Here is a 71,906-nt window from a genome sequence, read left to right on the forward strand (position 1 = left end):
ATTTTAAGCTGAAGTTCCCAGCTCTGTGTGCTCCTGAGTTAATGTCCTCGGATATGGCTTCACCTCTCACCAGGTCCAGGAGTCCGAGAAAGGAGGCAGGACAGTGGAGCCCTGGGGGGGGGGGGGGAGGTGAACACCAAGCCTTGAGTGACAGTTAGCTCCCTCCTGCAGCCTGGGGGAGGCCCTCACTTTTTTTTTTTCAATATATGAAGTTTATTGTCAAATTGGTTTCCATACAACACCCAGTGCTCATCCCAAAAGGTGCCCTCCTCAATACCCATCACCCACCCTCCCCGCCCTCCCACCCCCCATCAACCCTCAGTTTGTTCTCAGTTTTTAAGAGTCTCTTATGCTGAGGCCCTCACTTTTCACAGCCTTGACTTTTCCTCTATAAAATACAAACAATAGACTAGAGCATCGAGACCTTGTCAACGACAGTGAATGACTTTCTGGTATCTGCACCTGTCATACATAGCTTCTCTGCTCATTGTAACAAGGATAAATGCTCTTTTGTTTTGGTAAGAAAATACTTCTGCATCGTTTAAAAGAATACTTATTCTGGGGCGCCTGGGTGGCTCAGGTCATGATCTCGCAGTTTGTTGAGTTTGAGCCCCACCCCACGTTGGGCTCTGTGCTGACAGCTCAGACCCTGGAGCCTGCTTCAGATTCTGTGTCTCCCTCTCTCTCTGCCTCTCCCTCTGTCTTAAAGATAAACATTAAAAATAAATAAATAAAAGAATACTTATTCTTCCCTTTAAATAAGAGAAACATCTTTTTTTCAACGTTTTTATTTATTTTTGGGACAGAGAGAGACAGAGCATGAACGGGGGAGGGGCAGAGAGAGAAAGGGAGACACAGAATCGGAAACAGGTTCCAGGCTCCGAGCCATCAGCCCGGAGCCTGACGCGGGGCTCGAACTCACGGACCGCGAGATCGTGACCTGGCTGAAGTTGGACGCTTAACCGACTGCGCCACCCAGGCGCCCCAAGAGAAACATTTTCAAGTTAAGTCATAATGAGCTCAGCCAGGCTTTTACATATTAGCTCTTCACAGTGGGATGGAGTAGCTTGACCCCAGACCCAGAGGTATGATTCCAGACTGTTGTTCACGCCAAACCCTCATGCGTGTGGAATGGTGGATATACTTCACACACATGCACACACACAGATTATTACTAAGGGCAAGATGCAATGAAAGCCCTGGAGAGGCAGCCTCAGACACTCCCAGTATCATACTGCTGCCGTGATTTCCCATCCAAAGCCTGCTTCTGCAGGGCGGAGGGCCTGAAGCATCCCAACCTTGTGTTGCCTTTGGCTTTTGTCACTCTTTTGGTCATGTCTTATTCCTCTCCCACCTCTCACTTAGGGAAGCTCTCCTTCATCCTGTGCCACAGCTCTGTTTTGGGGCTTGGTGGCTCTCTCCTGGGCTCTACAGCCACCAAAGTGACTGGCCTGTGACTTCTTGGGAATCAGGGGCCATCATATCTTCCTTGGCATGCCTGCTTCCTGGTAAGGGCCTCCCCTACTGTGGGAGCCTGACAATATCTGATAAACTGGACCAGCTTCCCACCCCCAGCCTCTGGCACCCGAATCTCGCCCCCGCTGCTTCCTCCAGAGTAGCTCTCCTGGAACCGAGTTGCAGCCACTTTATAAGCCGTACCCTCCCCACCAACCTAAAGTACTGTCTACCCGTTCGCAGTAAGCAGTCCCTTAAAACCCAGGCTTCGCTGGGAAAGTCGGGATTCACCGAGACTAGGCGTGCCTCCCATTATATTTTCTGGTGGAAATTTTGGGAAGCATCCTTTTGCAAACAACATAAAACGCAAGAGTCAACAGTTCCCTGACGAATAAGAGGACGGCCCAGCTCCTCTTATCTGTGCCTGTTTTCCTATCCCTTCTCGATCCTCGAGGCCCCGAATTGTCAGGAGCAGATGACAAGACATTCCACTTGATGGAGAGCACTACGTTGCTCGTGCCTCCTTGGAGCTACAGGTCCCGAGTTTTAGGGAATTTAATGATCCATTTTGGGTATCTGGCCACTTCCTTGGGTGAAAGCGAGGAGTGCCCACCCAATTACATGTCTGTGCAGGGCGCCTCACACCCGTGACCCATGTTTGCACGCTGAATGCAGGAAGATACACTCCACCGGGGTGTCGTTGCTGATGCCTGTGTTTAAGTTCAACTTTGTAAGACTAGATGTCGGAAAGGGGGGGAAAAACTAGGGGTTGGGGTGGAGCCTCCAGGGACAGAGTCAAGCACAGGACACCAGCAGCACGAAGGAGCAAAGGACTGGACATTTCTTAGATCAGAGTAAGCCTTTCGAGGAGACCCCCTGGCTCGTCCCTCTGCCGGGGCCCCTACAGCTCTGGTGGGGCTCTTACGCCAGTACCTTGGAATACCCGGGACTTTTGCTGCAGGTAGGTAGAGGACCTTGGAAACCAACAATTACTAGAAGAAATACCCATTTGGGGGGTTATGTGGATCTAGAAAATACTGGTAAACTTGCCTAATTAAATCCATCTTCAGTGGTGGAGCAAAGAGGGTTTCAGACGCTTGAAGCACCCTGCCTTCCCTTCATCTGACTGAGAGCTGCTAGCGGGGACTGATGAGTCAGGTGGCTGCAGGTCCCAGCCACGGGGTCCTCCGGCTTCCTGCGAGCCCGCTGCTCGGGGTTCAGGTGACGGCGATTTTGCTCCACGTACTGGATCCCCATAAGGTCTCAGGCACTCGACTCTTACCAAGACTTCAGCAAAGTTTCTTTTGTTACCTGGTAGAACTTGGCTCATAGACAACGGTAAAGAGGAGGGCTGGAGAGAGGAGAAAGCTTGGCTTCGTTTCCGAGAGGCAGAGAGGACTTCCGTCTGCGGCTCTCCGGCACTGGCAGAATGTCTTTGTCTGGGTGATAAGCACCCTTCTGTACCTCATTAGGGATATTCACGGACCCAGGTGTTCTACGCATACACAATTGCCTTCAAGGGGAGACTGGGCATCCTTGTTCGGTCAGACACTCCGTTCAGCAGGAGGACGTGGGTGCACCGTTTGATCAGAAAAGCTTATTCAATGGGGACAGAAGCTCCAAACACCTTGGCGGCAGATCAGAGTGTAGGAACAGAGCCGTCTATATCAAGTTACAAGGAGAAACCAGTCGGGTTAGTTAGTGACTAGACATTTTGTCGGTGAATGCTGCCCAGGCTTTCCTAATAATAACCACCGCGCTCGCTCCTGGTCTGAACGCCCTCGGTGCCCTGCTCCTGGGACGGTGCTTACCACCCCGTGTGTTAGTCTGCTGAACACATGCATACTTCCCCCACGAAGGTGTGGGCTTCTTACTTTCAGGGATCGCACTTTGCTCCTTGAAGCGTGAATCACGTGGTCATTTACTTTCAAACGCTCCTCATGAAATGGAACAATGCGGGGCAGTGACATGCCACTGAACGTGGAGACACAAGGTCTGGATGGAGGTGCCGGATCTCCAGACCTGCTACTGACTAGGCGTACGGACGTTGGCAGGAAGATTGTCTCCCTCGGATGTCCACAGTGCCTGTACAGATCTGGACCTGTTGAATCCACATCGGGGGTCTCTTAATCATTATTGTGTGTGCGACTAACAGGGAAAGTTGCTGTTTAATGTGGACCTGTAGATGCACTCTCAACATTTTCAGTGTGGTAGGGTGGGGTGGAGCCTGGAAGTCTGCTTGAACAAGGCTCCCCGGTAATTACTCCGAAATTTATTCTGGAATACTCATTGGAAGGGGTCAACTTGAATATTCTCGAAGCTTCTTTGTAGCTCCAATATCAGAAAATCCTAAGTTCGCTTATCTTAGGATAAATCTGATGTTTGGGTTTTGTGACTGACAACAGTGCGGGACCAGAGCCCTTCACCCTCCACTCAGTATTCTTCTCCTGAAGAGGTCCACGCACGGGGCTCTGTGCTCACGCATGCCTGCTGACAGCTACCCTCTCCCTCCTGTGGCTCACATGTACAACCATGGAGCACAGGGACTGGTGCAGTCTTAGGACTCTGACTCCAACCCACCCCATATGCGTGCCTCGCCATTCACGTAGAGGAGGATGTACCATGATCGCTACCTCCTTAGTTTAATATTACTGTAACTATTAAATTCATTAGTATTTCTGTCACTTTGTTCATTATCATGATAGTTCTGATTGCTATTCACCATTAATTTTTATTAATTATTACCATTCTTACTGTGGGTCATTTTTGTGGGGTTATGCAACACTGAAGAGAGGCTGACTGTTGATTAAGGCTGCACGATTTACTGAAGATGATTTCAGACGCGCACATGCCAGCTGCAACCCTACTCTCACTCCACTGCCTGGGTGTCCTTGCACTTCCAGAGCCTCTGGAAAAATGTGGCAATACCCCTGAGGACCCAGCAACCGCGTTTGCTGTCCTGTCTCCTCGTCACATCCAAGTCAGCACTAAATGCTCTAAGCTAACTCTGGGGCACTGGCATTCCCAAGACTCTTCTGTAGGCGGACAGGGTGTCCAGGGGGAGCACTCTTGATCTGCTGAACCCCTAAAAATTTGCAAGTCCCCTCACGATGCCAGCACCTCTTGTTCTGGCATCGATGACCCAGGAAGATCTATCACAAAATTTTCTTCTAAGTCTACTCAGGGTCCTGGGAACTGCCCTGTTGTCCTGGGAAGGACGGACAGGGTGTCTATACCGGCATGTGCCTCCTTAGAATTTGATGTCCGCTCAGAGCACAGAAACTGCCATTGCCACACCTGAAGAGTGTCCTAGGCCTTTCTGAACCTCTGGAAATAGTCTAAGTACCTTCAGGTGTCTTGGAAATGCAGGTACTGCCCTGGAAGGCACAGAGATGATGACCCTCTGGCCTGAGCAAGGACGGCCTTCATGAAGTAGGTCAGGGCATCTTTGAACTACTTGTGTTGGTCTGTCGCCCCCTGCTGGTCCAGGAACAGCATTGAGGACACCTCCCCACAGCCCCCCTGCGGTTGCCCTGCATGGGCCTCCCCCAAACAAGTCCCCTAGGGTTCTGTGGGGGAGAGCTGTTGCAAGGGCATCCAGGCAGCGAGAGCTGAGGCAATGCTGGGACCTAACGTAGGTGTAGTTGGGGCCTCTACGTGTGGAGGGTGGGTCTGACTCCTGCCTTCCCTGCTTGGAGCCCAGCCCCGTCATCCAGAAGGCAGAACTTCTGAAAGCCGGTGGGTGTGCAGTGATGGGCAGGCCCAGGACTGAAGTCCCTCTGTTTTCCTCAGGACACCCCTCTAAGCTTTGTGCACAGAGCTCCCAAGTTCACTCACATCCTTCTCCTCGGCTCTCTCTTTTCCTCTGCTGCTACTTTCTGCCTTAATTTTTTTTCTTTGTTCAGACCTTGGACTCTGGCCTCAAACTATCCCATGAGGCCAGAAACTGGTCCCTTGCCATTCATACAGGGGAGTCTGTACTCTCACCTCCCATTACCTTAAGTTTATTGTTCTTGTCATTAGTAGTGGTGGTGTTATTATAATCATTATGTTGATTATCATTTCATTTTCATTGTTAGTCATTATTATTCTTACGAGTATTTTCTTAGTAACAGTATTCCTCTATTTTTTCTTATTGATTATGATTTTTTTAAGTGTATTTATTTTGAGAGGGAGGAGGGGCAGAGAGAGAGGGCAGAACCTCCCAAGCAGGTTCTGCACTGTCATTGCAGACGTGGGGCTCAAACTCACAAACCATGACATCATGACCTGAGCTGAAGTCAGATGCTTAACTGACTGAGCCACCCAGGTGCCCCATGGGTTATAATTTTGTAGTCAACTTATAGGACACTGAGGGCTTCCTGTAGGACTTAGAAAACTCCGAGGTCACTCAGGCAGGCAGGTGGACATTCCTGTGCCTTCCAGCGTGGTAACAGGATTTCTGGGGCCACTGAAGGGACTAGGAATGCTTCCAGGAGCTTGGGTAGTCTTTGGGCGCCCTTGTGACACCTCAGTTGAGGCGGCTGTGTGTCTGTGTGTCCGTAGGGGCCCCTTGTAGTCGTGTCTGGCAGCCAGATGCCCTTCCTGAATAGAGAAGCTGTATGCCATGCTGTAAGATAGAATCACAATTATAATCGGTAATAACAATAATAATCGGTCACAATAAAAACCGATGTGCATCAGCAATCATGATGATAAGCATGTGATACTGACACTCATACCTATTGACTATATTGACAATAATAGTAAACCTATGGACTTGAGACACAGAGGAGAGATTTCCCTTAGTGAATGTAGGTACAGATACTGGGCCTCATGAGGTAGTTTGGAGTCCCAGGAGGCAGAGGTGACCAGCCAGAAAGAGAAGAAAATCAGCTGGAAGTAGGCGTGTGCAAACACGGGGAACCCGAAAGGAACCCCAAGCCCTGAGCATCCAGGCCAACCAACACCCAGCAGCTTTGGGGAGAGGAGGGAGACAGCTGGCTGATGGGGCAGGGCCCTGTCCCAAGAAGGCAGGGCTCCAGACCTATATACGGCGCCCAGAAGCACGGACTCTGACAAACAATAAGCCCCTAGCATTGTGTCGTCCCAAACCATCTGGCTGCCCTTCTGCTGTCCGCTCTTCCGGGGCCCTCTGTGGCTGGGACATCTGGGTACTTGTATCTCCTCCAAAGGCTGCTGGAGGGGTTGTCACCCTCCATTCTCCCCTACCTGCAGCGGCGAGACAGACAAAACCAGTGGTTCCCGGCCTTGCTAGAAGATTCTGTGTTTGCTCCAACAGGCCAGTCACCTGCTCAGTGCATTTTCGTATAGCTCCAGCCATCCCTGGACACCTGAGGAGACTTAGAAAATTTCCAGAAGCTCGGGAATTCTGGAAAGCACTCTGTGAGCATCCTTTGCCTGTGGCAGTGTATCCACGGGCTCCTGAACAGTCTTAAAATTTTTTCGGAGGCGCTGGTGAACACATGGGCCCGTTCCAGTTACAAAGGAGTGTTTCCTGGGCCCTGAGCTGATTCCCCCTGGGATCTCAGTTGGGTAACAGAAACTGTTCACGACGCATCCCTGCTGGCATAAGGGGCTTGTGGACCTGAGTTTATTTAGAGAAATTTTAGGTGGCCCAGTTGATGCAAGGAAGCCTTCTCTAGGGGCTGCAGGTCTGCCTATAGAGTCGCTGGCATGTGGACGATGTGTCTAATATTTTCCAGAGCCTAAGATAAGACGAGGGTGTCCTTTCCAAGTCCCCCCCTGCTGGTATGGACAGGTCCTTGCATCCAGAAGGAACCTGGAATATTTCAGGGGGCCCATCCTTTGAACTAGCACCAGACAAGACAGTACAGGAGCCCCGAGGTGCTGGGTGTGTGCACGTCTTCGGGTTACTCTTCTAATCATCTGCAGTAGCCTGGACAGCTTTCACAAACTGAGAAGCTTTACACAACATTACATAACAATCACACAAAAGATCCATGATAACCATAATAATACATGGCGAGTAACAGTAACAATCACAGGGATGATCCTAATGACACAAGTATTAGTCATTTCAATGAAGACATTGTTAACATAAAGAGACGGAGATTGGGGCGCCTGGGTGGCGCAGTCGGTTAAGCGTCCGACTTCAGCCAGGTCACGATCTCGTGGTCCGTGAGTTCGAGCCCCGCGTCAGGCTCTGGGCTGATGGCTCGGAGCCTGGAGCCTGTTTCCGATTCTGTGTCTCCCTCTCTCTCTGCCTCTCGCCCGTTCGTGCTCTGTCTCTCTCTGTCCCAAAAATAAATAAACATTGAAAAAAAAATTAAAAAAAAAAATTATGTTTAAGAGACGGAGATTGAGCGTGTATTTCTTTGAGTATCTGACAACGTACTGATTGATATAGGGCCCCGTGGTGTAGTTTGGAGGCAGAGTCCTAGGACCGCACCGTGAAATGTGGTCCTGGGAGGGCAAAGAAGGGCAGTAGCAGGGAAAAGGCAACAAGCCACATGAGGCCACGCGTGAAAGCGGGGCCTCGCGCGCCACTCTGGGACGCATTACTGCCGGGCATTGATGAGGGACACTGGTCCGGATCCTGCCTGCCACAGGCCACTCAGAGGCTTTCATAGTTTTGCCACATGGATGGCGGGGCAGCGCTCCAGTGAGAAAGCAGTACCAGCCCCACACCGCCCCCTCCAGGTCTCAGAAGCTCTACTTACAAGGGACATCAAGCCCCCAGCGCTCCATCAGCTCTCACCCCCGTGGCTAGCCTGCTGCCATCTGGTTTTCCCCAGCCCCATTATGGTGAAGGTATCTCCATACCAGAATTCACCAAAGCCTGGGGAGGGCATCATCCTGTACTTCTCCACCAGCAGGGGCAAAACAGGCCAGCACCCATGGTTCTGGAGCCTCCCTAGAGGACTTAGAGAATTCTGAGGTTGCTCAGACGGGCAGATAGCCTTCTCTGAGACTTGCAGTGGAGCTCCAGCCTTACACACCTGAGGGTACTTAGAAAACTTCCAGAGGCTCATGCAGTCCTAGGACACCCTTTGTGCAAATCAAATGCGTACAGTGGTGGCTCCTTGAAGTCAGAAATGAACTTAGGAAAACCTGGGGAGCCTCTAGAGGAAGGAGAAGAACTCTACTGCCATTCCAGAGAGAAAGGAACAGTTTTGTTGCCTGAAGGACACTCCTGCGTCCAAGTTCTTGAGTCGGAGGAGCACGTGGAAGAAACAGGAACCAGACGACTGTGCCTTGGACCAGTGGAAATGCCTCCAGAACAATCCCGGCCAAAGCCTGAATCCAACCTCAGGAAAACAGAATTCCCCCTGCCTTCCAATGTTGTCATGATTCACTAGCCGAATACAGCACGGGAATTCCTGAACGGGAAAACCACCTGCTCAACCATGCAGGTATGTACAGGTGGCAATGCACGTTGGCAAGTCCCATGTCGGGAGGAGCTCCAGGGGTAACAAGAAGAATAACAGGTCTCCAGATGTATCCCAGTCATCTCTGTCCAAGTGCTGACACACGAGCATATGCACGCGCGCACACACACAGTTACTCCTGGATGAGGAGGTGAAGACAGAAGGTTTGTGGTTGTGCCCGCAGGTAGCGGAGACAATATTCCAGGTGAGCTCACACACAGGACGTATTTTGTGACGTGGCTTGTGGTTGTCTAGGCAGGCGGGGAGCTGTCTTTCTGCACATGTTCATGGACATCGCATGCAGCATGCATAAGTGTTTACTGGGTATTGGGCTGTAGGTCTCCACGGCAGGATTTCTGGAGAGGAGCGGGTCTTACTTCTGGGTCTGAGGATTTTCCAGTTGTGGTGTGTGGAAAGTCAGCTGATGATGGATGGGGGGGGGGGCGTTTCCATTTTTGCAATATGTGACCCATGTTCAGGGACCTGGAAGAACTGCTTTGGGAATGGATTTGCCTGATGCGTGGGTAGGTTTTTCTTTTCACCCATTTCCTACTGGTATTTAGTGTTGTCAAAGTAACTTCAGTTTTTGGCAGGTTGTCCAAATAAGTTCAATGGTGCGTTCTCAAGGAGCAGTGGGCTGTGCCATCTACATAGCTTCGGGCATGTTGATCACACATTTTGTGGTTCATCTGGTGGGTATATGGGGTAAGCGTGTGCATCTGGGACTGCAGGTGTGTGTGCACGTTGCCTGGCCTTGGTCAGATTTGGGATTCATTTAATTTGGGATTAAATACATTCAAAAATGTGTTTGTGCTCTATAGAAAGATGATATTTGAATTCATAGACCTTTGTGGTTAGAGAGAGTGCAGGTAAATGGTGTATTTAAAAATAAGGAGCAAGTGATCCTCTGCCTTAATATTGGAGGTTTTTATGAAGATGTAAATGAGTGAGGAATAATTTTTCCTATGTTCTAGGCTACGTGGTATTAATATCTTATAAAGTTGTCCCAATTGCCACTTCTCACAGAAACGTCATCTGCCACCTTTCATTAGATGAATAGCAAAGATGATTACTGAGAGCTCCCCCCACCCCCACATACACACCCACCATCCCTGCAGGTGCCTGTGCTGTGAGGTGTGTCCTGAGGGACCAGGCACATTGTCCTGGCTGCAGTGACCCAAGGAGGCCATTTCTGGCCTCCAGGGCCACTAGAGTTTTCCACCTCCATTTGTGGATGTAGGAACTGCTCTTATCCTCCTGAAAAGGCTGGAGATGGTGAACTCTTGGGGCCAGGAGCTTCCTCAGAGTTGTCTGCATCAGCTTAGAGCCCAGAATCTGACATTTCTGACAACTGAGATCCAGTAACAGTGTTTTCGGCCCAACTTGACACTCTGGAAATATGCTGGATCCCTGTTGGAGAGCTGGAAAGGTGTGTGATGCCCTCGAAGGCAGCTTGGCGACCCGCCCTCCCAGGGAAACTGCAGAATTTCCTGAGTCCTTCAGGAAACCCATGGACCTCTCACACGTGCCTGTTTCGCCCCCTGTGACACACTGAGATGCACGAACGCAGACGTCTGGGATTTCCAGGCTGGAGAGGATCAGGAGACAAGCAGCCAGACATTAAGGGTAGCAGTAATGCTTGGAATTGGAGTCTGTGCGAAAATGCCGGAGCGTGAAGGTGTGGGCATCCTGGTCCTTAATTTCTGTTCACATTAACAATGCCATTTGCCCGGCAATACCCACGGCTACAATTCTATTGGAAGGAACATGGAACTTTACAAATGTCAGCTAACAAGGGCTAGAAGAGAAAAATCCAGTGCATCTACACAATAAATAGTAAACCTCGGTGAGCTTTAATGAACCAGAGCTACATGGGCCCACAGGGAGATTTTTCAGGAACAATTGTTTGAGTCAGAAGGTAAGGTGCAGAGTGAAACATAAAGCGTATTAACAGGGGCGCCTGGGTGGCTCAGTCAGTTAAGCGTCCGACTTCCACTCAGGTCACGATCTCATGGTTCGTGACTTTGAGCCCCAGATCGGGCGCTCTGCTGTCAGCACAGATCCTGCTTTGGATCCTCTGTCCCCCTTTTTCTCTGCACCTCCTCCACTTGTGCACGCTCTCTCTCTCTCTCTCTCTCTCGCTCTCGCTCTCGCTCTCGCTCTCAAAAATATACATTAAAAAAAGAAAGTGTATAACAAATGTAACGTTCTTACTTACATAAAATATATGTTGTTAAAAGTTTACACACGTCTATATTAACATTTTTCAATGCTTATAAATGGTGAACAATTACTGTATATTATTTCCAGAGAATTCGATCACATGTGATTGGATCCCATAATTATAGTATATGGAAGTGAGTTAAGCAGGCTCCAAAAGGTAGAATCCTGTGTATATCTTATAAATTATGATAAATCTTTCCAAATTGTCCATCAAAACACATTAGTCATCAAACTGCCTTCAAAACAGCATTAACTGTGTACAATTCCCCAAAACAGTATATACAAGAGTTTGCTTCTAATTAGTTAACAAAAGACAATATTAAGAACTTTTACATTTTCCAGTTTGGTAGAGAAACTGTATCAAGTTAATATTATAATATCTGTTTTCCCAACCAGCACTGAGGCTGTTTGCTTTTCATACCAAAATGATCGTTCATATTTCTTTAACTGTTAAATTTAATGTTTTATGTTCCATGACTTTTTATTTGGTTCATTTCTTTTCAATTTGATTGAGAGGAAATCCTAGTATATATTGTATACATGGCATCTTCTCCTACATCATCCAAGGTGGATGTGCCTGCGCACAAGGAAGAAATCTGTTCTAGAAGCTGTTCTCACAAGTCGGCCGCATGAGATCCCCTGCCCTGTGGTGTCTCCCCTGAAATGACCTGAACTGACTTCCTCACCTCATGGACAGAACAAAATACAGGTAAGGAATGTCACTGAAACCCCCCCAGCCATGTTCCAAACACTTTAGCCAGGACCCCTCCCTCATTGTCAAGGTAGCAGACGGCAGGCCGGATGTCGGCTCTCAGGATGTTCCCCAGGCTGCCATTCCTCAGTCCCCAGGAACAAGCCAAGTATCCTGAAATGAACTCACATCCCAGCCCACATCCTGCTGCACATAAATTGGACCAGGACTCCAGACTCAGCATCAAGGCACCAGGTGAGAGATCTGCCCAGATCCCCATCCATCCAGACTTGGCAGAATCCCTCAAATAAATGGAGTCCCAGCCCCTTCCAGACCTTCAGTGGAGTATGATCTTGGGGGGCTTTACAGACTTTCCAGTATCCCTTCAACAGAAATGGATTTAGTCCCAAGGTGTCCATGAGGACACTTGCCCAAATGCCAACCCCTGACCTCCAGGCTCTCCTTGGGAGACCTCACCTAAATACTGTCCAGGCCTGCACTGTGCCCCGTCCTCCACTGTCCAGCTGTGTTCCAGGCCAGTTCCTCCAAACAGGCTTCCTGAGATTAGACAATGAACAGTGGAGCCTCAGGTTCACAACAGCTCCCTCATTCCAGCCTCCTGAGAAGCCTCCTGACTCATGGTCAGAGTCCTCACGTCTTAAAGAGTTCTGAGGAACGCTGTCCCTATATCCTGGCGTATCCACGTGCGGTACCTTTTGGTCAACTCTGCCTCTGAGCAGAGTGACCAGGGGTGACAGAGGAGACAGCCTCCAGCCTCAGGTGTTGTGGAAGGGACTGTTGGATTGAGGAGGGAGGGATGAGAGGAACACCTAAATACCTCCCAGAGTCCTATCCTTCCTCCTCTTCGTAGAAGGGACCCAAATGATGGTCCCACCCTCCGTTGGTTTGTTGGTTCACAACCTCAGGAGTTCCTGGGTAAAATTTGAAGCTGGCCTCCACACATGGACGTCAGGGAAAGACCGAAGAAAAGAGAAGACCACTCCAGATTGGTAGGTTACAGTTTTAATAAGCAAAGGGAACTTACATGCAAGGCATGACTTGGGCAGCTGCAAAATGAATCAATCTGAATACCAGCCACCAGGATCTTTGTATAGAGGCCTTAAAGGGGTTCAGTCACATTTACCATTGGATGGTCTCAGCATGTTGCACTCTCAAAGCTGCATCCTTGAAATGGTTTCTAGTATGGGCACAGTGGGCAGAACATACATTCCAAGGATGGGGAAGGGGCGAGGAGCTTTCTACAGCCTGGGTCATGTCCTCTCAGTGACCTCCTCCAACACCCTCATGACCTCACCTAACCCTAATTGCCTCCAAGAGACCCCATCTATAAACATCATCACACTGGAGGGCAGGGCTTCAACATAATGAGTTTGGGGAAGAGGGACACAGTTCAGTCCATAGTACCATGTCACTGGTTGAATGTTCTAGAGCCCAAGTTAGTGGAAAAACCATGTGGTTGCTGAAGAGAGTGGAACTGGGGCATGGGGCTCTCCTAGGGAGACCTTGGGCACACGTGCAGGGTTTCAGATGGAAACTCTGCTCGTACACGTGCCAGGTGGGGCAGAGATTGGTTCTGTGAGGGGCACAGGCCAGTCAGTGTCCTGTGCCCATGCATGGCCAATGTCACTGGGCATCACTGAGTGTCCACAAATCAGGTGAAGACTCAGCCATCAGAGTGTGCTCCTCAGCGACCCCTGCACCAAACGATGCTGACTCTAGCTCTCTCTGACCACCCTGACCAGAGGAGATATGCAGGCATTTAATGAGGAACTGCAATGTGACATCAGTGTTTGGGTGAGCCGAGCCTCACATCCAGAACAGACGCAAACACCCTAAAAGGAATCCATAAAACTTGACTATGCTCTCTGGAATCCTGACACTCTTAAGACAATTCCAGAGCCAACCTTCATTCTTTCCTCCATCGGCTAAAGTCCTTCTTCCTCCATAAATACCGGAATGAAATGATCCCTGACTGAGCAGGCACTCATACTTTCTCAGGAAGAGAGCTCCTTCAAAGAGTGACTGTGAACTTCCCTCAGGGGTGCTCTGGGAGGCCATATGCGGGCATCCTGATCCCTTCTCTGAGGACTCCGAACAGAGACGTGGCACTTAAGACGAGAACCTGGTGTCTGTGGGTGAGTTTGTGTTGCCCTGTGCGTGAGGACCTGCCCTGGAAATGACTTGAGATCCCCCGGGACACAGAGCTCGGGGGCCTCTAAAATGTGTAACTGAGTCTGGATGTCAAGGTCAGCAGCCCATGGATTTTCATCACAAACTCACTGTTTGTGTTCTTCATCCCCCACTTTCTACCTCTGGGTTGTTCTCTTCACTTTCAACATGGCATGCTGAGAGTATTAATATACCCATCCACACATGAACATATTTTCATCATGAAAGCAATGAGACAAATGGTATTTGAGCATTCCAAAGACCTAAGCAGAACCTCAGGACAAAAGGCTAACAAATGTCTCAACACTGGGGGGCACCATATTCAGACTTCACACATTACACCCCCTCGTGTGCTCACATCCCCACGCGGGAATCAGATTCTCCAAGCTTAAGCTCCTTCATTCCACCACCCTAGAGCCAACAGAACAACTGCTCCCTTCCACAGGAGCTCCCTACTTTGACTCATAGCACGTCTCTGCTCTCAGCTGGAGGCTCCCAGATGTTAGGACATTCAGGGTACTTGATGGGCAAATGTACTAGAACCAGAGACATCCCCAGGAGGGAAGGCATCATCATCCCTGGGATGATGGGGGCACAGGCACCCCTACACATGCATTCCAGTCTACAGGGGCCACCTACCCACCAGGCCATCAGAGTGACCCTCATCAAAATTCTATCCTACAGTCATTATGATTACATAGGGTAGTGTTTCTAAGGAATGCCTGGAAAATGGTTTTTCACTGTAATAATAATATAATGAAAACAGAAATAGAAGAAATTATTTCAATTCAGTCTCATTTCTTTTCTTTTCACTCCTCAGCTTTCATCGGATCTACTTCCCAGCCAGGGAAAGAGATTCAGAGGTGTGGGAAGACCGTGGTTTACTAAGACACCATCTTATGGGCTCAGCTTTTCATAAGGAGCTTCCAAATAATACACATCGACATGTGCACCCAAGAAAAATCACTTCAGTCGATTTACGGCCTCCCAAAGCACTCCGTATAAAGCAGAACACAGAGGATTTGATGGAGGAGGTGGCTTGGAGGCTGGATGGCTTACACTGGTGGAACTGTATCACTTGACTTCCATGGAAAGAGAGGGGGGGATAGACTAAATGGGGGAGAGGTTCCTGTACCGGGATTCCTTGATCCCTTCTTAATCTGTGCCCAGCTCCTCACAGGTATGAGAGGAGTGAGGTGAGTTCAGATTAAGTAATCTCTGCCCTGGAGACCAGGAGGGATCGTGGGTAGGGCTCCCCCAACTCGCTCCATATGAACCACACAGTGTTTACTGTTGCCCTGCCTGAGAACGTTATCTTCCAGAATTTAAACCCATTTGAGCCCAAATATTTAATATTAAAAAAATGTAAAACTAGAGAAATAGGTGTTACGAGAAAACCAGAAAGGTTCTTCTCTGGAAATAATCTTTGAGAAATCCTGCAGCCTGAGTAGTTGGGATTTAGTCTTGCCAAATTCCCTCTAGCGTGGACGTCAGAATTTACAAAGGAAACAGATTAAGATTTTCACTCACACACTTTCCATTAGGATTTATTAAGGGTATAAATGAGGCAACTAAACTTTGAAAATCCAGTTTCACTATGCTTTTTGGTGTTGTCAAAAAAGAGACGTTTCAGTGAGATGTATACAGAAATAATGAAAAATTAATACTTGCCCATACTCGACACAAAACATTGGGAGACAGAAAAAAAACACAGATTAAAAAAACCCTGATTTTTCAAAATTAAAAATGCTCTTTCGAGTAGTACCTCCGGAATAAAGAAAAATGTGAAATTACAACAGATTCAGGAAATACTAACTCCGGCAACTTGCAGAATGTCCTGCACATCAGTCTTAAAGGTATGTGAATTTATAAACCTCAAGCCCTGCGCAGTAACACGAGGGCCTCAGCCGACCATCCTCACGGCCCAATCCTGGGCCCGTGTGTCCCTCTGCCTCCCCGCGAACAGGGAGGAGAAATGTTAGAAATGTTAGCTACCCTCCGCGGTGGTCCGGCTGAACCCCCGGGTTCGCACAAGTGAATTCGGGGTTCACACTCGTTCTACCGGAAAGGAAACCACAATTTGATAGGCGGAGCCGCAGACGCCCCTGCCCCGCCCACGCCGCCGCAGGGGTGTCCCCGCAATCCGAGCGCCTCTCGCGGTCCACGGGACTCTGGCACGCACGAAGGGTTATTTAAGCCGTTCTCACGCTGTTGCGAAGGAAACAACTCCGCATTCGGTATTACCGGCGCGCCAACGCTAAGCTTTTACCTTAGCGTATCTGAGTCATTTAACGTGGCGTAGGGTGGGCAGCCCGGCGCCACAGGCCACCCCGCCACCTGGAGGCAAACGCCGGGACCCAAGCTCCGGGCGGAAGAACTTGCAGAACGGAAACGCCCTGGGGGCGGGGCGGAGACTTGCATAAGCCACACCCAAGCCCTTCCTTCCAGGTCCCGCCCCGTCCGAGGTCCCCGTTTCCGGCAGACCCGGATGCAGATTTCCCAAACGGAAGGGCTCTTTTCCCGGTGCGGGTTTCAGCGTTTCTAGTTGCAGCTGGCACGTTGATGGTCTGGGTGTTGCGGCCTCCACACCCGGAGTCCGGGCCCTCGCTAACTTGACAGTCCCCGCATCCGCCAGCCCCGCCCGCGGGGAGCCCGGCCTGGTCGGAAGACGTTGTGCTGCTGCACTGGATCCGCGTCTGTTTCCGGTAAACTGGCTCCCAGGCCGTTTCGCCCGTTTTTCTGCCTCCGTTCTTTTCACCGTCTCTCCCTGGCCCCCGCGCGTGTCAAGGCCCCACTGGCGAGGTGCATTCTCGCCCTTCGCGGTACCGAGGGGGCAGCACCACGACGCCCTGCTCTCCGGATCCTGCAGACCCCAGCCCCCTCCTGAGTTCCTCTCTCCCTTCTCGCGTCTTTCTGGGGCCGGCCCTGCTGGTCCTTGGGCTCTCCACAGTCAGTTCCTCAGGGAGGCCCTGAGTCCCTTGCTGGGGCTTTCACCTGCCCCTGTCCTGTGGCACCCCTTGTTCTGTCCCGTCCCATCCTGCTGGCTGTGCCTGTCAGGTATTGTTTACATTCCCGATGAGCCACCACAAAGCGTGCTTCTGGACAGGGGCATCTTCGAAAGGTGGGGCCGGGGGATAGGGGAAAGAGAGAGACCAGGGAGAAGCAGGGAGCTACAGCCAAAGAGAGTGATGAGAAAAAGCAGCTATGAAATTGAGGAGAGGGAAGTGGGTCCGATGGGCTTTGAAAGACCAAATAAGAGTGAGAGCGTGACATGAGCTAGAAGCAGTGGAATAAATGAAAGTGGCAAAAAAAGGATCAGCAGAGAGATGGAAAAGAGCAGAAGGGAGAGGAGTCGAGCAACAGTAGCAATGGGGGCAAAAGAAGGGTAGATCCCAAATTCATTAGAATTTTGTTTTTAATTCCCAACGTATATTCCCTCTTAAATATGTCAGATGATGAGGTCTTAATGGTTTTATAGTCTGTTATATGTTGAAAGTATTCTTTGGTGCTTAGTAAATAATTGTACACTATTTCAGTGTGCCCTTGATTAAGGATATTGGCAATTTTTTATATTAACAGTCAAAATCTAGTTTAACCAATTAGTCTAATATTCCACATCTTCTCTTTCTTCTTATGTGATCTTTTAACCTAGTGGGCTGTGAACTAGTTCCCAGTCAGGTGTGTATCTATTTCCTTTGTCCTTTCTCTGGAAATGACCAAGGATGGGTTGGATTGTTGTGGGACTTTGTTGAAAGATAGCCCATCTGTTCATAACTGGATAAATTACTCAGCTGCTTCTATTGACCTTCTTCCACGGTTTTCAGTGCTACTAATTAGGTCTTCTTAATTACCTATTTTTGGTAGTTTAATCTGATGTTCTGGAAAAGAGGAATTAAAAACTTGAGATAGTGATTAAAACCATGAAAGAGAAGCAGCTCTTGCTCAGGTGTATGATATGTGATCTGTAAATTTTAGGGGTAGGGGTGAGAAGGGCAAGCCTTACCACTGTCCCATCCAGGCCATGTCTTTCCTGTGAGGAGAGTTCCGCTCTGCTGGCCTCTCCCACCGACCCCTTCACCTGCCCCAGTACACATGCAGGGAGTCACGGGGCAGTTTGATGGGAAAGGGCCCAGGCTTTTTTTTTGTCTTTTCTTTTTTTAAGTTTATTTATTGTGAGATAGCACATGAGCCCGTGTGAACAGGGCAGAGGCAGAGAGAGAGGGATAGAGAGAATCCCAAACAGGTTCCACGTGCTGTCAGTGCAGATCCCACACGGGGCTCCATCCTCCAAACCTCGAGATCATGACCTGAGCTGAAATCAAGAGTTGGACGCCAGACCCACTGAGCCAGCCAGGCGCCCCCGGACCTAGGCTCTTTTAGCCAAATAGAGAACAAAAGCATCTCTCCAAGGAGGAGGAAGGAGGAGGTGCTTTGCTCTGTAAAGGGAGCCTGTAGAAGGAATTAGAGTGCTCTTTGGGGACTTAGGGGTCCTGGAATGGGGGAGAGTTTGAGAAGCTCTGACCCTGTCCTCAGCAGGTATTAGCAGAGACTGGGGTCTTTGTCTTCAAGGGACCGTCAGTCCAGTGCGTAGACTCACCACTGCCGCGGACCGTGTGGGCTTCACTGGGATAGGAGAGTGTTCTGAAGAAATGAGCAGAAAAGCCCGACTGTTGATCTTCACGGAGGAGCGGAATCCTGCTGAATCCCCGTTACTTCAGCGTGCAGCGGAGGACTGGCTTTGCCACAGAGTGAATGCCTTCTCCTGGGTGTGTGTCTGCAGTGCAGGGAGGGGCCGTGCTGTTTCGAAGCCCCGAAAGCCATCGCCACGCTCAGGAGTGAGGGAGTGACTTTCAAGACGGATCTTGGCTGAGAAAGAAGTTTTTCATGTGTTCTTTTTTAATTCCTGACCTGAGGAATCATGTGAAATCATGACCTGAGCCAAAATCAGGAGGTCACTTGACCAGTGAGCCACCCAGGTGCCCCTGCTTTTTTTTTTTAATTCAAGATTTTTAATCTAATCAAGATCGGAAGATACTGCAACGTTTAAGTTCTGGGAGGATCAAATAGAGAGGAGTAGTGGAAGTTATTATTTTATAAGTAGTAACATAAAATTCATGATATGGCAGAAATAACAGGACCCAAACATAAAGTTGGAGGTAAAGAACCTAGCTAAGATTAAAAGTTATTCCTCACCTTTTACGGAGAAGATGGCATAAACACCAGGTACGACTGCAGGAATACTTTACAATTTAACAGTTGAGGGGCACCTGTGCGGCTCAGTTGGTTACGTGTCCAACTTCGGTTCAGGTCATGATCTCACGGTTTGTGGGTTCGAGCCCCACGTCGGGCTCTGTACTGACAGGTCAGAGCCTGGAGCCTGCTTCAGATTCTGTGTCTCCTTATCTCTCTCCCCCTCCCCAGCTCACACTCTGTCTTTGTCTCCCTCCCTCTCTCTCCCTCCCTCCCTCCCTCCCTCTCCCTCTCCCTCTCCCTCTCCCTCTCCCTCTCCCTCTCCCTCTCCCTCTCCCTCTCCCTCTCCCTCTCTCTCTCTCCCTCTCTCTCTCTCCCTCTCTCTCTTTCTCCCTCCCTCTCTCTCTCCCTCCCCCCTCTCAAAAATAAACAGTAAAAAAATAATAAAATAAGATGAACAGTTGAAAGCATCTACCTCCAAAATTACCTACCTCATTTGTGAAATAAGTTACCAACCATATGATGAATGAAAGAGGAAGGACAAGTCTATGGAAATTCATCTGTCATAGTTAAATTTTGAAATAGCATTTATTTTGCATGGGAGTTGGAATTTACATGCAAGACCTAACACGATTGCCAGGTATTTTTGAGAAATGACCAAAATGACCTGAGATACAGTTGCGTATTTACTGTGCTGTCTACTGGAATTATTTCATTGTGAGAGGCAGAAATTTTCAGCCAAAAGCTTTTCTCTGCAGACGTAGAGATTCCACTTAAATGTGTAATTCAGTTGTGAATGAGATGGCGGTGGAAGTATTTACTGCATTGTGCTCTGTATTAATATTTTATTTATTTTCCCATTAGCCAAAAGATAAAGTATAAGGCTGGCTTCCCATTTTAATTATAAATTAATAAATTCTTAACATGTTCTTGAAAGCCCCCTAACACTCTCCTCCTCCACCGTAGTAACATAGTTTATGTATGTTGCATCATAATATATTTGCAGATTTTCATATTTATTCGGCTTTCATCTTATCTTCAAGCCCAGATTTCCCCCAGGGAGTTTGAGGTTTGTGTCCATGGAATCCCAGGGTGTCTGCTTCCCTCCTGTATCTGTCTTTAGACATTTGTTGTATCAAAGCAGCATCTTAAATCTGAATTTTACTGTTAGCTGTAATCAGTCCCCCATTCTCATGTCCTGTTTTTGACTATTTGTGTCCCTTTTCCATTTTTGTCTTTAATCTGTTTCATTATTTTGACTGCCTACTCCAAGGTTTTAGAGCTGTGCTATCCAATAAAGTAACCACTAGTGACATGTGCTTATTAAATTTAGATTAATTACAATTAAATAACTAAACTTAAGACCCTCAGTAATGCTAGCCAGATTTCAGGTGTTCTTTTTTTTTTTTTTAAGTTTTAAAATTTTTTCAAAAGTTTATTTACTTTTGAGAGAGCATGAGTGAAGAAGGGCAGAGAGAGAGGGAGACACAGAATCCGAAGCAGGCTCCAGGCTCTGAGCTGTCAGCACAGACCCCAATGCGGGGCTCCAACCTGCGAACCGCGAGGGCATGACCTGAGCCAGAGTTGGATGCTTCTGTGACTGAGCACCCCCCAGGCGCCCCAGATTTTAGGTGCCCTTTAATGACATGGATCTGATTGCTGCTGTGTGGATAATGTAGATAACAGAGCATTTCCTTCATCACAGCAAGTTCCACCGAACTTCTTGTTCTACATCTTATGTTTTTACTGGACTTTTTTGGCTTATAAGTAATTTCTTTTCTGCTTCTCCCTATTCCCTTTAATGGGTTTCTTCAAGTAGTTTTTTCATTTTATTTCTTTTCTTGAGGTAGGTGCTTATATCATTTATTTAATCTTTAATTAATTAAATATTTAAGATAAAATTTTCTGTGAATATTGCTTTAGTTTGTTCCATTGGTACATTAATATATGTATAGGGACATTGCAGGTTCCTTTTTTTTTTTTTAATGCGAGGTTTTCCTCCATCCTTGTCACAAGCCCTTTGTATTCAGGGACCGTTGTGCACTGTAAAGGGAGATCTTCTCTTTGGGAGTGTGATGCTTTCATATATGAAATTCTAGAATAATTATAAATTTCATTCTATTTTCACCTTTTCTGAACAGCTTTGGATGTACTGGATGTTAAAAATTATGAAAGGTTGGATTTTGATTTGTGATCAAATGAGCTGATACGTTTTTCCATTTACAGTATTAATTTGAAAGATACAGTTGTTCTAGTTTTATACTTCTTCATACATAAAGCTATTTTCCTGTACTCTGTGCCTTTGCTTTCCAATCTGTGTATTGCTAGAAGGTTAGAGGCAAGAAGGCAAGACTGTCTTGGTTAACCTGTAAACTGCCTTCTCTCCAGCACCTGGAATAGCTTGGCCCATCACTGGTCTTGGGATTTGAGGGAGCTCACTTAGTAATATCATTTTTTCAGACTGCACTTCAGAAAGAAAAGGAAACACAGGTGAATGGGAATAGATATCAGTCATTTTTTTGGCACATCTGTTGGAGAACCTGGTTTTGGAATGGAGAAAACAAATGTTGCACCCCAGACCTAAGCAGCTATGTTCAGATAGCCTGGGAAGGACTGGGAAATCTTAATGGTTAGTTAGCAGTGCTCTAAAAAATAGTGAGGTGATATTGAGGATGCACAAGGCCTTCTTCCCAGTGACCCTTTAAGAGATCTCGAGGGAGGGGCTGAGCTGTGTAATCACCCATCCTGAAGTCATCAGAGACGTGTCACTATTCCTGGTTGGGTGGGAAGTTGGTTAGTATAGTGTTGTGTGAATGAATGGATAACTTGGAACTGTTAAATAGGTTTTATTGGTTCTAAAGTTGGCTTATATAGCTATTTTATTTATTTATTTATTTATTTATTTATTTATTTATATTCATTTTTGAGAGACAGAGAGAGACAGAGTGTGAGCAGGGGAAGGGCAGAGAGGGAGACACAGAATCCGAAGCAGGCTCCAGGCTCTGAGCTGTCAGCACAGAGCCTGACCCGGGGCTCAAACTTGTGAACTGCGAGATCATGACCTGAGCCGAAATCCGGAGTCGGAGGCTTAACCGACTGAGCCACCCAGCTGTTCCCGTCCACGAATCTTTCTTAAATCCATCTCTTGTGATAGTTGAGGAAGAGTTTACTTGGTTATAAGGTTAAAGGTCACACTTGGTTCCCCACTTTGTTCAGTGAATGTCCTTTTATACCTCACTTGAGTTTTTACTATGATCCTCAAATCATTCTTCGTCTATGAATTACATACAGACTCTATGGGGATGGGGCACTTTTGTTTTGTATTGCTGTATATATGTTTTTCCAAACAGTGCATTTTCACGCACGAATTGCTTTTTTTGTATGTTTTAATACTTCTTTATTGAAATAATTCATAAAATTATTTTTTGTCATATTATTTCATTTGTTATCTTTACCACTAACATGGGTTTTCTAGGTTGTGGGCTTGTATTTCACAGCTTTCAATGATTTTTTATTTAATCCTTTTACCTTTTGCTCATTTTAAGCCTGTCTGTGACATTAATGAGTGACTTTTCAGCAGTGTGTCTGTTACTTTCTCTTCTCTCCCAATGTAGTCTCTTTTAAATGATTTTTTTATTTTATTTTTGAAAGTTTTGGAGTTTTGCCAAGTCATTTCCTTCTTCCCTTGTCTTGTAATCTCTTTCATCCTAATTCTGCTTTGAAGTCCTATTTTTAAGGTTTCTAATGATTTGTTGTCTATCCATTACTAAAATTATTGGATAGCTTCTAAAGATGTTTTGCTCCAAGCCACGGGATTCTTTTTTTTTTTTTTTTTAATTTTTTTTTTCAACGTTTTTTATTTATTTTTGGGACAGAGCGAGACAGAGCATGAACGGGGGAGGGGCAGAGAGAGAGGGAGACACAGAATCGGAAACAGGCTCCAGGCTCTGAGCCATCAGCCCAGAGCCCGACGCGGGGCTCGAACTCCCGGACCGCGAGATCGTGACCTGGCTGAAGTCGGACGCTTAACCGACTGCGCCACCCAGGCGCCCCGGGATTCTTTGAATATTAATATTCAATTACTTTTTCACTCCTGCCTCTTTCTTTTTCATAGCTACTGTGTTCGTTACTTGACATGTTTGCATGTCATTTTTATGAAGGTGAATTCTTAAACCCAATGAATTCATGGTGGTAGTTTGCAGAAAAATAAATGTCGGGGTTGTGCTATAGGAGGACCTCTTTTTTTTTTTTTTAATTTTTTTTTTTCAACGTTTATTTATTTTTGGGATAGAGAGAGACAGAGCATGAACGGGGGAGGGGCAGAGAGAGAGGGAGACACAGAATCGGAAACAGGCTCCAGGCTCTGAGCCATCAGCCCAGAGCCTGACGCGGGGCTCGAACTCACGGACCGCGAGATCGTGACCTGGCTGAAGTCGGACGCCCAACCGACTGCGCCACCCAGGCGCCCCAATAGGAGGACCTCTTCCTGGCTCAAAATAATGACTGTTTAACACAGGAGATTTGGAAAGTTTGTGGGACCTAGTTGGGAGTTTTCATAATATAAGAAATAATCAGCTAGTGAGCTGCTTTTTATTTATGGTTCTCATTCATTCATGTCCCTCTTTGATGCCTACCACTTGGAAACACAGACAAAGCACAGTGATACGTAGGTAAAATTTTCCTTCCTACTCATAGGACTTTCCTGTTCATATGTGTAGGGATTCCCTGGATATCCCTAGATTTCCTTTGAATAAAAATTCTAAAGGTAGAACATAATTTTACATTTCAATCTAAATTTGTCTTGAAGGCAAAATCTAACATAATCCCACAGCCAGTGCGTTACTAATTTCCTGAGATCTTCCTTCTCTCTCCTTGGACTCTCCCATATGCTCTGGATAACTCAGTTGGTAAACCATATTTATAGAGAATCTTTTGGGCATTGTGAAGTGTCCTGGATATTGGCTACCTTTCTCCAGTTATCAGATGCTTGCATTAATACAGAGTTTCTCTTTCAGATCTGAATCAAAGTTCTGTCCTCTCCACTGGGTGACTCATAGAAAAACAAGAGGATACAGTACCCAGAATCCAGCTGTCACCTCCCCAGAAATTTAAACACTTCTCCAGTTCCTCAGACCCCTCAACTCACCCCAGAAGGCAAAAGATTCAATTTCTCCATCATAGTACATGCATACAACGGGCAGAGAGCAAAGCTTGGTAATCACCTTGGCATTGCCTATCTCTGTGATGCTGAAGACATTCTCATCTCTGTGCATTACAGAAGAGATTCTGATTTCCAGGTGTGGACCAGTGTGCAGGGGAGGGGTGTTCCCACTCTTCTGAAGGGCAGGTACCTGTAAGCTCAAGAGAGGTACTCAGAAGGGTATAGAGTCTCAGTCCAAGTGCCCTAAAAGGGAAAATATTGGAATAGAAGCTTAGGGCGCAGTTGGAACAGGATATCCAACCACTTTCTGGCCTCGTAGCCATGGAGAAGGACAGCAAGGGACCGGGGTGAAACTGGGGCTCTTGTCAGTCTTGGAGATGAATGCCAGTTTTCTTCCTCTACAGAGTTGGTAAGCTTTGGAAGATGCTAGTGGAGCATTCTGCACTATGGAGACATGTACGTGACACCTTACAGGGTACGTATGGACTCTGTCTGGGAAAATGCTTGCGGGGATCCGCTTTATGTGGATGGCAGTTGGGATGGCACTTCTTACACAAAACCCATCTTGGGCTCTCCAGAGGCTGTATATATGATGGCTCAGTGGAGCTTTGATACTGTCCAAGAGCCCTGAACATCAATCATTCCACTTTTTTCTTTTAATCTTTATTTATTTTCGAGAGAGAGACTGACAGTGTGCAAGTGGGGGAGGAACAGAGAGAGAGGGAGACACAGAATCCGAACTAAACTCTAGTTGCGTGTCGCATACTTGAGGAAACTCCCAGTCACCAAACTTCCCCAATTCCTGACAAGTCTAGAACTGCACAACTCTAAAATGTCCAAGTCCAAGACATGGATCTTTGAGGAAAGTGACTTCTCTTCACTATTCTTCCAACACAACTTTGGCCTGGACCCTGTTCCTGTCTTCATGACAGGTAGGTGGTGACCTCGTCCAGGCTGAAGGCTCTGCATTTCGTGGGAGTAGTGGACATTTCCTTGAGTGTCAGGAAAGGGGCTCATAATGGCCCTCTCTGAGGTTGATGGGTTCCACCACCTAAAACTGGTGAACTTCTCAGCAGATGGATTCCTACAGGCAGTAGTCTGTATCTTCGGAAGCTTTAGAAACTCAGTAGGAGGAGAGCGAATGGTCTCACAAGCCAAGTATTGTCTCAACTAGAAAGGATGGATTCACTGCAGCCCCTGGAGCCACATATTCCTCCCACCACTGAAGCCTTGCCCTCTACTTGACACATCTGTGGTGGCCTCAGGCCCAGACCCCAAATCTTCAAGCTCCTGGAAGTCCATGCCCCATGTCAGAAGGGAGGATGCCAAGGCTTTTCCGCAGGAAGTTCTGCGCTACTCTGGTCCCCTTTAGTTCCAGCCCAACCTTATCCCGAAGGGTGGAAGTGATGCCACAAAAGGACTCGGTCCCATTTCTCACCACCCTTACTTACAAACCATATGCCCTTTTTATCCTTTCTCTTCCTGCAAGTGGTTATCCATCTGGGATTCCTATTTTTCTGAGACGTTTGAAACCGTGAGGACATAACTCATAAACTGTGGTCAGGCAATAGGCTTTTGAGCCAGATAAATATGAGCAAATAGTTGAGTAAATTATATGCTGTATGGTTTTTGTCAGGTCATGTGAATCCTCTGCAAGCTGGCTTTCTAAGAGGAAAAGTGAAGATAATAATGGCAAACTTACAGGGTCTGAATAAATGGCAAGATTATAAGTAAATACCCGTCACCTAATATGTGATCAATATTGATGATGTATTTGGGCAGCTAGCTTCTTAGATCTTCCATGACTTCTCCATAGACTTCGTACAGAGCAGGGCTAGAAGATGTCACTGATTAAGAGAATCAGTGGTCCTGGAATGGACACACCTCTGCTGGAATGGAGTCTGGGCTAGGGACCACAGCGCTAACCATGATTATCTTTGGGGATGTGGGTTTGGGGGTTATAGAAATTTTGAAGATTTTGAAATGTTTATTTTTTATATTAAACACTTTTTAAAAAGTGTGTGTTTTAGGAATGGTAAAAAGCATGTTACTTTTAAAGTAATGTTACCAATTTTAAGTAAAATATGCAAGATTTTATATGGCAGATGACGGAGGAAAGTAGTATTCTCTCAAGATGATGCTCATGGAGGCAAGAAGCCACATTCTGTGGTCTTGTTGGAAAGGGAAACATACAGGTCAGTGGCCTCTGGAGGGTAGTAGTTAACTGACTCTCTGAAACAGACAAAGCACTGATTTATACCATTTGCTGGTTTCCTTGTATACCGTGGCAAAATTCAAGCTAACAAAGGCTTTCCATCCAGTTTCCAAACCTCTGAATGTTTTATAAGCAACTCTTCGGAGCCAGTCCATGCCAGATCAAGCATAACTGCCAGAGGCATTGAAGGAATATATAAAAGAAAATTAGTAACTTTCCTCTGTTGCCCCAGGGTAGGAGTATAATGGTGGAATTGAGAAGAACAATCTCACTAGGATGCTGTGGCTTATGTTTTAAGGAAACCAGTTAGAGTAGCTCCTCTTACCTCTGACCCAGTGACCTCTTGAATGGACCTAGCTTTTTGTAGTTGGGAAGAATAGAGTCCAGAAACATGAGCCCACTCTCTTACGAAACCAGACCTGTCACAACTGTCACAACTGTTCTATTTGTTTGAAAAGGGAGGAGCTGCAAGGGTCTTGAGTGCTGCTGTAGGTGGAGCTCGGTGACGGTGAATGAACAAAGTTCCATGATTCCACACAATCAGGACCCAAGGGAAAACCGTGGTTGTGAATAACTTTCTTTCTGCAGTATTCGTATCATTCCTCTTTGAGGGTTAAATAGATCCGGCATTGGTTAAATCTTGGTGGAGTTCTGGGATGCTGCCAAGGCTGACGCCCCAGGACAGAAATCCAAAGCTTAAGTGGTCCACCTCTTCAACTCTTACGACATTCTACAAGAAGTTATTTTAACTTTCAGTCACTAGGTGTGAACGATATAAGCTGCTTTGGACATATCTATGTTCCATAGCTTAAAATTTCCCTAATGCGTAAAGAAGGTGTTTGGGGATGGGTGGATGGTAGTCCAAATCAAACTTCTATTTTATAAGTCAACACTATGGTCATTTTAAATTCAGAAAAGCAAGGTTACTGGATGGACTGGTCTAAGGAAGACTAATCCATCTATTTCTGTACTTAAGTACAAGTTATTTCTCTCAACAATAGGAAGAATATATCCTAAACCCAGACAATGTCATTACCTAATCTCAAAGGAAAGATGAGCTTCAGTACCATGTCAGAGCAGAAGGGGGCTTTTTATATACTCCAAACTCCAGGAATTTTCAAAAGGAGGAGCTGTCAAAGGGAAATGTAATAAAAGTGCCAAAAGTGAAAAGAGAGTTGAGTGGGCCCTTGACTACCTCAAAGCCTTTCCAGTGCAGCTTGGAAGTAGGTGCCTGGAAGTGATGAGTTGAGTGGATAGTTGACATTTCTTGGATAAGTTGACTTCTCTTTGCATCCATTTACTTCATCTATGAAGTAGGAATAGTACGGAGACCTGGCTGTCATTTAAGTCCAAATCTGCTGATTCTGTGAGACTCCCTAAGGATGCATTCGGCACCCTTTTTTATTACCATGTTTCTGCCATGTGCTTTGTCACACCTGTGCCATAGTTCCCTCATAATGATGTGAATCATAACACTTTAATATTTTTTGAGTTTGATTCAGCACATTTAAAGTTCACAGATTCTTGCCTGGTGTGTACTAAAGCTCCAGTTAAGATTTACTTACTGATAAGCTTCCCAAGATGGCAAATAAAGGTCAGTTGCCCCAGAAATTTTATTTAGAAAAGTGTATACGTGTTGATGAGAAAGAATTGATCTAGTAATCCAACAGAGTGATCCAAGTGACTTGAATTATCTGGAATATGTAAGGGCAGTTCTTGATTTTTTTTTAAATTTAAACTTTAGTTGACTTATAGTGCAACATTGGTTTCAGGAGAATTCAGTGATTCATCACTTACCTGTAACACCCAGTGCTCAGCACAAGCACCCTGCTTAATACCCATCTGTTTGTTCTCTCTCATTAGGTGTCTGTTATGGTTGGTTTCTCTCTCTTCTCCAGCCCCCCATATATGTTCTGTGTTTTGTTTCTTAAATTCCACATATGAGCAAAATCATACGGTATTTGTCTTTCACTGATTGACTTATTTCCCTTACCATAATATGTTCTAGCTCCACCCACGTCATTGCAAATGGCAAGATTTCATTCTTTTTGATGCCTGAGAAAGTCCATGGCATATATGTACCACCTCGTCTTTATCCATTCATCAGTCAATGGACCTTTGGGCTCTTTCCATACTTTGGCTATTATCAGTAGTGCTGCTATAACCAATGGGGTGCATATACCCTTTCAAATCCATATTTTTGTATCCTTGGGGTAAATACCTAAGAGTGCAATTGCTGGATCATAGGGTAGTTCTATTTTTAGTTTGTTAGGGAACCTCAATACTGTTCTCCAGAGTGGCTGCACCAGTTTGCATTCCCACCAACAGTGCAAGAAGGTTCCCCTTTCTCCACATCCTCACCAACGACACTTGTTGGTTCTTCTGACAGGTGGGAGGGGGTATCCAATCATGGTTTTGATTTGTATTTCCCTGATGATAACTGATGTTGAACATCTTTTCATGTGTCTGTTAGCCATCTGGATGTCTTCTTTAGAAAAGCATCTATTCATATGTCTTCTTCCCATTTACTGGCTTGTTTTTTGGGTGTTGAGTTTGGTAAGTTCTTTATAGATTTTGGATACTAACCCTTTATCAGATGTGTCATTTGCAAATGTCTTCTTCCATTCTGTAGACTGCCTTTTAGTTTTTTTGATTGTTTCCTTTGCTGTGCAGGTTTTTATCTTGATGAAGTCCCAATAGTCCATTTTTGCTTTTGTTTCCCTTCCCTTTGGTGACGTGTCTAGTAAGAAGTTGCTCTGGCCCAGGGCAGAGAACTTGCTGCATGCGTTCTCCTCTAGGATTTTGATAGTTTCCTGTCTTACATTTAGATCTATCATCCATTTTGAATTTATTTTTGTGTGTGGTGTAAGAAATTGGTCCAGTTTCATTGTTCTGCATGTTGCCATCCAGTTTTCCCAACACCATTTGTTGAAGAGGCTGTCTTTTTTCTATTGGATATTCTTTCCTGCTTTGTCGAAGATGAGTTGACTGTACAGTTGTGGTCCATTTCTGGATTTTCTATTCTGTTCCATTGATCTATGTATCTGTTGTTGTGCCAGTACCATAATACCTTGATGACTGCAGCTTTGTAATACAGCTTGAAATCTGAAATCGTGATGCCTCCGGTTTTGTTTTTCTTTTTCAGGATTGCTTTTGCTATTCAGGGTCTTTGGTGGCTCCATACAAATTTTAGGACTGTTTGTTCTATCTCTGCAAAAACTTCTGGTGGTATTTTGATAGGGCTAGCATTAAATGTGTAGATTGCTTTGGATAGGATGGACATTTTGACACTGTTTGTTCTTCCAATCCGTGAGCATGGAATGGTTTTCCATTTACTTGTGTCCTATTCAGTTTCTTTCATGAGTGTTCTACAGTTTTCAGAGTATGGATCTTTCCCTCTTTAATTAGGTTTATTCCCAGGTATCTTACTGGTTTTGGTGCAGTTGCAAATGGGATCGATTCCTTGATTTATTTTTCTGCTACTTCATTATTGATATATAGAAATACAACAGATTTTATATTTACAACATTGATTTTATATCCTGTGACTTTGCTGAATTCATGTATTAGTTCTAGCAATTTTTGGTGGAGTGTTTTGGGTTTTCTCTATAGAGTATCATGTCGCCTGCAAATAGTGAAAGCTTGACTTCTTCCTTGCCAATTTAGATGCAGTTTTTTTTGGTTTGGTGTCTGATTGCTGAGGCTGAGACTTCCAGTAGTATGTTAAATAGTAATGGTGAGAGTGGATATCCTTGTCTTGTTCCAGACCATAGGGGAAAGGCTCTCTCACTTTCTCCCCACTGAGGATGATATTAGCAGTGGGTCATTCATAAATGGCCTTTATGACATTCAGGTATGTTCCATCTGTCCCTGCTCTGTTGAGCGTTTTTATCAAGAATTGATGCTATATTTTGTCCATTCTTTTTCTGCATCCATTGACAGGATCATATGGTTCTTTTTTTTTTTTTTTAATGTAGTATATCGTGTTGATTGATTTGCAAATATCGAACCAGCCCTGTAGCTCAAGAATAAATCCCATTGATAATGGGATCAATGGGTGAATAATTCTATTAGTATACTGTTGAATTTATTTTGCTAGTACCTTGTTGAGGAATTTTGCATCCATGTTCATCAGGGATATTGGCCTGTAATTCTCCTTTTTAGTGGGGTCTTTGGTTTTATAATCAAGGTAATGTTGGCTTTGTAGACTAAGTTTGGAAGTTTTCTTCTATTTGTGTTTTTTGGAACAGTTTGAGAATAGGTAGAACTATTCTTTAAATTGTCTGGTAGAATTCTCCTGGGAAGCCGTCTGTCTGGCCCAGGACTCTTGGTGGTTGGAAGATTTTTGATTACTGATTCAATTTCTTTGCTGGTTATGGGTCTGTTCAAATTTTCTATTTCTTCTGGTTTCAACTTGGTAGTTTGTGAGTTTCTAGGAATTTGTCCATTTCTTCCAGATTGCCAAGTTGGCATATAATTTTTTATAGTATTCTCATGATTATTTATATTTCCCTGGTGTTGGTTGTGATCACTCCTCTTTCATTTGGGTCCTCTCTCTTTTTGATAAGTCTGGCTAGGGGGTTCAGTTTTGTTTATTCTTTCAAAGAACCAGCATTTAGTTTCATTGACGTGTTCTGTTTTTTTGTTTTTTTCCCCTATATTATTTCTGCTCTAATCTTTATTATTGTCCTTCTTCTAATGGCTTTAGGTTTTATTTGCTCTTCCTCTTCTAGGTCCTTTAGATGTAAGGTTATGTTGTGTATTTGGATCCTTTTTTCTTGAAATAGGCCTGAATTGCAATATACTTCCCACTTAGGACTGCCTTTTGCTGCATCCCAAAGGTTTTGGACCCTTGTCTTTTCATTTTCATGTGCTTCCTTGTATTTTTTTTAATTTCTTCTTTAATTTCCTGGTTAACCCATTTTTTCTTTAGTAGGATGTTCTTTATTAACCTCCATGTATTTGAGGGCTTTCCAAATTTTTTCTTGTGTTTGACTTCAAGTTTCATAGCATTGTGATCTGAAAATATGCATACTTTGATCGTGATCTTTTTGTACTTGTTGAAGGCTGATTTGTGACCCAGTATGTGCCATGTGAACATGTTCCATGTGCACTAGAAAAGAAGGTGTATTCTGCTTTAGGATGAAATGATTCGAATGTATCTGTTAAGTCCATCTGGTCCAGTGTGTCATTCAACGCTATTGTTTCCTTGTTGATTTTCTGCTTAGATTTGTCCATTGCCATACGTGGGGTGTTAAAGTCTCCTTCTATTTTTGTATTATTGTCAATTGGTTTCTTTATATTTGTTAGTAATTGATTTATATATTAGGGTGCTCTCAATTTGGGGGCCTAAACACTCAAACTGTTAGATCTTCTTGATGGATAGACTCCTTAATAATAATACAATGCCTTTCTTCATTTCTTGTTACAGTCTTTGTTTTAAAATCTAGTTTGTCTGATAGAAGTATGGCTGCTCTGGCTTTCTTTTGATGTCCATTAACATGATAGATGGTTCTCCATCCCCTCACTTTCGATCTTCAGGTGTCTTTAGTCTCTTGTAGGCAGCATATAGATGGGATCTTATTTATTTATTTATTTATTTATTTATTTATTTATTTATTTATTTTACCCATTCTGCTACCCTATGTCTTTTGATGGGAGCACTTAGTTGATTTACATTCAGAGTGATTATTGAAATGTCTGAATTTAGTGCCATTGTGTTACCTGTAGAGTTGGTGTTTCTGGTGATGTTCTCTGGTCCTTTGTAGTCTTTGTTGCTTTGGTCTTTTTTTTTTTCTTTTTCTTTTTCCCTCCAAAGAGTTCCCTTTAAAATTTCTTGCAGGGCTAGTTTAGTGGTCACATACTCCTTTAGTTTTTGTTTGGGAAACTCTTTATCTCTCCTCCTATTTTGAATGACAGCCTAACTAAATAAAGAATTCTTGGTTGCATATTTGCCCCATTCAGTACATTGAACATTTCCTTCCATTCCTTTCTGGCCTGCCATGTTTCTGTGGACAGATATGCTGCAAATCTGATCTGTCTTCCCTTGTAGGCTAAGGACTTTTTTTTTCCCTTGCTGCTTTCATGATTCTTATCTTTGTGTTTGTGATTTTTGACTTGACTTTTATGCCGTGGTGACGATTGGCTTTTGTTGAATCTAATGGGAGTTCTTTGTGCTTTTTGGATTTTGATATCTGTGTCCTTCCCCAGATTATGGAAGTTTTCAGCTATAATTTGTTCAAAGAAACTTCCTGCCTTTCTTTCTCTCTCTTCATCTTCTGGGACTCTTATGATGCGAATATATTTTTAGTAAGTCACTGAGTTCCTGAAATCTGCCTTTGTGGTCCATGACCGTTTTTACCCTCTTCTTTTCAGCTTCATTATTATCCATAATTTTATCTTCTGTATCACTGATTTGCTCCTCTGCTTTGTCTATCCTCATTTTTATGGCCTCCATTTGGGATTGTATCTCGGTTACAGCATTTTTAGTTTTGGCATGACTAGATTTTAGTTCTTTTATCTCTGCAGTAAGGTATTCTCTAGTGTCTTCTATGCTTTTTTCAAGCACAGCTAATATCCTTATAATTGTTGTTTTAAGTTCTAGTTCAGACAGTTTACTTATATATGCATTGATTAAACAATCTGGCTGTCCTTTCTTCCTGTTCTTTCTTTTGAGGTGAATTCCTCGTCTTGTCATTTTGGGGAGAAAGAAAAATAAAGCAAAATAAAAGAAAAGTAAAAATAGAAGACAAAAAAAATCTAAAAAATACATGAAGTTAGATCCTAGGTGTGTTCTGATCTTGTTACAAGAAGCTTGATAGGAAAAAGGTAGGAAGAAAGAAAAGAAAAATCTAATAAAAATATATCCAAAAATAAAACAATTTAAAAATGATAAAATAAAAAATAAGATTAAAATGCTCTTTTTGTATCAAAAAATAAAAAGAAACAAAGACAAAAACAAAAACAAACAGAAAAACCCCAAAGGATGCTAGATATTTTTTCCTCTAGAGCTGAAGCTTTGCGCCAGTCTGATTCATAGACTTGGTGTGGGCTAGGTGTTTCTGCTGGTCTTCTGGGGAAGGGGCCTGCTGCTCTGATTTTCAGGTACAATTGCTCTCCTGGAGATGTGCCTTCATGGTGCTGGGGGGGCAGGACTTGGTGTAGCAGCTCCGTCCTCCACTTGGTGGCGCTGTTTAGCTCACCGAGGTGGATCAAGCTGGTGGGTGCGGGAGAAAATGGTTTCTCCCCATTCTCTTGTTCTTTCAACTCAGGAGTAGGAAGTGTACACCACCCCTCTTCAATAAGCCCTCACAGACGCGCAGTGATGCCACCTGTGTCCCGGTTTCCGTCATATCCCCACCTTCACCCCGTGTCCAACCTGTCCACCTGCCAAATGGTGCAGCACTGCCGTGTTTTAAATCAGGTGCGGCTGTGTTTCAAAACCCCATACTTCAGAGACGCCCACAGCACAGACCTGCACTGATCTGGGGACAGTCACGATGACTTGCGGCTGGTGGTGCCAGTTTGTCACAGAAGACAGCCACGGGATCATGTAGTGGATCAGAATTTATTGTAAATCACAACACACAGCTGGCGCCTGGGTTTGCATACCTCTCCTGGCTTCTTTGTTTGGGATGTTGCCTGCTGGGTCCTGTGTCCATTGAGAGGCGGAATCACCTCTCCCAGATGCACTCCAAGCAGCCGAACCGCTTCTCCCCATGTGATCCTGGGGATCCTCAGGCCGCCCGCCGTTGGGGCTCAGCTCTGCTCTCTCACTGCTCAGCTCCCCAGGTGCGAATCTGGAAATGTCACAGACCTCCGAAACTTAGGAATATGCGCTCCACTGTTTCTGGAAAACTGGTGGTGTTGTAACCCTGTCCTTTTTCCTTGTCTGAGGTTTTGGGGAGTAATTTTCTTGAGCAGTCCCTTGCAGTGTTTTCCCTCTTACACGCCCCCCCCCCTCTTTTTCTCTCCCTGTCCCTCCTCTCCCTCCCCTCCCTCCCCTCCCTACTCCCACTGAGACCAGGGCTCCTTTCCCTGGGGAGCACCTGCAGCTCTTTTCTCCCACGAATTCTATGCAGTTTCTTCCTTCCATGGGTCATTTTTCTGGTTTTTAGATGTGCAGGTTTGTTCTCTGACAGTTATGATTGAGTTCTTGGGTGTTCAGAATGATTTGATATTTATCTAGCTGTGTTCCAGGGAGGATGTGTGCTTAGGGCCTCCCCACTCCTCCACCATTTTACTCCATCAATTTCTGTATTTTCTTAAGACAATAGATTTTTGAACTCCTAAGGTATTATCGTAACAGCAGTATTGGCGCAGTGATTTTTATTTATTGAAAATAAGATAATAGCAAGAACAAAATTCACATCTACTTAATTTGATCAAGGAAATTTGCTTTTCACAGAAATAACAGGCACAAAAGTATAAATGCTGATGTATGTTTTAAAACAATTTTACGAAACCAAATTTAAAAGTTGTATTTTTATTGAGCTCTCTAGAGAATGTTCAAGCATTTATATGTACTTGTCCGTAGCATATGCTTTCTGGATGAAAAGTCATCGCTATGTAATAATATTTTACTTAAATCTTTCTGTATCTAAAAACAAAGCCCAAGAATTTCCATGGTAAAACAGTTAGGAGAATCTGTTTACCCAGCATTCGCTCTACAGCTGTCCCAGATAGAACTGCCTCATCATATGCACACAGGCACCTGCACAGACCACGGACATGGGGGTCTCCAGTTTAATACTATAGTATGGCAGGACTGTCTACAGACATGGACGGCAGATAATTCATCAGCCGGTGCCTAAGTGAGATACCTCCCCCCACCTCCCAGCCACTCCCTGAGGACCAGTTGGACACCAGCCCTGGGCCAGCCCTGTGGATCCCAGGAAGACCTTCAACCTTAAGTCTCTTCAGCTATTTCTTGTGGAGGTTGATACTGAAGTCAGTTTGCAAACCAAGCTGTGAATTAGAGGAGGAAAAAACGCCCCAAATTCCCCAAAGAGGGCTTGCCATCAGCGCAGAGGGGGGGTATTCCACTGGGACGTAAGACCCCAGGATCCTGCGCCTGCGCTCTGGAGTGGAGCCTTCGTCGTCCATAAATTAGTCCCATCCCTTTGCGTTTCGTTTGAAGGTTAAAAGTGTTGTTTCTGGTAGAAGGGTGGAAGGTGAGAATAGTGCCGCCAAAGCACTAAGGTTTGGTCCTGTGTTGATAGATCTAAAACAGAAGGCTTTGTTTATATGAATTGTTCTCTCACTACTTTTAACATGAATTGTTCTCACTACTTTTAACATGAATTGTTCTCTCACTACTTTTAACATGAATTGTTCTCTCACTACTTTTAACATGAATTGTTCTCTCACTACTTTTAACATGCATCGTATCTCCATATCCCATACAGTTTATGGGGACCCGGGGACAATAATGAGCCAAGCCAAGTGTTTTTGCTGTCCTCAGCTCACACAGCTCTGAGAAGGAGGCAGTCAAGGTGGCAGTTGCAGGGAGGTGTCCTAAATGCCCTCCTGGGATAATGGGGAGGTTTGGCACCAACATTAGACTGAATGTTCAGGGAAGGGGATCCCATCTCCCAAAGGGGTATGATATGTAATCAGATTCTTAAAGGGGAAGTTCAAGAATGCCAAGTGGGGGATGGGAAGGAAGTTCTAGTAAAAGGGCTGTGCACGGGTGAGACAGTAAAGCCAGCTGGCCGGTGGCCCATGAATGAGACAAGTGCCTGTGAGGCAGAGGATTTCAGTTCAACCAGGGATGAGTGAGTGATGAATCTGGCTGTGTCTGATGGTGACCTGAATCCATATTAAGAATCTGTCTTTAGCTTATTGGCCACTGTGTCACATTTTCAGGGTTCTACTCCTACATCAGGATCCCTGGTGTACTTGTCAAAATGCAGACTCCCAGTGTCCACCCCAGACCAAAGGGAAGACTGTGACTGGTGTTAGTCAGGAGCCCCATAAGTTTGGTGCTCATGTCGGGCTATTGTCTTCCTCACTGCTGCACTGTGGCTATTTAATTTTTTTTAACTGTGCTCAGAAAGTGGTATCATGGCATTGTCAGCACTTTGTAGAATATAAGGTAGCTTGTTTCTTTTTTTTTTATTTTTTTTTTTTAATTTTTTTTTTTAACGTTTATTTATTTTTAAGACAGAGAGAGACACAGCATGAACGGGGGAGAGGCAGAGAGAGAGGGAGACACAGAATCGGAAGTAGGCTCCAGGCTCTGAGCCATCAGCCCAGAGCCTGACGCGGGGCTCGAACTCGCAGACCGCGAGATCGTGACCTGAGCTGAAGTCAGACACTTAACCGACTGAGCTACCCAGGCGCCCCATGGTAGCTTGTTTCTTTACTGCTTCCTCTGTGTTAACAGTTCGCTGTTATTTACTGGGCTCTATGTCTATAGAAGATCAGTCTATCTGGAAGACCATGAAAAAAGACAAATACACGTGGGAGACGCCAGATGTAAAAACATGGGCTCAGGGAGCTGTGGAGAGTGGTTCACATTTGGATCCAAAACCCTCCGCGCCCCGTACTCCTGCCTACTTAGCTGCAGCTGGCCTTTACTGCTCCCCATACAAGTAATTACAGCAGTGACTCAGTGTGAAAACGTTACACTCATTAACCCATTTTTACCTCTCAATAGTCCTATGAGGGAGTAAAGGCCATCCCAATTTAAACATCACCCAGCATGTGGGGGAGCCTGGCTGGGGCCCCAGCGGGCTGAGACCAGAGCCTTGGCCCTTGACCTCTGAACAGTTTGGCTCCAGCAGGACCTGGTTCGACGTTCTTTTGGCCTTAGGACACTAGCTTTTCATGGTGATGATAATGCCGGTGATACTGATGACAAGGATGAAAACGACAATTTTTTCTAAATCAAATGCTTGTATTTAAAGTGTATATTGCATGCTTTTTCTTCAAAAACAATCTGTTCTTTTGGATCTCGAGATTTCCGTGTCTCTTAAGATATGTCCTACTTCTTTGAAACTTATTTTCAAAAACAAAGCACATCCTATTTATAGTAAAATAAGTAATGAAGCTACGTTATTTATTCTAGAAAGCCTTAATACTTTGAAGCTTGTAGGGTTTTACAGTTGTTAGGCATCAATCAACTGAATCTGATGAAGAGACCTATGCTGATTTGTTTTTCTATTTCCTGACAGTAAAATATACACACTCTAGGTAGCCAAATATGTATTTTAAGCTCAAATGTTTCATTTATCTGGAGTCACCAGGATGCTCACAGCCTGAGAGATGTCACATGATGAGTCCTCTTGAAAATAAAGAGCAGCATACAGCTCTCGCTTTAGCTTCTCTCCAGTGTTGCCTGTAACAACCCAAATCCACAAGATGGATGAAGATTGCTTTTGAGACCTTTAGAAGGATGACGAATTAAACTATGTAATCTGTTGGTGAAACAGACAACTATATCAGTGAAACACAACAGGGAGCCCAGAAGTATACCCACACAAATACAGTCAACTGATATTTGACAAAGAAATATAATGGAGAAAAAAAGCATTTTCAACAGTGAGAGGGCAGGTAATAACTGAAATTCATATACCAAAAAAAAAAAAAAAAAAAAAATCTAGACAGACATTATACTCCTAAAAACTTATCTCAAAATATGTAACATCTAAATATAAAACACAAGACTATACAACTCCCAAAGGAAAAAAATCAAGGTGACCTTGAGTTTGGCAATGACATTTTGGCTACAACATCAAAGGCATGATCCATGAAAGAACTGATAAGTTGAACTTGATTAAAATTAAATACTTCTGCTTCAATACTGAAGAAAATGAGAAGACAGAGCCACAAGCTGGGAGAAAATATTTCCAAAACACACATCTGATAAAGGACTTAACCATAATAGAAGATATTCCTAAAACTCAACAATAAGAAAATGACCAACTCCATTCAAAAATTGGCAAAAGTGGGGTGCCTGGGTGGCTCAGTCGGTTAAGCATCCGATTTCAGCTCAGTTCATGATCTCGTGGCTCTTGAGTTTGAGTCCCATATCAGGCTCTGTGCTGACAGCTCAGATACTGGAGCTGCTTTAGATTCTGTGTGTCTCTCTCTCTCTGACCTTCCCCCCCAGTTGCTCTCTGTCTCTCTCTCAAAATAAATAAACGTTAAAAAGGGGGGGGGGATCAAAAGATCTGAACAGCCATCTCACCAAAGAAGATAGAAAATAAGCATATGAAAGTATGCTCAACATCATGTCATTAGGGAAATACAAATTAAAATAAAAACGAGAGTACCACTGCATGCCATTAGAATTCTAGGGGAAAATCCAAAATACCAACACCACCAAATGCTGGTAAAGATACACAGCAACAGGAACTCTCCTTCATTGCTGGTAGGAATGCAAACTGGTACAGCTCCTTTGGAAGATAGTGGGAGGTTTTTTTTTTTACAAAACTAAACAAACTCTTAACCATGTGATCCAGCAGTCCTGTTTCTTGTTTATCCAAATGAGCTGGAATACGTAGGTCCACACAAAAACCTACACGTGGTTGTTTTAGAACGGCTTTATTTGTAATTGCCAAAACTTGGAAGGAACCAAGTTCCTTCCTTCAGTAGGTGATGGATAACTAAACCGTAGTATAGCCAAACTGTAGAAATTATTCAGTGGTAAAAAGAAATGAGCTTTTAAGCCAGTGAAAATGGAGGAGGTTTAAATGCCTGTTACTAAGTAAAAGAAACCAATCTGAAAAAGACATACTGTATAATCCCAACTATATGACATTCTGGAAAAGGTAAAACTATGAAGACAGTAAAACAATCAGTGGTGGCCAGGGATTGGGTGGTGGGCAGGGATAAATAGGCAGAGTACAGGATTTTTAGGCCAGTGAAAATCTGATGATACTGTAACAGTGGATACATGTCATTGTATATTTTTCAAAACCAGTAGAATTTATAACACCAAGAGTGAACGCTAGTATAAAACTAAGGACTTTGGGTGATGATGATGTATCACTGTAGGTTCATCAATTGTGACAAATGTAGCACTCTGGTGGTATATTGATAGTGGGGAAGGCCATTCTTTTGTGGGGACAGGAGGTATATGGGAACTGTCTGTATCTTATGCTCAGTTTGCAGTGAACCTAACATGAGTCTAAAAAGGGTTAGAAACAAAAAAAAGCATCATCTTTTTTTCCTTAACTGCATCTATATGATTTACCTAATTAGAAAAAAAAAGGCATGCCTCAATTAGATTTATATTGACTGTCGTCCAGACTGGCCAGGGTATGTCTTTTGGTTTACGTTACTGATGACATTGTCAACTGCTTATAAAGATGGATCACCATCGCAAGAGTGATCTGTCTAGAACTAGAAAGAAACTCTGAGGGTCTTTGTGTGGTGGCTGCATCCTCAAAGAGTTGGCTTTGTTAGCTTTTCCATCTGTTTGGGTCTGGGGAAGTACTGGAGAGAATTTATACCAGAAAAGACTGACTCCTGTATTTCAGAGAGGAATTTATAATCAGAAAATGATGGTTTATCTGACCACAGGCATTTGGGGGGAGGCTTCCTTACTGTGGGCATAGAATTTCTCTGTCTTCATAATTCAGATGTAACGATCAGAGGGGGACTTGCCTAACTCTACCATTCATAGGTGCATTTTTCCGCATTTAGACCATCGAGAGGACAGCATAAGTAAATATATAACAACAATTTCATGAGTGACCTGAAAGGGCAGTAGTTCTGTTTAAGTCAAGGCGGAGGGCAAGGGAGAGGCTTACTCTGGTTGGAGTTTAGTGAAAGTGTCTCTGTATAATTGAGATGCAGACTGAAACTGGAGGAGGAGGAGTATGGGGCAGGACGTTCGTTGATGGAGGTGGAAGTGAAGAATGACACCAGTGGCCAGTTTAGAAATAACAGCAGTGTGTTTGTCGGATGGATGAAGGCATTTACAATACCAACACTCAGACGGAGCCGTTAGCTAAGATTCAGACAGAGGAGGAATACATTTGATGTTTCGAGCGGTGGAGTTACTGTCCTGGGAAATATTTCATTTTAGGTGTATGTACATTTGCAGGCAGAGGTGATCATTCAGAAATGGAATCCAGACAAGAAATTGGTTACTTTCAATTTAGGGACAGCAACAGAAAAAATGTGGAGCAGTTGAAGAAATGTGTGAGCCTACCAGGACATGGTATAAAAGGAGAGCAGGAGCTCACGTGAAGTCTCGAGACATTCCGACAGGATTGAGGAATTCTTTGCAGAGGACATGGGAGAAGGACCGATTGTAGAGGAGACTTAAAGTGTCAGGTAACGGCAGCAAGATGTTCAGAAAAGGAGGTCAGGGTTTAACTCCTCCTCATTTCCATGTAAGGATTTATTTATGGAGACAGTGATATTAACAACGTGTACTTACAAAGTAACCATTGTTGGTGTTTGTAAGTCAGAGGGAGGGGACGACGTGAGTGAGGGACACCAGCACTTCCGGTTCGGCTCTGAAGGGAGGATGGAAGGCCAGGGGCTGGAGAGAAAATCCGTCCAGAGGAGATTTTTGCTTCAAGTTACAAGAGAGATAATGAGCGTCAATGAGGAGATAGGTGATTGTGGAGAGATGGACATGTTTTGGGGAAAGGAGAGTTCATAATATAGTTCTGAACAAAACAGGAGAAAGGAATTCAGTTGGACACACTGGACTTAGAGGCAATAGGACTTCAATTTGATAGAAAAAAATAACCAGTGGACATGAATGTAGGACTTGTGGGGAAAACTGAGGCAGAATGTCACTGTATGTAAATTCATCTCTATTATAGGTTGAATTTTGTGTTCCCAAAAGTCAAATGTGGAAGTCCCAACCCTAAGAATGTATTTGGAGATTGGGCCTCACAAGTGGTAACTAAGGGAAAATGAGGTCAGTGGGGCGGGCTTGGAGTCCGTTTGACTGGTGTCTTTGCAAGAAGAGGGACTGATGTCACCAATGTGTGCCAAGCAAGAGTGTGGAGACACAGGGAGAGGACGGCTGTGAGCACGCTGGGTGGGGAGGCCTTGGTCTCGTGCAGCGGCCAGATTCATGAGAAAATACACTTCTGTTGTTTAAGCCCCTCGGTTGGCGGTACTGTGTTACAGCAGCCTGAGCAAACTAACACAGAATTGTAGCAGGGAAGAATCCTGTCTTTTGAAAGGGGAGAACGTGTAGATTGAAGAGCCTGCAGATTTGAAGTATTTATGGAGCGTGGAAGAATGATTCACTTCTCCAAGGTAGAGATGCCAGACACATTTGAAAAGCCCTAGGAGTGGTGGTGCTGGTGTTAGGCAGGGATCGGCTTCTTTGCCACGTGGGTCACATTTGGCCACAGAAAAGGCAGGCACACGGAAGTCACCTGCTGCCGGTTCCCGTGCACAGAGACCTGAGTGTGGGGTGTGTTTCTTGAAAAAGTAGGAAGAGGACATTGTAGTAACAGCGGAGGGCTTCTCATTAAGTCAAACCGACATGATTTTCCAGGTTAAACCCAGGCATGGGGTGTGATTCTTAAGGAATTTGAGCATGGGACACAGGCAGAGCAAGATTAAACTACAGAAAGTGTTTTGAACCTCTTCCTTCAGGTCTTTTGTTAAATGAGTAAATCAATTAAAGTCACCAGTTTATTGTGAGGATTAAATAAGTGGATCATGTAAATATCCAAGCAGAGTCACATTTGATACAAATTTCCTCTTTTTCCCCTCTTTTTCTGGACCCCAGGTACAAATGGGTGAGTTATCCTATTTTTGCTTATGACACATTGTCGTCATTTTACCGTGAAATACGTTTAATTATTACTGGTATTTTAGGGGAGAATTTACAGTTTATAAATGGCTTTCTCTGTCTTTCACACACATTTGTGTATATACGTAAATGTGCATGTACGTATACGTGTGTGTGTGTGTGTGTGTGTGTGTGTGATGCAGGATAGTGCAGCTAATGAAGATTCATATAGAATCGGATTTCAAGGCCTTGTGCTACCGCTTAGCTAAAATAATCAAAGAGTAGCTAGATATCCTCCTGAACCCCAGCCATTCCAAGTTACTGAATGACCTGGAGGGTTGGGACAGTACATAACAGGAACGCTCTGACTTCTATACTCCTCCTTTCTGATGCAGGGGAGCAGAATGAGTGCCACTGATCTCTCCAAATGGAGTAAGTCCTTGAATTGAGTAATCCTATCATAAACTTAGTGTTTTGACATCCACATCTGGGGGGGGGGGGGGCAGATCGCAGAGGTGGAGTTGAGGAAGAGCAGAAAGGCAATGTGGCTCCAGGAGGTTGCCATGGATGCTGGACAACCACTGCTTGTGTAGGAGAATAAGGAAATCTGAGAAAGTCGAGTATTTACCTCCAGATGGAAATCAAACTCGACATGCGGCCGAAGTCCAGGATCCCCACGCTTTGGAGTCACAGAGGGAACTGAAGAACTCTGGATGCCGTGGGCTGATTGCCATATACACTCAATACTTTCAGTGTTCTTTTCTTGAGACATCTATATTTGTATTTTTTTTTTGGGGGGGGGGGTTGTTTTTTAAGCAACAGTAGTCAGTCTTCTTAACTCTAGACCACGGGAGAGGAGGCGAGTCCTCTGCATTTCTTGTAGAGCGCTCTGCAGGTTGGTGGGGCTGGGTGGGGAGTGTCACATCCAGGTGAAGGTTTGGGGCTTCATGACAGTTTAGACTGGACATTATGTGCAGGACTGCATCTCATGGCTTCTTTCTCCGTCCTCAGCTTTGCCTGCTTAGTGCTTGGACTGCCAGTGAGCGAGGACCCAGAGAAAGACACCTGCATCTGGGTTATTGACAATGCAGCCACTGGTGAGTGGGGATCGCCTCTTTCCGCTTACACCCTTGTGCCATCTGACGGGCGGGATTTTCCCATTGGCACGCATATTCCAGGTGCAGTCAGGAAGTATTCAGGGATTCGAGCTCCAGCGAAATCTCCCCAGGACTCTGGGATGGTTCTAATGGGTCAGGAACTCCTCAGTAACTAATAACCTTTCTACCTCACACTAGTTTACTCTCGCCTCCATTAAGCTTATGTATTTACAGAAAAGAAGAAAGAAGTTTTTTCTCTAACTTAGTCCATATCCTTACCGGGAAATGATTCACTCACTAATCAAGCTGTTGGCTATAATGGTCCTTTGTAAAGAGTTGTGATGAAGAGATGAGCCAGGAGGGCAACACTGTAGTCCAATAGGGAGGTGGGTTCTGACAGTCCAGTGTTACACGTCCTGGTTGGGGTCTTTGGGTGTGAAAGGAGCACGAGAAAAGTTTAGGCCAGAAAAGGCATGAAGGGTCACTCATTCTGTCCAGTTTTAAAGTTTTGATAGAGTGTATTTGTACTTTTGGAAACTTCTTAAAAAGAGAACTTTTCACTATCATTCATGTTCCCAGTCACACATTTTGCCTTACTGTAATTAACCTTTTAAGAAAATATTTCTTAGCTGCAATTAGTGTATAGGGAGTATTATTTCCATAACTGTGGCTATATACTCAGGACAAGGGAGTAGAGTACAATTTAAGATCCTGCAGAAACTTTTTAAGAATTAAATAAACCAAAACCAGTCAAGAGACTTCTGTTATCCTTTAGCAGAAGGACCAGATAGGAGACAGTGATAACTGTGTCTGAGGTCCCAGAGAAGATTGGGATTGGGAGTCCTCGTGGCACAGGACCGGTCAGGCCAGGACTGTCCCCCAGCACAGCCGTCTCAGAGGTCCCTGGCTTTGCTGCTGAGCCTTCTGACCTTGTCCTTTATTATGAACATCTGTGTCCCATAGAGATGAGCGAGACGACACTATTTTTACCAAGTTCTTTATGAAACCTGTTCATTTTTGAAGAATGCTAGAGATGGTTTCAAGGTTCTCGGGACAATGTAAGGAGTAATAGGCAAATGGCTTATATTTAATACACGTTTACTTAGGAAGAACTTCGTCCATTAGTTTATCAGGTCTTCCAGTACTCGTAACAGTTTATTAAACGTTTACCTATGGGAATGGCGTCATGGTTTAAAGAGACAAGTCACGGTTATTGTTTGCCTTACAGTGAGTCGGTAAAGTTACTTGAAATTACCAGAAAGTGAGTTTTAGTTATTAATTTTCAAGTGCCACATATCAGAAACCATCATTACCAGTTTTTATTTTAGACTTTGTCTTTATTTTACGTATTTACTTTTGTAAGTAGGCTTCACACCCAGTGTGGGGCTTGAACTCACAATCCAGAGGTCAAGAGTCACCTGCTGTACTGACTGAGCCAGCCAGGAGCCCTAGAAATACCAGTTGTTTTTTTTAAAGTTCCAGGTAATACTATATCACGCTTCACGTGATACCCCCTTATAAAGAAGTTTTATTGCTTCAGACTGGATGTATCTCTGTGATGAATCTGAAAGGCAGCTGCCCATTCAGTACTGAGAATGAGCTGACGGAACCCCACGTTCAGTTTGATCTTTCGACACACCCGGCGCCTCCGCCCCCTTCCTCAGAGCTGTCAGCTCAACCCTCCTACTCTGGACGCCTGTTGGGAGTGCTCGGTCTAAACCGGAATATCCATGATGTTTCAGGAATCAGTGACATTTGAAGATGTAGCTGTAGACTTCACCCAGGAAGAGTGGGCCCTACTGGACGCATCCCAGCGAAAACTGTTCAGAGATGTGATGCTGGAAAATATACGTCATCTGGTCTCCCTGGGTGAGTCTGCCAGTACGTGTGTATCTGTATGCATGTATACGTATACAGATGGGTGGGTCGGGAGGTAGTCAGTCCATCCGTCCACAGGAATCTGGAATAGCTTCGACATACCCACTCCACACTCTTCCCTGAATCTTTCATAGACCTTCCTGGAAAAATAAGTTATTTCTTTGTATTTTGCTCCATCTAGTTTGTCACCCCACTAGAATGTAATCTTAGCCACACTTTAATGTCTTTGTTGCTACTCAGTCTCTAACACAAAGAGAACTGGGAACTCGGTATTTCTGAATGTAGAAATAAGCTGATTAAACATTTTCTAAGTAATTATTCTGCTCTAGTCACTGTGGCAAGAGTTGAAAGCAGACTAATGACAACAATAGAACTTGGTTATTCTTGTAGAGCTTATGTTTGTTGGTGTCTGTTTGAAAATAATGTTCAACCCACTCTGGAGATACTCAGCGTGTAATGCAGACTGACTGGCGTTCTTTGAGCTTGGGCACGGACATCAGCATCCAGAGGTCTTCACTGTTGTGAACACACTGTCTGGATGTCCGTGTTCTTTTCTATTCAAGTGGTGCCTGGGGTGAACTTCAGTGTTGTCCTTGTCCTTCCTCAGTAGCCTGTCCTGGACTTGATGATAATTACTAGCTTCGGGGAAGGAGAGGACTTTTATCAGCACAGAATTCAAAATCCATGTACCTTTTTTCAATGACCAGGGTACCAACATTGCCAGTCAGATGTGATTTTCCAGCTGGAGCAGGGAGAAGAGCTGTGGGCTGAAGGAAGTGGATCTCTCCAAAGCCAGGGTCCAGGTGAGCCGCAGGGACCTGTGCTTAGTAGGCCACGTGCCTATTCAGTAGGGAGCATGTTCCTGGAAATGCCGGCTGAAGGTCTTGTCCAGTGAGGGATGCTTCCTAAAATGCGAGGAAGGACACTGGGGCAGAATTCTTCAGTTACCATTATTCCTCGCATATGACAGGCATGGTTCATGTTTCCTCCTGCCACTGTCCTTTTTTGGCTTTAGGGAGAGCATATTCATGTGCTTATCGCAGTTAAATTTTCACGCAGTAACTCACACTGCCTACCCAACTTCTCTCCCTTAGAATTTTTTTACGATTCAATTTGAAATCTTCACTTGCCAATTACCTAGTATTCCTGGAGTATTCCTTCCCTTGATTTATTTGCCCCCATCAAAGTCCCATGGGTCTTGGTGCTTTTCAACATTTTCATTCTCCTAATGCCATTCGAAATATTTGTGTTTTTTTCAATTGTTTTAGGTGGGGAAAGTGCCCTTAAAGAACAAGACATGATAGCCCCACAGCGTATCAGCAGCAAGGACACATCTACGGTCACGCCAGAGGTGAGTTCCAGGGGTAGTCACCCAGCTCACTCAAAGACCTGGAAATAGGATGTTAGTAATTGAGCACAGTAGCCTAATTTACATTAAGTTGGGATTAAGCCTTTTTTTTGAGCAAAAGCTTTAATGAATCTGAGCTCAAATCCATAACCTGAGATCTTTAAGAAAAGGTTTTTAAACATTGGCCAAAAGTTCATAAACACTGATCGTATGCCTAGTCTTTGAAACATGTTAAGGTCTCCAAAATCCGGTAATAATCTCTGCGGTTGGGATGCTACAAAAGGGAAAATCTTCATGTATGCAGGGGAGTAACCCATCATGGGTATGCAAGCAATACTGAATTTTGATTGGAGACCATCACTGAACGATTTCTATTCCTATAGAGAAGGGAACGTATGGACACAGACAAAGCTTTACCAACCTTCCGCCTCTTTCCCCAAAGCAGAAGTCTCCTTCGCCAGAGGATCCCTTTGAATGCAGTGACTTGGAAGAAGGTTTCACTCGCAGCTTCATGGTGACTCGGCGTCTGTTGACTCCCACAGAAAAGACCCCCTGTGTCAGTAAACAGTGTCAAAAATCCGTTAGTGAGTCGTACCTTAATCAACACAAGCACCTTCACACTAGAGGTAAATCATGTGAGTGCCATCTGTGTGGGAAAGCCTTTAGCAATTGCTCCAGCCTGAGGAGACACGAGATGACTCACACCGGAGAGAAGCCCTACGAATGCCGTCTCTGTGGGAATGCCTTCATTCAAAGCTCTGACCTTAGAAAACACAATCTGACTCACACTGGAGAGAAACCGTACGAGTGTCACCTGTGTGGGAAAGCCTTCAGCCAGTCCTCCAACCTCAGACAGCATGAGAGAACGCACACGGGGGAGCAACCGTACGAGTGCCACCTCTGTGGGAAAGCCTTCAGTAAATGCTCTGCCCTCAGACGGCACGAGAGAACGCACACGGGGGAGAAACCGTACGAGTGCCACCTCTGTGGGAAAGCCTTCAGTCAGTGTTCTGCCCTGAGACGACACGAGGGCACCCACAACGGAGAGAAAATTAGGAATGCCTTCGGCAAATGTCCTGACCTCACATGACCCGCGTGGCACGACTGTCACGAAGGCGGGCACCACGTCCACCACAGCGGTTAACACTGAAACGCGCCACAGGACTCGCACGTCGTTCGGTCTCATTCGTCAGACTCACGCAAACTTCTCTGGGAGAAATCCACCATGTGCCGTCCACGCGGCAAGACCTTCGGTCAGTGCTCCGACCACAGGCGACATGAGCGCACTCTGTAAATGCGAGGAAGGGACAGGTTTGCGGCCACGGCTCTCGGCACCTCCGCGCAGGAGAAGCCCAAGGTCGGTAATCACCGTGCACGCCGCTCAGCAGGCACCGGGCCTGTGCCCAAGAAAGCTCAGTGAGGTCTGAGTAGACGCTCGCCCCAGATGGAAGAGGAGAGCGCTCTTGAGGAACACCAGAAGTCACACCGCGGTGAAGACGCACGGGAACCCCCTGGCTCACAGAGAAGCCCCGTGGCGCATGTGAGGACACAGACCCTACAGAGCAGTGTCACCAGCAGAGGAGAATCCAGTGGTCACTCACTTCTTAGCCAACGTTAAAGTTCTTACCCTAAGGAGACATCAGTCGTGAAACCAAAGTGGAGGTAACTTCAGCTAGATTTCACATCAGAAAACTAAGTCGGGGGACAAAAACCTCTAAAAGCCTTTTGACGTAGAATTTAGCAAATATTTCAGGATTTTGAGAAAATAACTATTCATGGGGAAAATGTGGCATGTAAGTGCAAAATAGTAAGGTGATCCGGGAATACTGAATGCAGAAGTTTGTAAGAAATTAAATTTTTTCAATAGATTATTACTTGTAAATATTTAAGCAATAAACCCTGTTGCTGAAAAATCTAATGTTGGTGAAGTTCTAGTTTTCTCTGCGTGGTTGTAAACAGGGGCTCGAGCCTGCGCTCCTCGGTACGTGGGTGAAACTCAGCAGGACTCCGTGTCTCCCCCTTTCTCCAGCAGTTTCTTCCACACAGATCAGGTCCGCTCTTTCCAACGTGTCACCGTCAGCTGCCTCCTGCGCCCTGGTGGCACACAGCAGGGACGCTCAGCCCGGCCCGGCAGGACCCTGCTGGACATTAGTGTAAGCTGCAGGGTTGTCTCCTGCCTGTGCCCTTAGGCAACCACATGGGGCCAGGGAAACAGGCAGTGGTCTTTCCAGACCAACGACATTCCTTGGACTTTTTCCACGAAGCTTCTTTGGGGGTAGGAGTTCATCCCACAACCATACCTAACATCTGCTCAAGTGAGTCCTGAGTTACGTGCCTACCTGCGCTCCAGAGCCACGGCCGTGCACCCCCAAGCAGTCCTGCAAAGAAAACTAGTACCCTAAAATCCCCTAACCTGTCAGACATCACAGAAGACTTTGGCATAAATGTAACGTACTCTTCTCCACACAAAATGAAAGTTCTCACAGGGGCCGTCTCCCCAGCTTTGGTCCCAGGCCCTGGAAATGCTCTGCCCTTCAACAAACCCTCATACTGGACCTAAACCTCAAGGGGGGGATGTTCTCTTCCCAAGCTGCCAGAATCCTAAAATCTTAGCCTGGGACCAATTAAATGAGCACATCTCTGGGTGGAACTGATCGTTAAAAATATTTTTTTGAGAGACAGGGAGAGAGGCAGCATGAGCGGGGGAAGAGCAGAGAGAGAGGGAGGGAGACACAGAATCCAAAGCAGGCTCCAGGCTCCGGGCTGTCAGAATAGAACCTGATGCGGGGCTCAAACTCACAAACCATGAGATCGTGACTTGAGCCAAAGTCAGACGCCCAACCAGTGGAGCCACCCGGGCACCCCAGATCATTTTTAAAAATTACCCACCAGTGATTTTACCCTGCAGCCAGGGTGAGTCATGTGCGAGGACAATAAGCAATCAATGTCCAACATCTTGGCACCCAGGCTGGAGAGGCAGGTCTGTGATCAGGCAGGGACACAGGGAGGTATGAAGGGGACCAATTAGTGATTAGAAATTCAGACCCTGGAGACAAACCTCATGGGTTTTAATTTCCACCGTCACAGCCAGTGAGATCTTGTTACTGAACCTGTGACTCATCAGTTCTAAGGCAGAATTAAGCTTACTGCTTTCATCTTCAGACTTACTGAAAAGACTAAGAACTCGGTTCTACATACATCAAGTTGTTATTACAGGTAATAGGTATTTTGTATTTGCCAGTAACATTGCATAAGCAGAGATGTGAATTTACCCCTCTGCCCTATTTTTATATTGAAATATTTCATAACCATTCTTAAAAATCACACACCCTCTGCCCGTGTGTCTCCAGGAAGGAAGGGATCCATCCTGGTGCCTCCTGGGGGTGGGGCCTGTGCTAGAGTTGGGACCCCTAAGATTGACGCACACACCCCCTTCTGAGAGGATCTCATGTTCCAAGGGGCTTTATCTCCACCGACCTATGGATGGAAGTGTGCTGGGCCGCTGTACTGAGATCAAGGGACTTCAGGGCAGATAAAGGAAAATCTATGACTAGAAGGTGATGGAGTGACACAACTAGCTTTGTCTGGGTGGCACGTTGACAACTTGCTGTAAGGGGAAGTCCCTCACAAGTTGACTCCTTCCAGAGGAAAACAGCGTGGGGCCACCACCCAGAAGGGGAGGCTGGCAACAGAGCTCCGGGCAGGGCGGGGGGAGAGCCATCTTCGCGTCCAGATGAAGTCTCGTTCGCACACGGGGAGTCCCCGGGTCACATCTACGGGGGGCTAGCAGCACTGAGAGCATTGGACGGTCCACGGTTTACCTTTATGGCTAGTGGCTAGCAGGTGCAATGTCAGTATGCACAGCACGCAGGCTCTGAATGGTTAAAAATCTGCTAATCCGAGCTGTTTACAATAATTGGGTGTAAAAATGCGAGTTTGGCACTGGTGGGTTTTTAAGCTCATGGGCCTGGTCTGCTGCAAAGAAGTAAAAAATACGGAGACCATCTTTGGCTCATTTATAAATGAGGTGATAATTTCAACTGATTTTTCTTCGTGTTCACTGGTTATTTCTTTTGCCTGCTCAAATCCAGGGTTGGAGCCTTTCGTCATTGTACTGTTCGGAATTGTGCTCTTCGGCTCCAGAACTTCTATTTGATTCCGTCCTATAACTTCTGTCTCCTTATTGAAACTCCCAACTTGGTGAAATAACATTCTTCTGGTTTCCTTCAATCCTTTGAGCCTCACGGAAACACCTGTTCTGAAGCTTCTGTCCAGCACGTGCACGGTCTGTGCTTCCTCAGAGACCGCATCTGTCCAATCCTCTTTTCCCGAGGGTGGGGTATACCTTCTGATTTCTTCACATGACTCATAATTTTTTGCCGAATACTGGATATTTTGAATATTAGAAGCTGTCCTCAGAAATCAGATTCTCCTACCATCCCAGGGTCTGTTGTTATGTCGCTTGTTCAGTGATTTTCTCAACTCTTTGTAACGGCTGTTCGGCGTGTGTGGCCCTGAAGTCTGTTCCGTCAGCTCAGGGGTCACCTCGTGACTTAAGACCGATCTCCTTCAACAACCGCAGCCAAAACACCCCGGTGCGGCGCCAGTCACAGCAGACTGACTCTGTAGGCGCTCTCCTCCAGGGCTCGGGCAGGACGTCGGCCCTGTCCCACCCTTCCCTGCACCTGCTCCAGTGCTGATGGTGGACTCGTGTGGTGCCCTCACATGTTTTCCCAGCACGTGTCCAACCACAGGCATCAGCGTGGCCTTCAGATGCCGTGGCGCTCGGCAGGCTTATCTCCCAGCGTCCTCCCTCGGGGGCTCCCTGGTCCGCCTGCCTCCCGCCCCTGTGCTCAATCCCTGCAAGTGCAGCTAGATTTCATTGAGATGCTCTTGACATTGCCAGCCAGGAGGGTCCTTCAGCCCCCAGAAAGTTCTAAGGCCGTCGCAAAAGGAGAGCCCGTCCCTCCTGGAGCCCCCAGACGGGTCCGAACGCACAACTACGATTCCCTGAGAACGACGTTTGCGTTGCCCTGGCACCAGAAGGCTGCGTCGGGAACGTGGGCCACTCACGGCTGCCACAAAGCTGGGGAGTGTGGCAAAGTAGGTGGGCAAATTAGAACATCACACTGCTGTTTAACTGAAATCAAATAGCTTTTGTTCTTCACGAAGCATCCCCCCAATTATTTGAACTATCAATAGCTCATTCTCCAACTTAATTTTGCAATTTTTGTTTTCCTAGTCCAGTTCTGTTTCCCCTGGCATTTGAAGATTTTAACTTACCTCTACTCTCTAAAAAATCTTACTAACATTAGGCAAATATGTAGAAGGAATGCTATCTGTTGTGTCCAAATTCCGAATAACCAACAATTTATCCTCAAGGATTCAGTTTCATTTTATTACTTCCTGAAGACCCCAACTAACTGCCTTGTGTTTAGAGACAACACACATCATCATGGTATAACATATTTAAATACCCCTACCTTTATTTTCTAGACACACTACAACATAAAAAGTTATTAGCGTGCACTTCTCTGGGGAAAGCTTAATCTATGGCCTATAAGAAAGAATTATGGGAAATACCCTGCTGCCGCGGTTTTGGATTTTTGTTTTTTGTTTTCCCAGGACAAAAATTTAGTAGAACCCTAAACCTACTCCATATTTTAGTTACCTCCATTTCCAAAACTAGAATACAAACTCCCAGAGGAACTTAACATTGTTTTCTCCTGGTATATTTTACTAACACCCAGCAGGAGAACTCAATTCAAGACTCAGAGCTTTGGCAAGGCTGTTTTCCACATTACACAAATATTCTTGTGGTTAATACCTTTCAAACACTGCTCACATGTCACTCCATAAAGCCGGTCTTAATTCTATCAGCCCAAGTTAGGTCCTGGACCCGGAGACCTTTCACAATACTTGGCTTTCATGTCTCTAGTACAGGCTTTATTTCAGTGTATCCCTTCTCTGGAGAATTCTCCTCGAGTGTTCATTTATTCATCAAAACCGTGTACATGAAACATACCAGGCATTGGTCTGAGAGCTCAGGATGCAGAGATGAACACAGAATTATTTCTGACTTGAGAGTCTGGTGGGTGTTATATCCAGATCTTAGCTTGAGAAGCAGCAGTACAAGGCAGAGGTTACAGGAACATATTTAGAACCAGACATTGTCTGAAGACCACGTCTACCATTTAGGAGCTGTGGGGCTTTGAGTAAATCATTTAACCATTTACTAATTGTGGGTAATATTTCATAGGCTTTTTTGAGAACAGAATGAGTTAAATCATGTAACGCATTTACAAACATGGCTGGTCTAGAAGAACTCCATGAATATATATTTTTAAAAATTGAGATGTTTCCTTGGAAAGCTTTCTTAAATGTCTCCACGTTGCTCAAAATACCACGCTAATACCATGCTAAAGCAACACATTATGCTAATTATAAATTTCTACGCAACTAATCACTGTAGTATGGTATTCTGAACATACACATTTGATACATGTCACTAATTTGATCGATACCATTAATCTGTGAAGGAAGCACCCTGACTGCATTTGGCTTGATCCCCAATCTTGTGTGTTTGTCAAGTAGTCTTCAAACCCATGAGAACATCCCACCTGCTCACTGATTTCACACACAAAAAATGGGGACCTTTTGTTTGTACACTATTTAAAAACACTACCTTACTTAAATGCACAGAATAAATTTTGCATACAAATAATGAGCTGAGCAGAGCACAGATCTCCCATAACCATGGGGTGTGGGGAGACAGGGTGGTAACAGCTTCCACCCTTTCATACACCGCCAGAGTTGCTCCGTTGTCATGGCTCATGCCAGGTAGGCTTTTATATCAAAACCATCTTTCATTAACTTCTTCATAATAAGAACATTTCCAGCTTTTCTTTCATATCAATAAAGTCAATAAACTATTTTGACTGTTGATATTTTATGATTATAGGAATATACCTTATAATCTAGTATGTTGTTCATAATGAATGACTTCTGTTGCAGAATGGAAAAGCATGAAATGTATTTTGCTTCCTGTGTCCTTTTTTTTATATCTTTTTAATGTTTGATTATTTTTGAGAGAGAGAGAGAGAGAGAGAGACAGACAGTGTGAGTGGAGGAGGGGCAGAATCGGAAGCAGGCTCCAGGCTCTGAGCTGGCAGCACAGAGCCTGAGGCGGGGCTCCAACCCACGCACTTTGAGATCATGACCCGAGCTGAAGTCGGACACTCAACTGACTGAGTCACCCAGGTGCCCGGGCTTCACATGTTCTTAACAGTATTTGAGGCCTACTGTGATTTCCTCATTAGAAATTCCATTTGAATTTTGTTAAACATAACAGGCAAATCTTTTTGCCTACTTAATAGGCAAATCTTTTTGCCTACTTAATAGTAGCTTGTAAGGCCAACTATAGTTACAACCATTTCTAGGGTTGGGCCTCCAATAACGATTATGAGGTATTTCTTTCCCCCCCAAAAATAACAGCATCTGAAAGCTTTTACAAAATAGTCTGCCATTTTTACTTTTTGTTACTCTACAAACCACCATCTACGAAACTCAGATGAAATGTTTTTAAAACTCTCCTGTTTGGGTAAGCACTACGAAAAGCTATCAGATCTTCATGGTGCTACATTCTGTTTACACTCTTACAAACCTTAACAAGTTTCTTAGTTGGATAGTTGGATAGATTTGACTGTGCTAAAAGTGTGTATGGAAACACACAAGAACAAGAATCCTTTGGAGTAAGGAAGCCAATTACAGTGAATCAATTCACCATTAGAAGTGCTATGAAATCAGCCTTTAGAAATGTTGAGACAAGATATGACAGAGAATTTTAAAATCTGAATGCTGACCCTCTTAGAAAAGCTATTTTTAGAGAGTAAGATACATAAACTCAACTATACCAGAACCACACGCACACACACAAACATATGCAATACACAATCATATATTAGTTCTATTTACCCATCTATGTCAAAATTCTTCCAAATTAAAAAAATAGAGACTATGACTAGTACACTGTCAATTATGAGTTATTAATAGTAGGAATAATCAAACATGTAAGTAAGTGTTAGAAAATTATAATGGTGTTTTTAATAAACTTTTAATTTTGGAATAGATTGTATTCAGAATAAATTTACAGAAAATTTGCAAAAATATAAAGATATTTCCCATATACCTAAGACCCAGTTCCCTCTCTTATCATCTTGCACCACTATGCCATTTTTGACTCAATTTATGAATTAATATGTCATCAACTAAAGTTGATATGTCATTCCGACTTCTGTAGGTTTATCTTTACTGTTCAGACTCCCATCTAGTATACCACATCATATTTATTCATCATGTCTCCTTAGGATCCTCTTGGCTATGACATTTTCTTAGATTTTGGTTTTTGATGACTTTGACAGTCTTTAGAACTACCATTCAGGTTTATCTGATTTTTTTCCCCCATGATTAGAATGTCTGTGGTTTTTGGTATTGAGAGGAAGATAACAGAGGTAAATAGCCATTTTCATTACTTCTTTATCAAGGCTCTATGCTTTCAAAATGACTTAATAGTGCTGTCAGATTTCTCCACTGTGAATTTACTTGTTTTCCTGTCCTTACTATTCATACTCTTTGGAAGGAAGTCACTGTATACAGCCCACATTTAGGGAATGGGGAGTTATGTTCCACCTCCTTAAAGAACAAAGTTATGAATCAGTTACTTTGTTTTTTTTTCTCTTGGTATGAGTACTATCTATTCTTTCCCATTCATGTATACACATCAATTCATATCTATAGATTTTATACTTTGAATCAGAATTCAATTCTACTTTATTTTGTTGTCCAAAGTATTTCAACTTTGGCATTAGGAGATCTTTAATTTGGCTCTTGTTTTCCTTTCGCTTAACCTCATCTTTATTTTTTGTTTTCTTAACTAACTTCCTTTTTAGAAACTCAAGGTTCTTCAGGATTGTCTGTACATTTCCTGCCCAGTCCTAATATCAGCCATTTCTCTGAGGAGCCCTGGTTCATCCTATTGGAGACCAGTATTAAACCCAGGTTCTAGAGCTAAATGTGCTTGTTGCTACGAAGTGCCATTGCTTCTTGACCCTCTCAGTGGACAGTGCAAGGAACTGTGTGTGTGCACGCGCTAACCTACGAATATACACCCAACTATAAATATTGTTTATGAAAGCCATCTGTATCTGTGCTAAGCTAAGCACTAGTTCATAGTGATGTAACCAACATGGATTATTCTCACCTCCTTTCCATGCTTATCTCTAACTTCCTACCCTAAAAGTGAGGTACCTGGCTCCTGCTATCCGCCATCCTTTTTTAATTGTTAAATTCCAGTTCATGTGTATAGTGGTTTCAGAATTGTTAACTAGTACCTCCCTGGGAAAGAACTTTATCAAGTTGAGTACACTGTTTATGTAACAATTCCTTTTGGTTTTGGTCTTACAGACTCCACTCATTCCAAGTTACTTAGGCCAGCCCCATCCTTCCTCCACCTACAGTTTCTTTGTTTCATACTTTTTAGTAAATTCATTCTGTAACATTCTTATTCCATCTTGGGATTAAGCTAGTTCCCAAAGGATTATTTTCAAATTTAAACTCATTAAGACTCACCATTTTTGCTGTAAAATCGTAAGGGATTTGACAAATGCATAGGGGCAGGTAACCACCATAAAGAGTCATTTAGAATGTTTCACTTATTCAATCTTCTCCTTTCACAGATCCCGGGAATCTACTCATCTATTTAGCATTTCTATAGTTTTGCATCTTCTCCAAGATCATAAAGAGATAATACAGTAATGGTCATTTTCAGACTGGCTTCTTCTACTGACAAATATGCATGTAACCTTCATCCATGTCTTCATGTGGCTTCATACTTCATTGTTTTTTCATCACTGGATACTATTCCATTTCACGGTTGTACGTTTTGGTTATATATTCACCCACTGAAGGACGTGTCGGCTCCTTCCAGTTTGGGGCCATCATGATAAAGTTGCTATAAATATTGGTGTGCTGTTATGGTGTGGGTATAAGTTTTCAGTCCAGATGGATAAATATCTGGAAATACAATTATTATGAGACGAGACCATGTTTGCATTGTAAGAAACCTGCCAGACTGTCTTCTAAAGTATCTGTGTCACATTCCTTCCCACCACAGGTCCTCGTGGTTCCTCAGGCTGGTGAGCAGAATGTTTTGTGAATTTTTCTAAATTTTAGCATCATCTTAATGTGCAGTAGTAAGTGGTAACTCACTTAATTTGCTTTTCCCTAAAAGTGAGTGGTGTTGAGGATGTTTCTGTATATTAATTTGCTATCTAAGTTCTGTATTGGTATCTCTCCTCAGAACTCATTTTTATTTTTTAAATTTTCTTCTTTTTAGGTGTTATGAGTCTTTACCATATTTTCCATACAAATCCTTTCTTCTGGTATCTGTTATGCAAAGATCTCCTTGTCTGCAGAAGCCTTTCCATTCTCTTAGCAGAATCTTCTGCAGAGTAACATTGTAATTTTGATGAAACTCGCCATTATCGATGTTCCTCTTTCATGGATCATGCTTTTGGTGTTGTATACAAAAACTTACCTCTATGCCCAAGTTCAAGTAGGTATTTTCTTATTCCAGAATTTTTTAAGTTTGCATTTTGCTTTTAAGTTTATGTAAGTTCTAGCGTGTGGTGGGTTTTCTGTTCATTTCCCCATGCAGCGGAACAGTCGCTACAGCTGTTACTGAAAAGAATCCGCCCCCCCCCCCCCCCCCCCCCCCCGCACGGCTGTGCTCCGAAGGCCAAGCTCAGGTGACTATATTTGAATGGGTCTATTTTCAGGCCCTCAATTCTGTTCCATTTACCTATGGGTCTGTTCTGTCGCCAATGTCGTTCTCTAATCGCGATGGCCCTTTGGGTTAATTTTTGGAATGAGCGGAAGGGGGTGAGGAATCTTTGACTTTTTCTCCCTAAGTGTGCAAGCTATTCTAACGTTGGAAACGGTTTTAAAAATCTACAACTTACCGGGATTCTGATTCAGATGGCATTGAATCTACTGACAAGTTTGGGGAGATGTGTCATGTTAACAATACTGAATTTGCCTATCATGAACATGATTTGTGAAGACTCTCTTCTGAGGGGCACCTGGGTGGCTTGGCCAGTTAAGTGATGCTTGATTTCGGCTCAGGTCATCGAGGTCACAGCGCGGCGCCTGCTAGGGATTCTCAGCCTCCCTCTCCGCCCCTCCCCCACCCGTGCTCTCTGTTTCTCTCTCAAAATAAATAGATAAAAAAAATTTTTTAAACACTCTCTTTTATATCCTTTCACGGTGTTTCCGTTTTCGGCATGCAAATTTGTATTCATTTTGTTATATTTGAGATCTAAGCATTTCACTTATTTGTGCCGTAGAGTCTGAATACACAATTGTCAGCAAATTTAAATTCCTTGACAAAATAAAAGACGTTGCACCCGCCTGAGGAAAATTTTCTCCACGACCCAAAAGAATCCGGAGGGCAAAACGACCAAAACTGCGTCATTACTGGGCACGCGGTCACCACACTGGGGGGAACCCAGAGCCTCCTTCCGTCTCTTCCAACAGGAGCTGACTTGCTCCCTTGTTACGTAGCTGATAACCTCACGTACTTAATAATCCAAAGGCAGGCCCTGCTTACACTGGAGGCCAATCAAGATGAATGTCATCATGGCTCCCTTCTTTAACAAGGGCTCTTCCGTCCAATTAAGCAAATCATTTAGATACGGCCTTTATCTCAGCACAGATTTAAGCCATTATTTACACTGAAAACCGTGGTATCAGGTTTAAGGCACCTACTTTGTAAACTCCTCGTATCTTTCCCCTGTGCTTTTATGCGTAGGACACACGAGGGATTAAAACGTTTACACCTTGCACCAGGCACCTCGGGCGCTCACCCCCAGCGAAGGCGGCAGGGTCCTTGTCCCGCCTGGGGGGTCCCGGGGCTGCGCACCCCCTCCCCACCGTGCACGTGTGCACCCCGGAGCCGCACCAGGGCCCCTACACCCCCCGAAACAATCCCGAATCCCTGCACCTGCCCACAGCATGCTGTGACTTCCACCCAAAGGCCCTGGATGAACGGGCACGCCCGGAAAATACGTCCTGGGAAAGGCCTCCACGCCGGGCGGTGCGGATACACAACGAGCTTCTCTCTCGCTATTTAAGAGAAACATCCCGCAACAGCCCCCTCCCACCAGTGCGGCCGCACAGAGACGTCACTCACGGCAGATACCGTCCCTCGTAGTCCTTGGTGTCGCCTAGTCCATAGCCCCCGGGAGGGAACACGTCCCCGGGATAGCGTCTAGGGCAGGGGCGCGATGCGCAGATGCGCATGCGTTCCACGCGAGCCAGAGGCAGCGGGTCGGCGCTCCCCCTGCCGGCCTTCGGGGCGCAGCGCAGGAAGCTCTGCGCTCATCGGATGGACAACAGCACCCCTGGTCTGGTGATCATTGGTTATTGGTTACCTAAACGCAATCGGCTATTCCCTGTCACTTAGGCAGGTGTTCACACTAGAGCCCAGATGGTGAAGAATAAACCGGCACTGCTTTCCCAGTAGAGAAGCTGCCTTATCACAGCATACACACCTGACTCGCATCAATGCTACATTGCGGCGCCACAGGGGTCAGAAGCTGCCTTTTTTGTGTGTCCAGAAGCAACTTTGACGAAGTAGAATGGAGTGATTCATTGGCTTTACTTCTATTATTGTTGCACTTGTGGCATATTTATGTTATTATTATACACTATATATTACATCTGATTTTTTTCATGTCCTCCTATGCCACAAATTGAATAAACTGCTATGGACTGTATTACTGAGAATGTCTACAATTTATGATAAACCCTCTTCCTCTCCTGCTTGTCCTGATTTTTATTCCACCACCATTAGCCCCTAAATCATAAAAGATTCGAGGAAGCTCCAAAGCGTCACACACATTCTCTGCCTGTCCTCACTCAAGTTCCCCTCCCCACAACGCGCTGTCTCCTTCACTGAGTCCCTGGGCGGGGCCTGCGGCTCCCCTGTGCTCTGAGGGGTCCTAGTTCCCCCCAGGATCTCAGGTTGACAGCCTCAGCCCCTGACAGCCAACTCTCAGCTCCCTGGAGCCCAAACCCAAGGGTTTTGGCGTCACCTGCTGGCCATCGCGTATGCAACAGGTGCGGATGCTAGTTTGGTCTTCCTAATATTGAAAATAATCACGGTATTAGTAAAGCCTGTTAAAAACCCAAAACAAATGGGCAACAGCCTTGAAAAGTCCATGAGCAGACAACACCACGTTAGTGAAGCATGCTGAACTTAATTTATCTAATTTTTAATTTCAATTTGGCCTGGTTGTATATTGTTTCTGCCTATGGAAATCATAAGCAAGACCTAAACCATTCCCACAAGTTCATTTGTGGTAACGAGCAACCAGTTCCCATTATTTTTAAAAATGTAGTAGCACAATGTATCGCTATCAATCATAAACAGCCAGTGTCTCCCCACTACACAGTGTGCTTTATAACAATATATCCCTGTGCCTCCTCCTAGGTTGCATGTAGCGCTCTTGGATCACAGAGTGAATATTTAGTGTGTGCGCAGCAAATTTGCTTATTGCAACTCAAGGATTCATTGATTCTAGTTCTATATCCCTGTGCCTCCTCCTAGGTTGCATGTAGCGCTCTTGGATCACAGAGTGAATATTTAGTGTGTGCACAGCAAATTTGCTTATTGCAACTCAAGGATTCATTGATTCTAGTTCTATTATTACTTCGTTATTCATATATCTATGCATTATTTTATATGTTATATTAAAGGTATACGACCTAAGTCCTTTCTATCACTCTGTCTCCTGTTATGATGCACTTATATCGGCAATAATTTTTACAGAATCTCTGTAACTCAATCCAGATACTTTCTCCCTCTCCTCTCTGTCCTTGTATTTATTCCTCTACGCCTAGCCCATGAAACACTATTCCCCTCCAAAGCATCATGCTCATCATCCTGTCACTTTCTTCACATAACCCCCCCTCCCCAGAATGTGGTGACTCCTTCAGCGAGTCCCTGGGAGGGGCCAGCATGTCGCCTGGATTCTGTAGGGTCCTGGGTCCCCTCAGATCCCCAGGCACTCTGAAATCCACAATCTGGAGCCAAAGGGAAAGATCTTAGCGCCACCTGCTGGCTGTGGGGGGGGGGTGCATCAGGCGTTAATGCATCCATTTCTCCCAACAGTGATAATAATGACGGTAGGAATAACATGTTACAACGTCAAAAGCAAACGGACACCACCGTTGAATGTTCCCAAGCAACAGCACCAGTTTAGTCAAATTAGCAAAGCTTATTTGGCATATTTTCCAATACCCACCGACCCTGGGTCTTGGCTTTTTCTGCTTCTGGAAATAGTGAAGAAATCTTAGTGTTTCTCAAGGTTCAAAGGAGGGATCCAGTAACTAATTCCATATCGCTGAAGAATGTTCTTATAACCAGTCACTAAAATGGTCATCCTTCTCCCTGGATATAAGATGGTTTATAACAATATATCCTTGTACCCATCCCATGTTTGGAGTACTCTGGGGTCAGAAAGATTTGGGGGGTGGGGGTGGGGGGGTAAAGACATAAATTTTCACCAGGTTCTTATTCAACGATTTATCAGTGGTACTTCTGTATGGCTTAACTTTTCACATATAGATTATTTTTACTGTATACTCTATTAAAGCTACATAACATGGGTTCTTTTTATTACTCCTTTGTCATCTGCTCAGATGCATTGGTATGTGCCCTTATTTTTATAGAGTGTTTGCAGCTTATGATGAATCCTTTTCCCCCTCCTCCTTGTCTTGGTTTTCATTCCTTCACCACTGGTCCATGAGCCCATGGGAACTGCTATTTGATTCCTAAGAATCATGCTTCTTCTGTGCCTTACCTCATGCAACCTCCTCTCTCCAACGTGGTGTCTCCTTCACTGAGTCCCGGTGGGGTGGGGGGAGGGGAAGGCAGCGGCTCCCCTGTGGTCTGAGGGGTCCTAGCTCCCCCCAAGGCCTCAGGTTGACAGCCTCAGCCCCTGACAGCCAAACTCTCAGCTCCCTGGAGCCCAAACCCAAGGGTTTTGGCGTCACCTGCTGGCCATCGCGTATGCAACAGGTGCAGATGCTAGTGTGGTCTTCCTAAAACTGAAAATAATCACGGTATTAGCAAAGCCTGTTAAAAATCCAAAACAAATGGGCAACAGCCTTGAAAAGTCCATGAGCAGACAACACCACGTTAGTGAAGCATGCTGAACTTACTTTACCTGATTTTTAATTTGGTCTGGTTATATCTTGTTTTTGCCTATGGAAATCACAAGCAAGATCTAAACTATTTCCTCAAGTTGATATGTGGTAACGAGCAACCAATTCCCATTATTTTAAAAAATGTAGTAGCACAATGTATCGCTATGAATCACAGCCAGTGTCTCCCCACTACATAGTGTGCTTTATAACAACATACCCCTGTGCCTCCTCCTAGGTTGCATGCACGTAGTGCTCTTGGATCACAGAGTGAATATTTAGTGTGTGCGCAGCAAACTTGCTTATTACAACTCAAGGATTCATTGATTATAGTTATATTATTACTTCATTATGCATATATCTATGCATTATTTTATATATTATATTAAAGTCACATGACATGACCTTTTTATCACTCTCTCCTTTGTCTCCTGATAGGATGCACTGACATTGGTGATAATTTTTACAGAATGTTTGTAATTAAATCCAGATCTTCTCTCCCTCTCCTCTCTGTCCTTGTATTTTCCCCTCTCCCCCTAGCCAATGAGCCCATGAAACGCTATTCCCCTCCAAAGCACCATGCTCATCATCCTGTCACTTTCTTCACTCAACACCCCCTCCCCAGAATGTGGTGACTCCTTCAGTGAGTCCCTGGGAGGGGCCAACATGTCCCCTGGGCTCTACAGGGTCCTGGTTCCCCGCAGATCCCCAGGCACTCTGAAATCAGCAATCCGGAGCCAAAACGAAGGGTCTTGGGGCCACCTGCTGGCTTTGGTGGGTGCATCAGGTGTGAATGCATCCATTTCTCCCAACAGTGATAACAACCACGGTAGGAGTAATGTCTGTTACAGTCAAAAGCAACCGAAGACTAGTGTTGAAAGTTCCCGAGCAACAGCACCAGTTTAGTCAAATAAGCAAAGCTCATTTGCCATATTTTCCAATACCAACCGACCCTGGGTCTTGGCTTTTTCTGCTTCTGGAAATTGTAATGAAAACATAGTGTTTCTCAAGGTTCAAATGAAGGATCGAGTAACCAGTTCCACATCGCTGAACATTCTTATAACCAGTCACTGTGCAGAAGAAACAGTCATTCTTCTCCCTGAATATAAGCTGGTTTGTGACAATATATCCCTGAACCCATCCCATGTTTGGAGTACTTCAGGCTCAGAAAGTTTTTGCGTGTGTCCTGAATTTTCACCAAGTACTATTCAACAGTTTGTTGGTGGTACTTCAGTATTGCTTAACTTTTCACATATATATAATTTTTACTGTATACTCTATTAAAGCTACATAACATGGGTTCTTTTTATTACTCCTTTGTCACCTGCTCAGATGCATTGTTATGTGCCCTTATTTTTATAGAGTCTTTGCAGCTTATGAAAAATCCTTTTTTCATCTCCTCCTTGTCTTGGTTTTTATTCCTACACGACTGGTTCATGAGCTCATGGGAAATGCTATTTGATTCCTAAGAATCATGCATCTTCTGAGCCTTTCCTCACACATCTATTCTTCCTCACACATCTTCTCCCCAATGTAGTGCCTCCTTCACTGAGTCCCTGAGAGAGGCCAGGGGGTCTGACAGTGGCTGTGATCAGCTTCCTGGAACCAAAACCCCGGGACAGGTACTTAGCGCCACCTGGTGTCCGTGGGAGATGTAGCCGGTCATCCTTTTCATATGATAATAATGACAGTAGTATTAAAGTCTGTTAAAATCTAAAAGAAATGGAGCCCAGCTTTGAAAATTCTCTGAGCAGGGAAAACAAATTTAGTAAAACAAGCACATCTTAAATTTGGCTATTTTCTGAGACTCACTGGTTCTGTGTCATATTTTGTGTGTCCTCTGTAAATCACAAGCAAAACTTGAACTGGTTCCCAAGGTTAACTGGCTTCCAAATAGCCAGGAAGCAATTCTTTATGATTAGAGAGTTGTAATATTATTACCAATCACTGTGAAGAATAAACTTTCACTACTTTCCCGGTATACAAGCTACTTTTTTTCTTTCTTACAAGCTACTTTATAACAATACAGTCCTGAGCCTCATCCCATATGTGGTGTGAGTCTTCCTGGGTCATAAGTCATGCACTGTTTAGTGTGTGCACAATAAACTTTTACTAAGTACTATTCAGTTATTCATTGCATTTACTTCTGTTACTGATATACTTGACATATATACATATTATTTAATACACTAGTATATTAAAGGTATATAACATGGTTTTTTTAATAACTCTAATTTGTCACCTAAGATGCATTTTATTTTTATAGAATCTATTTTATAGAATTTTTTATTTTTATAGAATCTCTGCAATTTAATAAACATAAATCCACCACCCCTCCTCTAGCCCATGAACCTATGAGAAATGGTATTCCACTCCAAAGAATCATGCTCTTTCTGTGCTTTTTTTTTTTACTCAGTCTCCCCTCCCAGAATGTGGTGACTCCTTCACTGAGTCCGTGTGAGGGGCCAGCAGCCCCCGTTTTAACGTGGGGTCCTAGCTCCTCCCAGACCCTCAGGTACCAGTGTCTGATGGCAGTTCTGATTCCTCTGCTTTTTGGAGAGGAAACGACGGGGTTATAGCACCACCTAGTGGACATTGGGGGAGGCGCGCAGCGGATGTGAAGGCTTCTTTGTTCACTTACTTGTTCATTCTTTTGTTTATTATAATAATGATGACACTATTAAAGCCTGTTAAAGTCAAGACAAATGGAGGCAGCGTAAAAAATTCCCTAAGCTGAGAAATTCAGTTTAGTGGGATAAGCAAACCATCATTTAGCTTAGTTTGTAAGACAGATTCGGACTGAGTCATTTTCTTTTTCATGTCTCTGGAAATCAAAAAGCAAAACTAAAACGGTTTCCCAAAGTTGATATGAGATAACCGCAAAGAAATTCCCTACCATTAAAAAAATTTTTTTAATAGTACACCTAGTCACTGTGAAGAATGAGCAGTCACTGTCTTCTCATTATATAACCTGGTTTGTAACAATCTATTCCTAAGCCTCATTCCCTATTTGGTTTCTATGCTCTTGGGTCCCAAACTGTCTTTTTGGCGTCTGCACAATGAACTTTGTCAAATTACTACACTGATTCGTTGACTTTCCTTTTCCTTCTCTATTTATTGCTGAACTTTTGATAAAGTAATAAAATGTAATAGAATTATATGGAAGGTACATAATATGGCTTCTTATCACTATCTTTTGTCACCTAAGATGCATAGTTACAGGCTGTTCTTTTAATAGAATCTTTACAATTTATGATAAGTCCTTTCCACTCTCCTTGTCCTGATCTGTATTCCCCCACTCCTAGCTCACGGGCCCATCAGAAATGGCTTTTCCACTTCAAAACATCATGCTCCTTCTGTGTCTTTCCTCACGCAACCTCCCTTCACCAGAATGTGGTGCGTCCTTCAATGAGACCCTGGGCGGGGCCAACAGCTCCCCTGTGCTCTGAGGGGTCCTAGTTCCTCCCAGAGCCTCAGGTCTCTGATCAGAAACTTGGAGCCCAAACCACAGGGTCTTAGCGCCACCTGGTGGCCATGGGGGATGCATCAAGTGGGGATGCTTGCGTCCACGTTCCTCTTGGTTAAAGAAATGGGGGCGAGAGAGAAGGGAGGGCACAGCAGAGACCTAAATGAAGTGTGGAGACTAGAAGCAGAGCGGGGAGACCACAGGAACCTTCCCGCGGCCATGTGTAGGGTCTCCAGTTACTGAGAAATTACTGAAAGAACTGGGAGACGTTCCTTATTTCAGGAAACCTAAACAAAACCAACAAAACAGAAAATACTAACCTTTTACACATCAAAAACCTTTTAGAAATTACTAAAATAACTCGATAATAAATTTTTTTCAAATCACCTAAAACGGCCTTTACCAGAGTGCACTTTTATCCAACATTAACACTTACCGCTCTCAAGGAGAGGAGGAGGCAGCCAGAAAAAGCCCTTGGCCCACCAAGGGGAGGAAAATTGGGGCTGAGTCTTCTTCATTGCTGGGCCATTTGTTAAAATAGATGTGAATTTGGAGACACCGTGGCCAGTTCTGTGGGTCTTCCTGTGCCTTGACAATCTTTGCTGTCATCACGGTGCACACCTGGCTAGATCTGGTTTATATCCGGACACCATAACCTTCTCTCCAATGTCACGTCACTATTGAATTCCTTAAAGCATTTTGAAAGCCTGCTTTCCACTTTTTCAGAAATTGTTACTGGAACTGAAACACTTGATATATTTTCACAAACTGAATCCACTGCACTGGCAGCCAGACTAAGCGGGAGTCATGACCAGTACCTGCCACTCGACCCCCGCGCACGTGGTCAGTCTTCATCATCCCAAAGGTAGCCTTTCCCACCACTTCTGACGGCATGGATTCATTTTTGTCCTTAAAAGCTTGAATTTACAGATCATGTGTCCTTTTGGGTCTGGCTAAGTCTGTTAAATTTGTTCTAATCATTGGCCGATTTGTAGGTCACTAATTCACATTGCTGATTATTCTGTTTAATGACTATTCAATATTTACTTACCTATTCTGTGTTAACGGGCATGATGTGAATATTGTAGGGGTTAACTAATGAAGGTGCTGCTGTGAACATTCTTGTCCGTGACTTTTGGAGACCATATATGGAAGACTTTTTGTTGCAGCTGAACCATGAATAGATACGTTAAATCGTAGGATGCGCTTATGTGGACTTTAAACTTCCAAACCACTTGCCCAGATTGTCCCAAGGCACACATCCTGGGTCATTCGAGAGCTCCAACACTTAAGCCAAACAAAATTGACCGAATTTTCTGTTTTCTGTCACTCGATTTAGCAGAATACACACCCTTCCCAGCTGTCTGGACACGGACATAAACCATGACGTTGGAGCTGGGCTGTGAGTCGGGGCTGCAGTAGCGGGGTTTCTGACCTTGACCGTGGAAAGGGGAGCTCACACTTTCTCAGATTGCCCCACATCTTTGTCACAAACAATAGGCATCCTGTGTCCATTTGTCCTTCAACTTGTAGGTCAGTCTTTTCTTTTTTTCTTTAAAGAATTGGGGTAAAATACGTATAAACATTTACCATTTTAACGATTTTTGAGTATATAATTCAGTGGCATTAAGTACATTCACATTGTTGGACAACCATCACCACTATCCAAAATTCAGAATGTTTTCAGCATCCCAAACTCCCCGATAACTCCTTCCCCAGCCCCCAGTTACTTCTACTTTCTGTCTCTTTGGATTTGATCACTACATGTACCTCATGTAAGTGGAATCCCACGGTATTTGTCCTTCTGGGTTGGCTGAAATCACTTGGCACAGTGATTTCAAGGTCTATCCCTGTTGTAATTTAATCTATGTCAGAATTGCATTTTTTTCAGGCTGCACCTCTATACCACGTTTTGTCTATCCATTCGTCTGTTGGCGGACATTTGGGGTTGTTTCTACCTTTTGATTGCAAATGATGCTGAGTATCTCACCCCCCCTGCTTTCAATGATTTGGGCTATATACCTAGGAGAGGGTTTGCTGGCTTGTATGGTTAATTCTGTGTTTAACCTTTTGAGGACCTGCTGAGCTGTTTTCCACTGTGGAAATTTTATACCATTTACACCGCTGTGGGCAATGCACAGGGATTGTGGCTTCTTCGTATCCTTGACATTATTACTTTGTAAACAGCCATCCTAACAGGGGTCACGAGACATCTCATGGTCATTTCCATTTCATCAGTCCTTCCTGCCTAGTGATGTTGAACATTGTTCACAGGCTCATTGGCCAACTGAAGGTCTTCTTTGGAGAAATGTCTATTCAATTCTTTGCCCAATGACTAATGGGGGTCATTTGTTTCCGTCTGTTACTTTTTAAATTTGAGAAATAATCCACGGTGACTTTCACGCAGGATTTTAAAAGGTACGTATCTACGTCATCCTTCCCCGTGTCCCACCCTCACACCACCTCTGGGGTGAAGCCCTTGCTCCGGAAGCCGCACTCAGGCTGCCGCATTTCCCTCCTCCCGCAGACACCAGGCCTGCGTCCGCGCTCCACTTGCCCAGATGTCCTTCCCTTCTCGTCCTTCTCTTGCTCATCTTCACCCAACTAATTCTAGTCATGCTTTAAGATTCAGCTCAGGGCCATTTCTCCAATCCTCCTCCCAAGCAGGCCAGGCTGACCCTGGTGGCGCTCCCACATTTACCCCACTCGGCGGAGGTCTCTGCATCTGCCCCCTGAGACAGAGCTCCCGGGGTCTGTCTCCCTCCCAGGACGCCATCTGTCGTGGAGAGGGTGTGCCTTTGTCATCCGCCTGCGGCAATACCTGGCACGGAAGAAGAGCTCAGTGTTTGCCTAACAGAACTCGACTCTTGATTCATAGAAACTGCTACCAGAAACGCTATTTTGTCAGGAATGCATGGCAGTACCTGTTTCGCTGCGCCCTCGCCTGCGCTGGGAATTACAGTATTTGCGGCCAGGCCTGGGGGCGGGACTCGGGGCAGCAGAGCCCAGGGAGCGATGGCCCAAGTGGGACTTGGGAACCAGGGCTGGGGCGCAGGGCAGAGGAAGATGCTTTGGTGCTGGGGGGGACAAAGCTGCGCCCCGGCTGAGGGTGGAGCTCAGAGCAGGCGCAGCTCCAGGCCCCTTACGTGGTGAGGCACTGTCGCGCCCCAAGCGTCCCCGTCCTGGGGGACGGAGCACAGCAATGACCAGAGCCCCCAGGGGCAGGTCTGTGCAGCGACCACTCTGTCAGCTGGCTCAGCTTTGGTGCAGACTGTGGGAGACCTCGGCAGCAAAGGCTAATAATGCGCCCCGAGGTGAGGTTGTCCTCTTTTCCCTTTCCAATGGGCTGAGGCTCATCTGACGGACCGGACGCCGAGCTGCTCTGGACCGGGGACGGGGCTACACTGGTAAAATGCTTCCCGGATCTTCTTATGGCCGTCCTTGGGTTTTGAACTCTGCTAGGTGGTTGCTGCTGCTCTGTCATAATCCAAAGCTTTCCCAGAGCTATTTTTGCCAGTTTGTAGTTGTTTCTTGTTTTTGTGGGAGAGATGAGCATTGGGCCCTCCTACCCCTCCACCTTGCAGATGTCACCCCTCAGGTTTTCCTTTCTAGAGCTATTTTTTCTCACACTCAGAGATGGGCATGGTCATGTAAGAAGTTAAATCTAGTCTTCTCATCTCCAAAAGGAAAACAGAATTTCAAAGAAAACAGTTCCCCAATCTTGCTATCTATAATGTTACAATGATTTTCAGAGGCAGCTGAAATTTTCAGGGCCCATCACGATGAATTTGTGTCTAGGTTTCAGTGCGTGTTACTGGGGGACTGTCCACAGGAAAGGAAAACCACCCTTGGAGCTGTCGCCGCTTTAAACATCTCTGTAAAATGTGCTTAGTTTACCAAGAAAAGGTCCAAGCCGACCGACCAGCTTCAGAGCCGTGGCCACCTTGGGAGCCCCGACCGCCTGAGAGGTGCCTGTCTCCTCTCCCAGAGGTCAGACCCTCTTCCCTCAGCACTGTAGCTAAGGCCTTGGGGGGACAGGCGGTGGGACACCCTTGAAGACACGAGCTTATCTGTCACAGGTTAGGAATATTAACTGAACAGATTATCTGCACTCTTGTATGCTCATTACTGTGCATCTGTGACCATCCCTGTCACCTCGCTCCGGGTCCTCAGATGACCCACGGGAACCAAGTTTCTTTACCCCACTGGTGTCTCGTGACACTATAGTTGCACACGGACCAAACTTCCCAAATAAGAAAACAGGTGCTCAAATCCTTGAGGACTTCCTCTGCAGGACAAGTGTAAGACCTGGAGACTCTGAAGCACAGAAGATGTTGAATGTGGAGCCATCTCCAGAACTGGTTCCGGAGTTCCCAGCTCCAAGAGAAAGCCATTTGAGGACATGAGTTTCCCTTACCCACTGCTCACTGACCCTCCCTGTCACCATACCCAGCCAGTCCTAGTTCTCTGAGTACATCAGCCTGAACTACGGCAAGGAGAACGATCACCAAGTTTCTAGTCTTTTCCGCGGAGGAAAGCAATCTCTGGGTGATCACTGTGCTGAACTGATTAATATCACTACATTTAAAATGCAAAGGTAGCTCTAACTCAGTTTATTAGTTCCTAAAGCCAAACTGAGCACTCTTCTTTGGGGAAAACTGCAGCCCAGAGAAAGGTCACCAACTGTTGACTCATGACCACATATAGACGGAAGAGTTCTGAAAACTCTGGATTAAACGAAAAGAACTGTAGTTGATCTGTACCAATCTGCACTGCATTTAGTGAAGAGATTTTCACTGCATTTGGTGAAAATTTAGGGATTTTCACATTTTAAAAATTATTTTAATTAAAACATTAGAAATCAAATTATCAAATTATGACTGAGGTGAAAAAGTTACATTTCTTCCTGCAGCACCCAGGCAGTGAGAACCCTTAGATTTCAGAACAGCGGGATTCAATGATAGGCTGACCGCAATCATGTCTGAAATTCAAAAGAGAAACCAATGAGAAGACTTTGATAGAAGTAACTGTGATACAACATCTAATATTAAAATGGAAAAGCTACTTTAAATAATAAAATAATAACTGCAACATTAATGATAAATTAATGAAAACATTATGTTTAAATTATAATGAAATAGTCTAAGGGTGTAAGTATCAATATCAATAGCATTATTTATATAATCTGTGCTTAGACTACTAATACTGAATTATGCAGTAATTCCTGAAAGTAATTATACCTTATTAATACCAAATTATGAAGTACTACTAATATATTCTACATTACTAACTTATTAGTCTGATATAATACTTAATGTCAATAAAATTTTAACGGAATGTTTTCTAAGTTTCCCAGAAATATTTATATAGAAGTTGTGTGAGGTATTGTTTGGCCAACAAAGAAAACAATGTTTAAAGTGTTGGCATTTTCCAGTTAATGATTTTTTTTTAAGTATTTGTTTAGAGAAGTTTTAGGTTTACCACAAAACTGAGAGAAAGGTACAGATATTTTTCATCTATTGCCTGACTCTATACATGCACAGCACCCACCCCCCCCCAACCCCTTATCAACACCATTTGCCAGAGGGGTACGTCTTTTGTTTTTTACCAAGGATAGCCCTACACTGACATATCATTACCCAGAGTCCACAGTTTACCTCACGGTCACTCTTGGTTGTACATTCTATGGGTTTGGACAAGTGTATAATGACATAGATCCATCATACAACAACATCATTCAGAATATTTTCACTGCCCTAAAAATCCTCTGTGCTGATCAAATTTTTAAAAATTGTGTACTTGCAAAAAAAAAAAAAAAAGGAATACCAGGAAGTTATATTTTAATGTCCTTTCATTTTCCACATAATAAAATCATTATTATTCACTTTACATTAATGAAGAATTCCTAATATTGATTCATGTTCTCACACGAAGTGTTAAGTGGTTTGCACTATGGCATACTGTAAATATATCATTTTCTGCTAAAAAGCAGTTTATTTGAATATTCAAGTAACTACCCACTAAACTATTTTAATTGAAAACATTCAGCATATGCCATAAAATATTTGCTGTGTTTATACTAATTTCAAATTTCATAATAATTGCTTGCATCTCAATGTAATTTATACAATTATGCCATTTTAATTGTTTTAGAAAAGTTTCCTCTGAACATTCTGTAGTGTGTGAGTGAGCCCAGCATGAAATGTGGCTAGATGACAGACCCTAAGATAGAGCTTAAAACAGAATTATTTCACTCTCTGCATGACTGGAACATAAGAATCTCCACATTTCATATGAACCAGCAATATACATCACGCATAAGTTAAGAGACTCATCTATATTTTTCCATTACCCTAGTTCTCTAAAAACCAAGATGTAATAGATTTCCAACATCAACTTTTAATATGTTTTTAAAATATGGTAATTCCTATATAATCATGGCAATAACAAAGTACCATTGTGTTCCTGTATTATGCTAGCGTGATCATTCAACAGGATTTAGTACTTACTCATATCTTCCCCTTGTTATTCTCCTGAATCAAATTAAAAAGCCAGAGGAGTCTGGGAAATAGAAAGGAGGTCTGTCTACTTAGGGGAGAAAATTGCCACTGAGCCCCAA

The 71,906-nt window shown here is 44.4% G+C and overlaps 2 protein-coding genes across 6 annotated transcripts in view; one reads left to right on the plus strand and one right to left on the minus strand.

The window, feature by feature from the left end:
• DEFB108B (defensin beta 108B) overlaps nt 1-2,785 on the minus strand; it is a 3,772-nt gene extending 987 nt beyond the window's left edge. Inside the window, exon 1 of the mRNA XM_047092344.1 lies at nt 2,767-2,785. Within this exon, the coding sequence (XP_046948300.1) occupies nt 2,767-2,785 (19 nt within the window). The remainder of the gene's footprint in view (nt 1-2,766) is intronic.
• Nucleotides 2,786-16,472: 13,687 nt separating this feature from the next.
• Nucleotides 16,473-48,472, plus strand: LOC124520308 (zinc finger protein 705A-like). 5 transcript variants are annotated; one of them, XM_047091108.1, is made up of 9 exons: nt 16,473-16,655; nt 24,156-24,437; nt 24,706-24,776; nt 42,630-42,666; nt 43,246-43,331; nt 45,074-45,200; nt 45,917-46,012; nt 46,478-46,560; nt 47,000-48,472. In XM_047091108.1, exons 5-9 carry the CDS (start codon nt 43,320-43,322, stop codon nt 47,645-47,647), a joined length of 966 nt encoding a protein of 321 aa, XP_046947064.1. In that variant the 5' UTR covers nt 16,473-16,655; nt 24,156-24,437; nt 24,706-24,776; nt 42,630-42,666; nt 43,246-43,319; the 3' UTR covers nt 47,648-48,472. The 5 variants fall into 5 exon arrangements, with proteins under 5 accessions (XP_046947064.1, XP_046947068.1, XP_046947066.1 ...); XM_047091112.1 differs by having other exon boundaries at nt 47,003-48,472; XM_047091110.1 differs by having other exon boundaries at nt 42,630-43,331.
• Nucleotides 48,473-71,906: the final 23,434 nt, after the last annotated feature.

This window comes from Lynx rufus, unplaced genomic scaffold (assembly GCF_022079265.1).
Source record: "Lynx rufus isolate CCGP_SWC_20201006 ecotype Redwood Valley unplaced genomic scaffold, mLynRuf1.p SCAF_3, whole genome shotgun sequence".
NCBI lineage: Eukaryota > Metazoa > Chordata > Mammalia > Carnivora > Felidae > Lynx > Lynx rufus.

What these genes read in the sequence shown, in the direction of transcription:
- LOC124520308 (XM_047091110.1), top strand. An exon ending in TCTCCAAAGCCAGGGTCCAG is followed by an intron (nt 46,013 to 46,477) that starts GTGAGCCGCAGG and finishes CAATTGTTTTAG; the next exon opens with GTGGGGAAAGTGCCCTTAAA. An exon ending in CATCTACGGTCACGCCAGAG is followed by an intron (nt 46,561 to 46,999) that starts GTGAGTTCCAGG and finishes CTTTCCCCAAAG; the next exon opens with CAGAAGTCTCCTTCGCCAGA.